Here is a 71,442-nt window from a genome sequence, read left to right on the forward strand (position 1 = left end):
GACGCAGGACTCGGTCCTCGGAACTCAGGGCTCAGGACTCCGGACTCAGGACTCGAAAGAGAGTCCTGGCACCTTCGCAAACTAATCGCCTGTTGAAAATACCCCGCACTGTGCGAGCCAGAATTTATTGAGTTCTCATATTGAGCAATGCTATAAAAATAATGAAGCCAAGTCCTGGGCAAAGGATGGTGTCTGGTCCTGCTGGCTGCGCTACACTCAGCTTGAAATTCAATAACTCCAGGAGTGCAAGAACACAGACTTAGATCTTAAAATATATGTTATTAAAAGAATTAATATGGTTTTAGAGACAGACAGTCGAAATTATACACAGAACTGTTAATGAAATACGAGAATTCTTTGAAATTTAATGACACCAGTTATTTTAAAGTCTTAACTTTAAAGTTCAAAAATATTATGCAAAATATTCTAAAACATCTATCTATATTTATATTATGTATCTTATGGGGGTTCAATAGAAATCACAACGGTTTAATTAACTAGCAAATATTAATAAAATTACTTCAAGAGTCACCTAGAAATTAAACATAATGTTGCACCCCCAAATATGTTTAAATACTATTTTAGACTTCTACTGCTTGCTTTGAACAAAAACTCCCGATCTGCAGTTGCAGGGGCCCAGCTTTGTCGTCGACAGTTGGCTTAGCCGAAAGCCAAAAGCCCACGCAGCTTAGTGTGTCCTGCAAAGGACACCCATTGAGGGGTGGGAGGGGGTCCTACTACTGCTGTGAATACTCGGGCAAAAGTGGCAGGAGCAGCGGCAAAAAGTGAAATGAAGCCGAAAGGCAAATAGAGCATAAATTACGCAAATCCAACACGACACTTTACAGCGTCGACTGCAGCAGAGGCAGCATCATGCGTGTGTGTGGGTGTGGGTGTTGTGTGTGTATTATATATATGAGTGTGTGCTGGTGTCGACAACTGCAACAACTACACAAGGCAACTATAATAATAGTAACAGCAACAGGAAGAGCAACAAATAAGTTAAGTCAAAGTCGAAAAAGCAAACAAACAAACAAACAAACATAGCACACGACGGAGATGGCAGCACACACAAAAACACCAATTGCAGCCCTCTCACTTCCGCACACAGAAAAGTACACTGAAAGATATATGGCTATTAAATAAAGTACTTGCTATTGTGAATAAATAATTTTATTATACTCTCTTAAAAAGCTTAAATTAAATTTTTTAATACTCAACATATTCTGCTTTTTGTTTCACTATCAAGAAGCTAATGTTGTTATTGCAAAGTTGATTTTAGCAATACGTATGCATAAAATGTACCGTCAAAAAGAATACAGAAATCAAATGTCCAACTGGTTTGAGTTATCGGTTCAGACTTTTCTTAAAATGAATTATTTTGTGCCATTGAATATTAAGAATATTTATTAAAAATGTGAGTGCAATTGCTTTACAATATATTGCACTACTTGGATTCCTAGCAATTAAACGGGAAGAAGATTTATAAAATAGTTAAAAATATATTTATTCATAGTTTAGTTTGTCAAGAGAAAAGCATTTTGTATTTTTTAAAAATAAATGTGAGTCTCATGAGGACAAATTCTTAAAGATGTTAAGTGTGAGGTCCTTTTGCGCTTCTTTCAGTGCAGACTGCAGACTGCAACTCGCACTGGGCAAGTGTGGCATGCAATCAGGCGCCAAATGCTCAAGTGTCTCATTGTCAGCATGTTGCATGTGCAGCGCGGGGGAATGGACGAGGGAAAATAAAGTAAAATGAACAGCAGCAGCAAAAATGTTAAAGCAAGTAAATAAACATTGTGCGCCATTATCAGGCACTGTCAGCAGCAACAGCAGCAACAGCAGCAACAGCAGCAAAAGTGGCAACAATCAACAGCACCAGGCAACATAATTTGCAGTTGCAACTGAGAACTTTTCAATGGTTGGAAGCTGAAAAAGCTGACAGGACCTCCTGCCCCCAGAAAATAAAAGGGTGAAGTCCAAAGGGTTGATCAGGCACGAAGGCAACAGTGCATGGCAGGCACGGTGGTCAAAAATATTACCTACGCTTGGGAGGCCTGAAAATGTCATCTAACCCAATAATCTATTAATCAACATGCACAACTTCTGGCAAATTGTCATGAAAGCTTACACAATAAATATTTTCGTTTTTGGAGAGCTATAAAAAAGAATGTTGCAGAAAGTTTCATTTTTATTTTGCTAATATACTGTTAAAAAATATATTTAAACATATCAAGCCACACTTTTAATATGTATATCACTTGTATACTTTATAATTTATAACGTTTCACAGTCAAATTAATTTGTTGGTAAAATATATTGCATTTAAAAACGACTGATGTTTTTGGAACATTTTGAAATTTTTAGAGAGGACCATATTTGAGTGATACACTATGTTAAGAAACTCGTTTATAGGATTAGTTTCGGTGTTGACTTGTGGTAATTGCTTTTGTGCGCTATACATACAAATTGGGAAATTAATGTATTTTGTTAATTGCTCGAAATTGTTCCACTGTTCGCAGGGCGTGTAGCTGCCGGGAAAGCCCAATGCCTGGCATAAAGCCCGGATATGCCGGCGAACCTGATACTGTACTGCCTGTGTGCATGTGTATGAGTATGTGTAAGTAAGCTTACTAGGGTGGTCCAAAAAACCAATACGAAAACCAATACATTTTTTTTTAAGTTTTACTTGTTGGAAAGGGGATTCAAAGTGTTTTTTTTTTTTTAATTACGTATACGACACGTCGGCCAATTAAACTTATTAACAACTAACTCTTTGTAACCTCTTCCACTTACTGATATTATTCAAATTAATGAAATTATAAAGAACAAAAGATTGATTAAAATAAAAACCAAGTCTATTTGTTTGAAAAGTAAAATATGTAATTAGAGACAACAGTACGTATGAGTGATAATCTTTGCAGCCAGTACGCCAGCCATGTTATTTCATAAACAAATTTCTTTCCGTAAGTGGGGATTGGGATCTTTACATTTTCCTGCAAATGCACACTACCCTAATGCTCACATATATGGAAAATGTGCAAGTGTGTGTGTGTGCAGCTGCACGGTTGAACAGTCAATGGCGGTGTAGCCCAAAAGGCCGGAAGTGCAGTCGAGCAACAACAATTGTATGTGTGTCGTGTCCCGTGTGTGAGTAGATCCAAAGGTGTGAGTGTGTGTGTGTGTGTGTGTGTGTGTGTGTGTGTGTTAGCCGGCTAAACAAAAGTGGCACAACGAGCTGAACTTGTGGGCGGTGGCAAAAAACGAAAAACGAAAAGAAAAGCCAGCACAAGTTGACATAGAAATTGTACAAACTGAAAATGATTTGTGTGCCCTCCTCGCTCGCATACACAAAAGCAGGCATATATTTGCACAACGGTGGGTCGATTTATTTGGCAAAACCGAAAAAGTGAAGAGACATAGTGGAGAAAAAGACGAAAATAAATCTTTTGAACAATTATGTCCTTTAAACTGACTTTATTTATACAATCCTTTTCACTGGCAAAATGGCAATGAAAAATTCTTTATAACTACCACTTAAAATAGTGGGCTAAACAATATGTACAGCTATATTGAAATAAATAAATATATTTTAAGTATGTTTATTATAAACAATACTTATCTACATTTTGGATCAATCAATTTATACCATTATAACTTGGTTAGTGTTGTTGACATACATTTACTTATCAATTTATTGTAAATATTAAATAATTTAGTGCGACAACAAATGATAATGTCTTAACAAATTTTGTCACTGATTAAATTTATATTATAATAAACAAGAAAGAAAGCAAACTTCGGCAAGCCGAAGTTTATATACCCTTGCAGCTGTTGCAAAAATTAAGTACCTTTGAAAACATTAAAATTATGATTGAAGCATTGAATGATTTGCAGCTTAACTATTAGATAGTTATTTTATATATTTTTAATATTTCTATGGGAGCTATATGATATAGTCGACCGATTTTGATGAAATTTAAACCGTAATTCTAAAATACTTAACCATTACTATATGTCGAAGAACTAAAAAAAAATTAAGAAACAGCAAAGTTATAATTTTTTTTTATTTATTTTTTAGTCGTCCGGTCCGGCTCGTTCCGACTTATGTATATACTACCTGCAATAGAAAGACAACTTCTGGGAAAGTTTCATGCAGATAATTTCAAAGCTGAAAGACTAGTTTGCGTAGAAACGGACGGACAGACGGACGCACAGACGGACAGACGGACATGGCTAGATCGACTCGCCTAGTGATGATGATCAAGAATATATACACTTTATAGGGTCGGAACTGTCTCCTTAACTGCGTTGCAAACTTCTGACTGAAATTATAATACCCTCTGCAGAGTATAAATATACACGTGTGTGTATGGAAAGTTTACATAATAATATCACACATTTTTAATAAATGAACTGTTGCTTATGTAACTTTGAATACACAAGTAAGGTAAAACGTTAGCTATAAACTTAAGTCCTAATAATTAAATGAAATCCTCTGCAATTAAGTCCATTAATTTGCCTTATTTTTATAATTTTCATGTTCGGTTTTAGTTCACTAATTTCCCCAGAAAAATAAATCACAAACATTGGGAGCCGAAATGCGTTCGGTTTGGAACCCAGCCACTGTGGATGTGGATGTGGTTCTGTTCGAGGTCCAGGGTGGTCCAGGTACTGATCCTGCCAACCAGTGAGCCACAAGCGAGACAGACAGCCTGCGGCAGGGGGCGTGGCCGGGACGGGGGCGGAGGCGGAGGCGTCGGGCAGACAGTTGAAATTGCAAATTATGCTTTCGGTAGAAGGGCGACGAAATGGCGGCGGGGAGTGCACTGTCTGCGCTCTAATTATGCAAACTACCTGCTGTTACTCAATTAATCTTGATTACGTTTGTGTTATCCAAATACAATTATTTTGGTATTAATTACAGTGGCCAGGACGCGAAACAGGCAGACCAGACGGAGGACCACTTTTACGAGCGGAAATTGTCTGGATCGCCGAGTGAAACAAGGCAGAGCACCACCCACGAACACCCCCCAAAATCCACTAACCACCCAACAGATTGCCTTGGTCAGGGCACACAACGCATTAGAGGCAAGTGTTTTGGCCATTTTTTTTTTTTTGGTTTTTGGGAAATTCGCATTCACACTTCCCATTCGTATGCCATTCGCATTTGACGCGACCTTTCCAAGCAGCCCACTTTAGTATACATAGGGGAGAGTGGGTGGTGGCCGATTTCCTAATTAGCCTAGGAAACAAAGTATCGAAATGCGTGCGTTTGAGTGGCCTCGTGGAAAATTGGGAGTGAGTCCGAGAGGGGCATTGACCTTAATTATCAGCCTGCGGAAATGAGAGTTAAGTGCCTTGAATTGGACTTGGGGGATAAGCCAGTGCATAATCCTAATGGTGACCCACTGAATATTGAGACTGAGAGTAGCTGCTAAAATGCCTGCTTTAAGGTAATAAACAAACCAACCCAAATTCTAGACTTAATTGTGCTGAGGGTATCTTTTGATTGTATTTAGTACATCAATACTAAGTAAACAAAATCGCCTTTTAACGAGGGTAAAAATGTTTTGACGATCGCACCTTCAACATATAAAATATCTGACATCAAATTTTGTAACGTAAAATTAATAAGCATTCGAAGAAATAAATACACTTTTTAAATCTCAAGCAGTCATATATTGTTGACTCCTTCTAGGCTCCAATGAAACCGTCAACGAATAAGTTGAACAATGCAATGTCATGCCCGTATAATCAACGCCGAATGGAATAAATTTATAATTTAGACTTTTTTTATTGAAATTTCGTTTATTATTTCTGGGGCTGAACAATGGTCGATACCATCGATAATATCAAACGTGGATACCATCAACAGCCAAAACTATCGATAGTGCACACTATCCAAGTTTTACCATCCCTACCCTCACCAAAAAGTTGAAATTAAATCCAAATGAAGCCATGATATTTGAATTTATTTAAAGTACTCCATGTCGTGATAAATGATGGCAACACATTCCTTGCAGGCGCGATGGGCTACACGCCCCTTGATCACCCTCCTCACGTCCTTCAGATCCAATTTGGGTGTCTGCCTGGAGCGGATCAGGGTGGAGATGGCATTGGGTTTCTTCCACTTCAGATGGGATGGCATCAGGGACCTCAGCGGCATGGCGGATCGCCTCTTGTCATCCTCCACATAATTGGTCACCTTGAGGAGCAGGCGGTTGAGCCGCAAGTTGATGGTCGACAAGCTGATTGGAACCAGCCTTAAAATTATCTCCTGGGGAATGGAATGGACAGGGGCTCTAAAAAATGAGTCTTTGTCGGTGACTCGACAATCGGAGAAACCTTGGAGACGACCGGGAATACCTTTTTGTTTGGCTTGTTCGGCGACTTCTCTACCAACATCTCCGTGAGTTTTGACTCCGTACTCATATTGAACAGCAATTTTACGAAGGTACGCTGCTTCGGTTCAGTGCTTGCAACAGTTTTCTTGGAACTCATAGCAAAATATTACAAATTTCGTCTGCAAAATAACGTTAGAAAATTTCGTTGAAAAAGTGCTGTTGTTCTTAGGTCCGGACACACAAAAATATTGGAATTTGCCTGCGATGAACAATTGACAGCAACTTGACAGTTGAATTGTGAGGACAGAGCACTCTGCGATGAAAAAACCATATCTGAATAGAGTTTTAGCAAAACAAAGGTGGCAATAATATTTACCAAATAATAATGGGACCAAAAACATGACAGTTCCAATCATATGTTTGATGAAATGTTGGGAAATGCTGTTTTTTTATGAAACAAATATATGCTTTGATTTTTAGATTATATATATATAACTTATAACTCATAAATTTGAAGTTATAATATATATTTTTGTATTAATAGAATAAATTCAATTCATATTTTCTCTAACGTTTGTTTTCGTTTAAGTGGCGTTCCTAGATTTTTATGTCAACTATATAAATTAATGCAAATCACTTGGTGGCCCCTGAAAGCTGAAAGCTTACACTGTGCTGTCAGGTTCGATTTTCTCTTTTCCTCCATTCCGGGAAAACTGTCTGCCCGAGTCCTGCAAAAGTCCACTAGGGTGAACCTTCGAGAAAAAAATCACGTTTGCAATAGAAATCTAGGGTTTGCGCTTTGTTTAACAACTATTGATTGATATTTTACTTAAGAGGCAAGGTTTTTAGGAAGTTTTTCGATTAAATACTGAAGTAGCGTGAAAATTTAATAATAATTTAATGTATTTAAATTAAAAATAAACATAATTTGTTATTGAAAAAAAAGTCGTGACAATCGAACATTCAAATTCTGAAATATCAAATTATGTGAATAAAAACAATTTTTTTTTAGGACAAGCAATTACAAGAGCTTACATCCTTTTTAATTCGGTCATTTGTTTTCAAAGGAACGCCGATTGAATGCTCAATAACTTTAGAATCAGAAATCTTATGACCTATATGATCTTCAGTTAGAACTATTATTTGCTTTGGAGAAACACACTCTCTGCGTGATTCGTTACTACGTTGATTACTAACACATAACAAATATATAATGGCCAAAATGCTCAATAACGATTGAACAGCATTTTATTTAACTCAAAAACTAAAATCATGTTGAGCAAGTAATTATAAAGTTTAGAGAATATATTGAGAAATACCAAAGTATATTGCTATAACGAGGGCTTGTAAGTCTACGTTGGGAATAACGCATGAAGGTCCACCCCACTGGCGTGTCCATTGTCCTTTTGGCCGGCTTTGTGTGGCCCGTCTGCCACGAGCTGCTCAATAATAAATACATGAATAGATAAACTAGAACGTGGATCGGGCAAGGACGAGGAGTCGCAACAAGACAGCATCTGGCAGACTTGGCACGTCCGCCTTATACCCAATATATTAAATATACGATAAGCATGATAAAAAAAAAATATATATTGGGAGAGAGATGAAAAAAGTAGAGATTGTTGCTGGCGGAGGGGGAAAAATAGCCTAGGTCACCGGATTGTCGCTCTCGGGGATGACCAGGTCCTCCTCCCTGATCTTCTTGGGCAGCTGCTCCTCCACCTGAAGTCGGCCGGAGTGCTGGAACTGGTAGTTGAAGTACTCGTACACGTACAGCTGCTCGTTGTTCACATAGTGAAAGGCCACCGGGTACTCCGACAGGCAGTCCATGCACTGCGAAAATGGTTAATCAAATGCTTATTGATTTCAATCAGGGATCGAATAAATGAGGTCTCGAAAACCATTATATTTGGGTCATCAACTGCAGAAAACAATTAGTCTTTTGGTTGTGCGTCTTACTTTAACCAAGTTTAAATAAAAATAAACTCCTATGATATGTATTATTTTTGTCTGAACTCTAAAAACCCAAAAACAACACATTAAATTCGGTTTCTAATTTAAAATTGCTGATAAACAATGTTTTTCTCAAAATAGAAAGTCATACCACGCTATAGTCATTATAAAATTTCCAATCTATTGGCATTCACAGCTAAAATTTTGGGTGTTGTCCACTTTTTGCAAAACCTAATTGTTGTAAAAGAAAAAATTGGCCTAGAAATTAGTTTTTTTTAAACTCGAACGGGAATCGATCTGTTCTATTTATTTATATCTATTTAGATTATAAATTAAATTATAAATTCCCTTTTTTGTTTAATTAAAAACAATATTTTGGTATGTTACTTAACGTTACATCATTTTAAAATATTCTTGAAAATGTGCAAGAAAATTGAATTAAATTCTAGAAAGATTTTTAGGTTTAGTGTCCACCGGATTAAATAATTAGCTTTAAGAAAATACGAGGTTTTTGAGAGTTTGCTATAAGCATATTGAACAATAAAATGTAATTTTCATTGAAGTCTAGGAAACTTCTCAAAAAATATTTAATAAAAATAATATTTCCCTTGGAAAGTGTAGAATTAAATTCAGATTTTTGAATTTGAAGGCTAAATTAAGTTAAGAGAAAATTTGGGGATCTCCCTGAAATAACCTCGAAAGCTTTTCCAACAATTTTCTCGACCTCTTTTTATTTCTACATGCTTAATATTCCTTGTTTCAAAATGGCTTAGTTGTGTCCGAAAACTCACCGCTCGCGCGTTGTAGTAGGCGTATTTGTACAGCCAGAAGTCCATGCCCACGTTTCCGGAGAGCAGGGCTCCATAGGGAACCACCGGGTAGAAGCGATTGCGCAGCTGCTCGTCGCGGGAATCGCCCGCCTTCACGCCGAGATTGAACAGGCACTTGCCCATCTCCACGTCCTCGGCGTGGTCGTCCTCCTGCCGGCATTTGGCGGTGTCATTGAGGCCCTCGGCGAAGATCCTTAAGGCCTCGCGGCTGAGGACGTAGCCACTGCCTCCGGACATGTACGACTGGCCAATGGTGAAAATATGTAGTTCGAATATGGTATGAAATCGGAAGTAGCCACTTTTAGCTTACCTCGTTCTTCTGGTGCGTGCCGACCATCTTGTAGTTGAATCCGAAGTAAATCGACATGTTCGGGGAGTAGGGATAGAGCATATAGCGCAGGTTTTCCAGAAAGACGTATCTATCGAAAGGAGAAATTACAAAATTTAATAAATATATTTATTAAACACTCTATGGAAATAAAAAATTAATTTTGCTTAGCTTTAAAAAAATGCAATTTATAAAAAAATGTTGATTAAATTTGTTCTATTTTGAAAACCTTTCTGTTAACTCCGTCAGATGTCGCCAGTAATACTATTCGCGCAGCAAGCCATAAAGTCAAAAGCGTCATCTGTTGTGAAAAGCATACATGAAGGCATATCTGACAGCTTGCAATGACGTCACCGATTATGTTTAACTCTAATTTCTTAATAACTTCAGAGATAATGGATCGATTTTCCATATTTTGGTGTTACGATAGATATGGTCTCCACCATTTCTCCAGAGCGTTTTCTCTGTACATCTCTCGTTAAATTAAAAATCACTAAATAGTTAGCCTACGTGTCGTCGTCCGCCTTGATGAACCAGTCGGCCTCGTCGCTCATCTGCTCGTGGATGTGGGTGAAGGCCTCCTTGGTCTTGCCCCAGAGCACCTCGTATCGGTCCGGCTTGGTCAGCACCACGGTGGGCAGCTCGTCGTCCGGCTCGGAGGTCATGAAGTAGATCTTGTTGCAGCGCTTTCCCCAAGTGCGAAGGACGTGGATGGCGCGGGTTTTGTGATATTTCGGAGTGGTGAGGACCCAGCACAGGATCCTCACCTCCCGATGGAGCTTCTCGGCTACGGTTTCATTGCCCAGCTCAGCCGAGCCAATGGAATTAGTATTTCTGGCCATGGGCACAGCGCCGGCGGTGAGCATCATCACATCCCAGTAGGCAAAGAGGACGACCAGCAGGCTGCCCATCAGCAGGATCAGCAGCACCAGCCGATGGCTGGGCATTCGCCGGGCCGGACGACCCCTTTCGAAGCCCAGTGTGATGTGTTCCCCGTCCATTTAGCCACTGAGTCGCGGAATCGGAGGAACTGCCAACCAACCAACCAACCAACCAACCAACCAGAAGCCTTATCGCCGGGGAGCCGCGGCCAAGATATGACAAAGAACTGATACCCTGATACTGAAACATCAAAGAGCAAGTTAGATCCATTAGACTAATAAACAGAGCGAGCGAGATGGGGAATAGTAAAAATAAGAATCTGTCCATTTAATTCAAAATTTTATGTCTAATATTGTATTTAAATTTAATATTAAATCATAATATTAAATACAATGCATATTAAACAGCATGATTTTATAGTAGTTGATGTGGAAAATACCAGATAAAAACAAGTTCAGATTTGATTTAAATACATGTTTTTTAAGTAAAATATGGTTTAAATTGAAATTAAATTTTCAGGTGTTAAAATTAATTCCGAAAAAAGTCGAATGAAAAATTTTAATATATTAATAGTTAGCCGGCTCGAGGTCAGGATGTTGAAAAAATAATACAATTTTTTAATTTTGGTTATTTGTCAATATATTTCGGATGCTCTTCGGCAACCGTCTGCAGGACAACTATAAAATAATAACAACGATTTTAATATTCTTAACAAACAGAAAACAATTTACATTTTCCATACATTTAATCTACACGTGGAGTTGTTAACTAATTTTTCTTTCACCAGTAAATGTCTATATAAATGAGCGCAATTGTCAGTGTCCGTTTTGTAGTTCATCAGTATGTCTGTAGGTGTCTTTTTGATATGTAGCATTTCTATGGTGAATCGTTTGGCATAGTGTTATTCTTGTGATAAGATACTCGCCTCTTCGAAGTTCGGAGAGTGATTATTCTTGGCACAGTGGGACATGAGTGCTGTTTTTTGCGCTTTAGTATGGTGTATAGCCTCGAAGTCCGATTTATGCTGTGCTAGTCTAGTTTATAGTTTCGATTTTGATGTTCTTATATATATCATGTTGCATATTTCGTTGTTGTTGCCGTTGCACGGTATTTTATATATCACGTCTTTTTTGTCAATTTCATTTATCTTTGATTTTGTTCTGTTGTATATAGATTTTAATGTGTGGTCCGGTTTATGTGCGATACTAATGTTTTCTTTGTCGTAGCATTCCGATAGTGCCGGGACGTATGTAATTGACATATATTTTTAGTTTTAGTTGTTTTTAAGGCTATTTGGTTATGTTGATTTGTGTTCCGATAATAATGTTTTTATTATGTGTTTTGGGAAATCATTGTCTGTCAACATTGATTTTATCTCCTGAGTCGTCTCTTCGTGGTAATCCGTGTCTAATATTTAAAATAGCTATAAACCGCAAAAGGTGAAAATCAAAGCGAAAATATTTAAGTTGAGTACAAAATACTTGGATTTACTACGTTTACCAGTGTATGAACGGCAGCCCACGTAGTGACGAATCGCAGTAAGAGTCTGCGGTGGGCGACTTCTAGTTCATATAATTTTCATCTTGTTTTCCACGCTAACCCTTAAAGTTAAGTTTAGTATGTTTTTAGTTTTATTTTTCAGCATGTGTAGTACAATTAAGAATATTATAATGCATACTAAAATCAAAGCTCTAAATTGATTTAGTACAACATCTAAAGAAAAAGCATCTTCTTTCGCATTCGATTTTTGACAGACGCAATTTGTTTTTTGTTGCATTTTCTGCCGATTCTATATTAAATCTAAATTAATAAAGGAAAGGCAAGCGTTTTTGTTGTTTGTTTCTTAACAACCAATATGTCGAAAAATCTAGAAAAATTATCTTCTCAAAGGTTTCATTAACAAGATTTCAGATAAGAAGACTTTTTGGGAAAAAAAGAAAACACATCATAGAAGAAACTGATAAATGTTTTAGTTTAATTAGACCGATGGAAAGTTAGTGCGGTGAAAGTTCAAACAGTTATTTCTTCCACGCTGAAAATTCCATCTTCATGACTTTCTTTTCTCTAAGAACAATGTAATGATAAGCTCAGCTTACCAATATGATTATTTTGGCTTGCTTTAATAATAAAATCAAGAAAGGAAGGAATCTTCGGCAAGCCGAAGTTTCTAGTGATGCTGATCAAGAGTATATATACTTTATAGGGTCGGAAACGTCTCCTCCACTGCGTTACAAACTTCTGACTGAAATTATAATACCCTCTGCAAGGGTATAAAAAACCTAAATATGAATTTCTTAAACGAATAAATAAACATATTTGTTGGGACAGGAAATAAGTCTTCAAAACAGAGCTCCTCAACTTCTTAAATTAATTGACTTAAAATGTAATAACTAGACTAAAATTCAAATGGTGTCATTAAATATATGCAACAACTTTAATTCAAAAATTAACCTCGTAGGTTTTGGTAATGGCCCTTTTAAAGGTATACCCCAAAACCAAAAACGTTATTGTAAATGTTATTTTCTGTTGTTTTTTATGACATAACAAGAAAAAATAATAATTTTTTTCCAAGAAATACTGCACTACCTAATCTGGAAAAGCTTTAAAGAACGAATGGAGCTAGTCCCTCGAACTAATTGTTTACCATGTCAGCTTAAAATTTATTTAAATTCTGCCCAGCATAGTTCATTAATCAAAACACTTTGGACAAACACACAGAGCAACTAGCTCCTCGAAAGCGTGCAGGGGCAAAAATAAAAAATGTATTTGGAAATAATAGAAGGGAGGGAGGGCAAACGTAAAACCCGAAAACAGTTGAAGTTGAGAGAATCTTTCAATTAATCATGAGCGACATGTGGTCGTTGCTGGACGCTTTGGGGAGGGGCGCGGTCTTGGGGGCGTGGCGCGGAGCGGTGCGGTACCGAAGACCGCCAAGAGCGCGAGAAAAATTATATAGCGCATACGCCCTGTGGGACCCCCTGAATCCCGGCACTCGGATGCTCGCGTGCAAACAAATGGCTGCCATAATAGCGACGAGGCGGCATCCTGGTCGCATCCTGAAGGCTTCCCTGGACGCCCCCAAATCCTCCCACTGGCAAACAAATTCCCATTAATAAAATAAAATGCAGCCAGCGGTGGAGATGGAGCAGCGGCTAAGAATGAAAACTATTTGGCATTGTGGGCGTGACCCGCTGCGATTTCCCAGTTCCCGTTCCCGTTCCCAGTGCCCAGTGCCCAGTGACCAGTGCCCAAACATATACAAATTTTTCCAATAAAAGCGGCGGCTCACAATTTTTTATTTTGGTTTATATTCTTATTTTTTTGTGCTTTTTTTCCTGTCAAAATTAGTTTTGGCCAGGGCAAACAGTTCAGCGAAATGCAAATAGAAGTGTGTTGGGAGAGGGGTGGCAGGCCTTTCTGGCCTTTCTGATAAATGCCTTTGACCTTTCGATAAAGTGACCCACATGGAGCCACTGACCACGGGCGGCGGTAAATGTCCTTAAAGGGTTTCTGTGTCCTTGTAATTTTAAATCAAAATTTAAGATCCACTATAAGCGGTGAACGGGAGAAAAGAGTGGGATAAAAATGTAAGCCTTATAAAACAAAGAGAGAGTGGGATAAATCAACGTTGCATATATTTTTAAGAATAAAAAAACCTAGAAATAGGATCAAATAATTTGTAACTGTTTATTATAAGTTTTCAAACAAAACGTGAAAAATATGAAATATAAAATTTTTCTTAGCTCCTAATTTCAAATTTTAAAATTAAAAAATAACTCTGACTCTAAAATTTTGAAATAAAAAATTGCTCTTTGTATTACATTTTGTACGTCACAAATAAACTATAGTTTACTTTCAAGCGCAGTAACTATATTCCTTTTTTTATAAGCGAAAAAAAAGTTTATTGGTTTAAATTATAAATTAAGGGGAAGGTTTATTGGTATGAGTGATAAATTAACAGAAAGGTTTCGACGCGCAGCTAATACATGTGAATATCGCGCTTAAAACATTTTTGAACTACATTTAAATGTGCAACCTTTTTTTATTTGTTAATTGAAGTAGTTTGTCGACTTGTAACTTAAAACAGGCAATGTTATTTGTAACCCAATAATAAAATTATATTTAAATTACTATGACAAGAATTATAATCGTCCAGGGTCCCTGATTTTAAGTAACACATTTTTGATAGCCTAGCTGCACTTCAATCAATGAAACAATGGATGCTCGATCCCGTCCATTGCCATTTCCCCTCCTTTCGGTCTTCCATTTAGCTGCGGCACTGGCCGACAATCAACAGTTCCTTTCCATCTGGTTCTCGCAGCCTCAATGCAATACGAATTCGGCCAACCAGCAACGGGAGCTGCGATGGTCGGGCGGTCAACTGCAAACTGTGGAAGTTATACAGATAAAAATAAACCAAAGTCAAATGTATAACTGCAGATTTTTTGTAATAATGTTAGCTTTTGGATTTTACAAGCGCGCCAAGGCAAACGCCATTTGTCTCGCTGTCCGACTCCATCTCTCTCCCCCTCTCACTCTTCCGCCCCTTGGCCATCTCTTTTTCTCCTTTTGTTGGCCAACTGTGTATGTAAATACGAGTGTGTTCTCGGGTAGCATTGTTTGCAATAGTGGTGGCCGCGTGAGAAAGCCCAACTGGAATGGACTAATAAAACCCAAAATATAATTGGAGCCGATGAGGACACTTCAGGCTAAACAAAAATCATAAATCATTTGCTAAAATAATAATATAAGGCAACAACTTGATGGAGTTAAACGTCGATTCCTAAACTTTAAGCAAAAGTTTCAAATTTGGCAAAAAGTTTGTAATTTGTCTTAATTTTTTCAACAAAAAATTTTACAAAATTAAATAAAAAAAACAATAACACTCTCAAATTTAAATATTAAGAGGCATAAGACATGTGTTATTTATTTCTTAGCTAAAGCCTAATTTTAGAATATGAGGGTCAAGAAAAAATGTATTTATTTTGTTAAAAGAATGTTAATTTTTTTGTGTAAGTTGTTACACTTCTTGCATGCGAAATGTTTTCAAACAATAGAGTAAACTTTTGGAATTATCATTTTCGTTTTTAAGTTATACTTGTAATTTTAACAAACTATGAAGAGCAAAGAATTAAAACTTTATAAAAAAGTTTAAGGAACGGTCGCTGTGTAACCATCCCAAAAGACGGAGCGCATCGGTCTTTGAAATATATTAGAGAAAGGAGAAGAAAGTGTCTTTTGATCAAAAAATAATAGGCACTATAAATAAGTCGGCCAAAACACAGCATAATAACAAAACCAGGTCATCAAGAATATTAAATATGTTAAGACTAATACAAATGGAAACAAAAAAACTAAAAATATCGTTTGCTAACAACTTAGATATATTGTTCAATTATTTTTAACAGTTTTAATTCAAGCCGCAGTATTTTAAAACTGAAAAAAGAGAAAAAGCCTTTTTTATTGTTTTAATTTTTATTTTTAGAAAAAGTTTTGATAAAATAGGAAACACGATCGCCAATGCAGCTTTCTCCTTTACTCTTTCCTATTTCTCTCTCTCTCTCTCTCTCCCTCTCTCTCTCTCACCCCACCATCTCCATCGATTCCACACACACAAACACACACATAGTGAGACATCAAGCGTGCAAACATTTGCCATATTTTTGTAATCAAAGTAAACAATCCACTTAACCCAACACGGACATGCAAAGCGACTGCCAGCTGGCCATCTCCCTGTCCCTCTCTGACCCTCTACCCATCTCGCTCCCAACCAATGGAACGTCTTTCGCAATTTCATTTCGATTTTTTGGGTGGGAATGGAGGCCAACGACACTGCTGCTGCAATCCACATCCAACCAACTTAACCCACTCAACTTGCTAACAAAAACTAAGGCACAATATATGTTTCTTTAATTTAAAATAAGGTTGATTAAAACATATGAAGTTCTAAAAATGGTTAGAAAAGTATATATTTAATGCTATGTTATTTATTTTTATTTTAGTTTTATTAAGCTTTTATTTTTGTCCTATTATAATATTACCATAGCCTTAAACTACTATTACTTATTTGAAATTTGTTTAACAATGAGAGTTTCAGCTATATAACTTTTCTTTTAAAACGTAAACTTAATATCTATTGTGAAAACATTTTCTTTAGGAAGAGATCACGTGTGGTTTTAATAATTATATTTTGAGTTGCTGAGGTATTGGATATAACCAGACGTTATCCATTATTCAATCTTTAAATTATGATAATTTTTCTTTGTGCACCAACTGTTCGTCGTTCATACATCTCTGCAGCCAACGGTTTGTTGCTATTGTCACTACTTTGCTGGGGACGGGGTCTCCTCCTGAATTCCAGCAGTTTTTTGGACCCACCTTCCATGGGAATGGACTAGGACGAGGACGAAGACGAGGAGGAGGAGGAGCCAGGAGGCGAGTCCTCAGCACGTGATGCCTGTCGATGTCTTGGCTCGTTTTTTATGCAAACAGCATTTGAATTTGAAATGAAAACGCTGACGGACGCCGCCAATGCCAATGCACATGGAACTTGGGACCTGCGAGCTGCGAATTGTCCGGATCTGGGATCCAGAATCCAGGATCCGGAGGCGGAACTCGGGAACTGGAGATGGAGATGGCCGTCGTCCTGCAGGAAGCTGAGGTCCTTCGCTGCAGGGGGCAGCCCATGCCATAGCATACTTTTTAGCGTCGTGCGGTTACTTTTAGCACACTGATATGACAAGGGTCCTCCCCTGAAAAACATACACTTTCGAGCAGGGTGGCTCGGCCTTCACTAGTGGAATTACTTTATTCACCTTAACCTGGCTCAAAACTCAAGTTGTGCATGCAATAAAAATGTGAAAAGTCTAAATAAAAGAGGATTTCATTGCTTACATCTCGATTGTTAAATGAAAACCAAAAAAATCACCTATATATATAATTATCAAGCCAAGTACAAAGTTAGTTATATGGTAACAAATATAAAAAGAAAGAAATTAAAAAGTTTTACTCTTAATTTTTTCAATTCTCAAAATTGCACACTCTTTATTAAGTTTATAAAATAGATTTTGTATGTTAAAAAACAGCATTGTCTTAGATACGTTTTTTATTTTATTTTAGGCTAGTAAAGATTTTTGTTGAGCTTTGATCGCCCACACATATTATAAAGATATATAGCTTTGGGGAACTGAAATCGAATTCCGACAATTGACCCACCCTCTCACGAGGAACATTGTGTCCATTGGCATTTTGCTGGTAAACACAAAAGTAAGGGGTGAAAAGGGGACAGGAAAAAGGGGTGAAATGGCGAGGAAAGAGCGGTGAAGAGCGGAGGGAGGGCAAATAGTTTTTACTGCACACAAACACAAAACGCAATGACAAAAAAGGCCATAAAAAGCAGCGCCGCCAACTTTGTTATTACATTTTTATACCCGGCGCACACACATATGCAAACCGTTTTTATTGGCATAAAGAAGCAAGTGGAACACCTGTTCCTGTTCCTGTTCCTTTTCCTGTTCCACCACCGACATCCCGCTGTCGCGGATTCATTTGCATTTGCATTATTTCCCTGTTTGCCCGGCAACCCTTTTCCCCCATTTTCCCCCTTTTTTCCCCACCTTCCCCAGCTTTTTCAACCAGACTTTTATTATTTTTGGTTAGTTTTTGCTGCATTACAAAATGTGTTGACATGTTATGATTTCGATTTTAATTTCAGCAGCTGCAGGCGGGACAAAAAGGTTGCTGTGGACATGGGATGTTGATCCCGCAAACATTTGCCAAGTCTAAAAATCAGAACAAAAGCTGCAGCTCAGCTGGAAATTTTAAATAAAAATTTGTATGGGGTCAGTAAAACAAGTAACGTTACAAAATTTGATGGAGAACTCAAAAACAACACAATTTCTGGCCTGGGTCGAATTTCTAAATAGCTTTAAAAAATCGAAGAAAATAATAAATTACTTATAACTATAAAATATTGTGTTAATATGTTGATTTTAATTTAACCTTTAAAAAATTACATTTATAGCTAGAGTTGAAAAATGCACTTATATTTCACACATAGCCTCAACTTAAAAACACCATTATGATTTAAATTTCTTTAAAATAGAAAACAACCAACCTATATAAAATGGACATCATTTAAACTCATTATAATCCTTAAATTTGTATACCAACAGCATTCTTATGCTCTGATTATGATCCGAGTTTAATTCAGTTACTTATAACTAGTAATTATAATAAATATTACTGATGTATAAACTATAACATATAATAAGAAACATGGCCCTTTAATAGCATATTGAGTGCCTTGTATATGTTATTATCTTTATGTATTTCCACACTAGCACCAGCCATCAATTTAACCGATACTTGCCAAACCCATCGTAAAAACAGTCATTCCGGAGCTTAGGAAATTATAAGTGCGCATCAAAGGACTTAGAGCTCGACATTATCGATAACAAGTACTCAAACATATCGATTACCCGGTACCCGCGTTCAGTGTTTGCTCAACAGCTAAAAGGACTCAGTCAACAACTTAAAGCAAGGATATGCCAGCTGCAATGGCGTATCGATTACCTATTGTGATTATTATATCGCAAAATGTTCGCTCACATTAAGTTTTTGTGAAACAAAACATGGAAAAGTACTTTTCGGGTATTGATTCCATTATATTTGTGCTACTCTCAACAACGTTGGACATTAATTGGAGGTGAGATTACAGCTGCGAGTGCTTATCGTGTGCATTATGCTTTTGTCAGGTTTCCATTACTTTTTCTCCTTAAATTTGAAGTAAATAGGAATAAACTATTGGAAATTACTACATCCAGATTATGCATTTACTTATTATGTAGTTATAGCAGCGGTCAGGCAAATATTAGTTTTTAAACTTATGAAATAGCAATCAATACCCTTGCAGGGGACATTATAATTTCAGTCAGAAGTTTGCAACGTATATATTCTTGACCAGCATCACTAGCCATCAAAGAAAAATGTTACTTCTCTATTTTTCTAATTTTTTTTTATTCTTTTAAACATTGTAATGATTTAAAATTTGAAAATCACTGTTTTATTTTTATTCAAATTGGAAAACGATTTCATATAGCTGCCATTGGAACAATAGAATAGTTGAGCTAAAAATCGTCATTGCTTTTAATACACGCATGTAAATCGAAATTTACATGTTTTAAGGAATATTTAATATTGCGCATATAAACTTCGACTTGCCGAAGTTTTCTTCATTTCTTGTTTCTTTTTTTTTTTTTCTTTTTATTTAGCTAATTCTACAAACTAAATGAAACACATATAAAAATCCACATTTGTCATAAACTCTGAAAAATAGTTGTATACATTTATTATTTAAGAAAAAGTATACCACAAATAAAGCCAAATCCTTTTATTGAAGCATATTATTATGTGTGTTTTGCAGATCCTGCTCAGTGAGTCATCTTCCAGCTGATCCCTCTGTCATTTGTCAGCTGGTCGCCTTGGCTTTTAATTAAATATGTTGCCAGGACTTCAACCACATCCTCGGGAGGTGGCTCAGAGATGTCTGAAGACTGTGACAGGACATAGACGCACATAGTTGCCCCCCTCCAGTTCGGTTCTGCCCTAGAAACGGGAGGAACAAAAGTTGTCACTCGGGTGTCAGCCGGGCAAGATAAATAAATAAGCTGTGGGCCGGGGCGTTAAGCAAGTGGTACTGTTATCCTTGCTGCTCCTGCTCATCCAGCTCCTGCGGTTCATATTTATGCCGCTGCTATTGCCTTTGCCATTGCCATTGCCATTGTCCTGTTGTTGTCACGCGAACCGGGCGCGCATTCCCAATAATAATCTCTTGTCCTCGGCATAAATGTCGCATTAAAATGTCACGCACTTGTGGCTTAATCACGCCAAAGGATAACGGCGTGCCCACTGGTCCCGGATGATCACACTGGGGAAAAAAACAGCAGGTGAATAATTTGGTGGGTTAGAAAATATTAAACAACATTTTGGTCGCATAGGTTCTATTTTCCTCTCAAATTTAATATTTATTTAAATTTCTATTCTTTCTAAAGCTAAAAGTACATGTTAGGTGCATTTGTAAGGCGTTATATAACTTTCGAAATGTTTAATTTTTTTTAACTAGTGGCTTATGTGTATTTTTTAAGTGTAATTTATGGAGGTGTTCTTTGAAATTCACCATTTTTTTCAAATTTTGTCAAGCTCTGATATGAATAGTCCAGATATCGGAATATAAAATTAAATAGGTAGGGAAACAGTTAATAAATTATAAAATAATAATTTTTAATTTTCTTAATTAAGGAGTTTAATCGCTTAAAAATCAATCTCCTTTGAAACCTAATGTCTAATTTATTGTTTATGCTTGTGTAGTTCAATCTGTCTTAAAGTCGTGTGATAAGTTTTATTTAAGTACTTCACTCTTAAGAATATACGAAGACAAAGAATATAAATAATTGTACAATATTTATTTAATTACAAATCTGATCATGTTTAACATATAGTTTTTCTAATGAGATCTAATATTTTGCCTCTCTCTTTATATTTTTCGATGTGCAGAATTCTGGGGCATGAGGGCCGGACATGGAGGACATGCAGGACATGCAGGACAGGGGCACTCTGACATCGCCACTTGAATGGTCATCCCCTTGCCAACCTCTTGGTCCTTTGGCCTGATGTTGTTATCTCAGCGACTTGAACCAAGGACTCCGGGATGAAGTCGTCGGCTTGAGGACTGCGGTTCATAGGCATTACTTGTTTGCGGTTTTTATTATATCATGCTCATGTCAAACGGGCTCAGCATTGTCACATCCTTAGCCGCTGCTGGCGATGGCGATGATGATGATGATGATGATGATGATGATGATGATGATGATGCTCTGCCAGCTCAGCGTCCTGTCATTCCAGCTCTTAGCCACCATCTGCCTGCTCTGACTGCTCTGAATGCTCTGCCTGCTCCTCAATCCCCATCTAAGTCTTGTCCTTCATCTCGAGCTGCCAGTTAGTACACATAGCCAGCGTCTTAATGTCGGGATTCTAGGACAAGGGGTTTCTGGGCTGAAGGACCTCCCTCCGCCCCTCACCCACCGCGGGTGTGACGCCCTAATTCGCCAACAGGTGGCGGGCCGCATTCAAGTGGCTCTATAGGAGCCATTCGGTAGGTTGGTGGGGTGCCGGTGCCGAAAAGGCCAACCACTTTGGTCTCAACCAGATGCGATGTCATTTCGGGACTGGCGCCGAAAATGAATACCCTGAAAGTGGCCAAAACTTGTAACCCTTTAAGCCTGTTTTCTGCATCGGTTATAGTTATCATAAGTCAATATTAATTGTTCCATTTAGTGATAATTTTATATATTTTGCCATACAGCTCGTCCCGTTGAATAAGAGCTTTTAACAAATAAATAATTATTAGAAAGATTTTTTAGCATTTACATGGGTTCCATAAACAATTTCTTTTCATTGAATAATTTTTATGCCGAAAAACATACTTTTATACAACATCGGCTTTGGATATTTTACTTTTTAGTTTAATAGAGTAATACTATTGGAAACAATTTTCGGCTTTTTACACACATTCAAGATGACAATATAAAAATCAAAAACAACACAATTTTAGACTAAAATTTAAGGCCAAAACTTCCAACTTTTATTCATTGAATGTTTATTCTTTCCCTTAATAAATTTAATTTAATTGTGGCCAATAATAAATATTATAGAAAATATTATTGTTTTCTAACCGCGAAACCCAGGTAGCCCCTAAACAATACAACCAATTTAATTAAATTTGTAATTATCTTTATTTTTAATACATTTTTCGGTCATTTATTGGATTATTTAAAACGATTTTCGCAAAGACAAACGTATCAAACAGAGATAAATTCCGATGAGATCTTTTGGGGATATTAAAATTGTATCATTCCGAAGTGTGACCTGAATTCATTGAGTAATCCACACTTTCCAATAAGGTATTTGGTTGAGCTATAAGATTGCAGACTCCTTGTGAATTTCTCGAGAGCATTGCAGCTTCGTTTTTGACCAGGCCAAGAGATGTGAGTCATTTAGACTGGCTGCAGTTGGCAGCAGTTGGCAGCGCCCAGGCAACATTTTATAAGTTAAGGCACGTTCCAGTGGTTAGGTCCACTCAACGGCCTGTCCAGGACACCGAAGGACACCGCAGGACACCGCAGGACCCTCCTCCGATCCTCCATGCTTTGGAACGGCCGTGTGGTCAGGAGAAAACTGCAGTCGACTGCCGCAATCAGAACGCAAAGTTTATTTGCTGAGCCGGGCCAAAAAAGCCTAGTCCAATGGATAACCATAAGCCCGAAACCATAAGCCCAAAACCAGACAGCCGAAACCCGAAAGCCGAAAGCCGAAACCCGAAAATCGAAAACCCTTTTGGTAAGTTAGAAATTGAATTATGGACGAGGGGGCAGTAGAGGAAGCCGCTTTCTCGAGCTAATTCGATTAGACAGTTACAAATGCTGATTCAATTTGCATTGTCAATTAAATCGCTATCCTGGTAGCACCCATAATTGCATTACAGCATATTTGCCTGTCATCAACATGTTTTGCCCACAAATTTTCCACTGACTTCAGCACTTTGCGCAACGCCCCCTTTTCCGGCTGGTCAAAATAATTCCTAATTTGGGCCCCGTTTTGCTTATTGCCTGTAGTTCGTAGCCCGTAACCAGTAGCCCGTAACCAGTAACCCGTAACCAGTAACCAGTAACAAGTAAGTTGGCGGCTTTCTTGGTGATTGGCCAGCAAAAAGTTGTGGGCCAGCCGCAGTGTCGCCCAAGGAGTTCGTGTGTCCTGTGTCCTGTGTTCTGAGTCCTGAGTCCTATGTGTCCTTTGCACTCGACTGCGTTAAGTTGAGTTGATGAAAGGCCAAGTCAAATGCCTCACTGATTGCATTGACATCACACAGCCCTCTGGCCCTTTTTGGCCCGGCCCAAATGTATTTGGCCAAACTTTACGTATGATTTGCTGGGAAAATTGAAATTTGCCCTGCATCCTGTTGGCTCGACTGGGATTCATTATTACTTCCACACATCCGACCCATCAAGTTGGCTCTGCAGTCTGCAGTCCGTAGTCCACAGTCCACAGTCTGCCATTTGCATTTCAATTATGTTCAAATTGCATCTTCTATATCTGCCATTGCGAATATTATTCAAGGAGTGGTGTGGGGAACATTTTATATTTGGCTCACCAGCACTTATAGATTTCATATTTGCTTGGCATGCCAAGTTGAATTTTCTGTAATTTCTTGGGAATGAGTATTGCGGCTGTTCGGGTTTTGATTAACTTGGTACTATTTTTATTAAAAAAAATACCCTGCAAACAAATGATATTCAAAACGAATCGATCTTTGTTGCTTTACAATTATGTGCCATCAATATTGCAGTACACTCATTTTCTTTCAGTTTCAACAAACCAATGTGATTATAAAGCATAAGTTTGTAATCCTAGACAATTAGGAAAATAATTGCAAATTGCGATTGAAACTGTACATTTAGACAACACGCAACCGCATATTATTTTACTTATAAATTATCAAGGGCGCTTGATCTGATGTTTAAATTAATCAATAAAACTTGTTCATTTTTTAACTATTGTGTTTGCCCTTTAGCCCCATTTTAAGTCCATGCTTAAACCCATTTAAATATAATTAAATATAATTTATAAAACATTAAGAGCGCTTTATCTGATTTGTAATTTAAATAATAATTTTTTAACTATTGTGTTTGCCCTTTAGCCCCATGCTTAAACCAATTTAAATATAATTAAATATAATTTATAAAACATCAAGAGCGCTTTATCTGATTTGTAATTTAAATAAAAAGATATCAAACCATTGTTTTTGGCTTTTACATAATTAAACTAGCTAACAAAATTAAATCGATAGCTTACTTTAGAAACAAAAGTTTGATTTAGTTCTTAGTCTTTTATTAATGGGATCATTTGTTAAAAAGTGTAATTTACGATTTCAAACTGTTTTAAAGACTCTTTTATCTTGTATACTCTCTAGTTCAAAGGCAAAAGAAAATAAAACTTTCGTGCCTGAAGCAAATGATCAATTTTATTTTGTAAACTAGTGTTGGTTATTTTGTTGGAATTACGGCGCGATCGTTCCGCTCGCTTTGCCCATGAACAAACACTGAAGCATCAGATACGGATAGTCGCATCTGCCCAAGTTGTTGACGCCATCGAATTGCTGTTTACATTGGGCCAGAATAGTCTGCTCTTGCTCGGTTCCACGGTTTCCCACTCTCTGCAGATCGATTTTGCCATCATCGCCGAAGTACTCCTCGATCACACATCCGCTGTAGCACTTGACATCCAGGGGAACTGCGGCAAAATGAGTGGTCAGAGCCACTGCCTCCACTTTGGAACTGGTCAAGTTGTGAAGCTTCAGGCAATCCTTTGCACCAAGGCAACTGGAAAACTGCCACTAAAAATAGAGGACTATATTAGATCGATCCAGGGAATTTTCAGCAATTCAAAACTCACCATTGCTATGAAGCACATGCATAAAAAAACCATTCGTTTGTCGACCTTCATGGCGAAAAACTATTAGCCAACTAACACTAACTATTTGATCATTCGCTTTATATATGCTTAAATTTTTCGAATTTAAATTCAGCCAAAAAGTAGACAGGCTTTTTTGTTGTCCACCTTGAACCAAAAATTAATTTAAATACACAAATTTACATGCCTCTGCGTTCAAAAAATTTGTACTAATTGGAAATCAAATAATTTTGTGGGAACACACATGTCGTATACGCAATCTGAATAGTAAATAACTGGTTTATTAATTTTCTTCATATTTATTGAGATAGAAAATATACAATTTGTTGGCTTTCATACTCCAAGCATCTTTAACCAAAAAAAAAAAAAACATATGAGTAGCCTATCTACTGTACTGGACTTTATTCGTATATTTCAGTATTTCATATGGTTTATTAATATATATAATATAAAGATATAAATACACATTATATTCACGCTTTGCAGTTTGCAGCGAATATCACATCTCATATATGATGTCAGGTCAAAAAAAAAATAATATTCCAGCATGTTATGGGGTTTGCCGCAGGCAGTGCTCACTGTGCCGCCACAAAGTTCGTCGTTTTATTTTAGGGTTTTCCTTGCGGTTTGCTTTTTCCCCTTTTTTAGTAATAAATTAGTCTACTGTCTTTTTGGTAAGTATTTTCTTGATGGGCTTGACTCAGCAATTGCCCATTTCCAATGAATAAATAAAGTAATAAAAATATTAAAATTAGCGAGGAAAAACATAGAAAGTTGACAAAAAACACAAAAAAAAAGAGAAATTAGGTTAAACATAAAGTGAGAAAATGGTGATGTTTGAGGCACTTAAATCGATGCTGCTTTTTCAAGTTTTGTGATGTGTGGAGAAGGGGGCGTGGCAGCGATGGGGCAGCACGGCAGCCTAGCAAACTAGACGCTCATTGTCCGGATGGAAGATGCGGTCATAGTTCTCGATCAGCACCTTGGCCAGCATATTCATGCGTCCGATGTCCAGCTGGATTTGGTTGGCGCTGAGCAAACAGGGACCCCAAACGATGGCCAGATTGGTGGAGGGCATGCGATTCGAGGCGCTGGCAGCGGCAACTCTGAAAAATATATATAATAATTATGTTAAATATATAATAGTGAAATTGTTATAAATTATGCGTGTACACTCAAACAAAATGGATGGTGAAATTCCATTATTTTGCATGAGATTCATGAGATGGTACGCAATATTAATGTTTAATTGTATGACAAATCTTAGAGAGGAACATGACTCTCTAAATATATTACATTATTGCGAGGAAGCTACAAATTATTCATTTGCCATTGCATGACAAATCTTAGGGAGGAACATCATTAGTTTAATATATCCAATTATGGCGAATCTAAAGTAATGTTTGACTCTTTTTGTTTATTAAAATACCATTATGGGCAATGTAATCTATGACCAATTTAGACCAATACTCCTAATTTAACTATATTGACAAAATCTCTTTTGTAAAACAAAAAATAATGCTTTAAAGAAAATAATAATTATATTCTTCCAAAACAAAGTCGTGTTATATTAGTTGCAAAATTTCTAATAGAAGAGAGAATTTTTCACTAAAAACCAAAAGTAGAAATGATTGTTTTTTTTTTTTTTTTTTTAAGATTTTTTGGAATTGTTTAAAGACTATTTTAGTTTTTGGTCCATACAAATCAAATGTTTCTTTGGCAGAATTGTGGATTGGATTGTGTATAGATTGCAAATCCCTTCTCCATTTAAATCAGCCCAATAAAAGGGCGACTTTCGCATATGAACATTTTCTTGTCCCCAAATGACCTAGTTCTTAGATTATGCCCGAGTTGTGGGCCACCCACCTGGTCAAGTGCCTGATGAGGAAGCGCAGCGTGGAGCGGTTCGGCTCGGGCATGTCGTCGAAGGCCAGGCTCATCCGCTCGATGGCGGCCTCGTCGTTCAGGCTGCGCCCGAGGCGCTCGTAGGCCTCCTGGGTGATGAGCGGGGCGGCCAGCTCGCGGAAGAACTGCTTGTGCAGGCTGGTCAGCGTGTGGATGTCGTCCGTATGCAGCCAGCGGGGATCGTACAGGTGGGTCAGCTTCTTGCGCAGCTCGTCCACGAGCACCTTGTTGCCGGAGGCCCGGTACAGGCCGTCCTGTTCGATGCACTCCGGCTGCTCGATGTAGGCGCACACGTCGACCACGAACCGGGGCACATGCGGATGGTCGGTCATGTTCAGCTCCAGGGCGTTTAGAGGAGCCGCGAAGAGCGGGTACTTCTGCTCGTCCAGGTACAGACTGTTCACCTGGCCACGACGCAGACGCGACTTCTTCTCGCTCTTGGGCGAGCGGTTGCTGCAGATTTAGATAATTAAATAGATTATTATGGGTTAAACAACGTCATTTAATGTGTATCTGGCCATCTCCACACTCAAAGTAGAAAACGTTTTAAATATACCGACAGCATGTCTTTAAATTAATAAATAATAAATTAATAATGTTTTAAATATACTTAAAAACTTTGTGTCATTAAAAATGCGTTATATCTCTTATTTAAGAACTTTAAGAGCTTAAAGTATCAGTTTAAGAAAGGAATTGTTAAAACGTTTTTTGTAAGTAAAGAACAGAAATGTCTAGAGTACAAGTGCAAACGAAATACTTAATAGTTTTTGAATTCAACAACAAAATGTACCCATGTTTTATTATATCCGAATGTTATATTTGTTTAACTATGACAACATATGTATTATTCGTAAATTTCTAACTTGACATTAAATAATTAAATAAATCAAAAAAATTACCAACAATAGAACCGAACGTTTAATATTTAACACAAATAGTCGAAGGGGTTTTATTTATAAACTAATAATACAACATTTAAAAAGTATAAAAATGCAGTCAAAACTAAGACCAATACTCTAAATATAAAAAAATAGCTTTACAAAAATAAAGCATTATTATGCAAAGTAAGAAATTCGGTCTTAGCTTGTCGCGGTAATTCTCTTCCGAGTGTAGATTAAACATTATTTATGTTGAATACGATTCCCTGCTTAACTACAACAAAAAATGTGTATAATAAATTAGCGATACTTACAGGCGAAACACATTGCTGTTGACGGCGACTGCATTGATTTCATCATCGTGCATCCAAACATGGAAGGAGAAATAAATACAAATTATTGCTCAATTTGCAACTAAAATATATTCGGCTACATTGCGACAAGCGCCTGTCGAAGAGGATGGAATTTTTCGACATTTCTCCCTGGATGCGATCAGGAATTGTGCCACTCCCGACTGCCAGCCACCGCGAATTGCGTATGATTTTGTTTGCCTACGCAAAAAATCTCAGCTGGGAATGTCAGTCAATCAGTCATTCAGTCAATCAGTCAGTCAGTCATTCAGTCAGTCAGCCAGACAAACATTCCTCGCCTTACAGAGATTGTGATTCACTGGCGACTCATTTGCATTATCCGAAAAAAGCCACAGCAGCAGCCAAAGTTGAAGCTACAGAAAATCCCCGCGTCCGGCAAAAGTGAAACCGGCTTTCATTAACAAAAATCCCAGGGAGAAAGAGGCTCTAGTATTCGTCTACGTTTTCGCACTCCCATTCATGTGTCCGTAGATAGAAGTCCCCAGTCACCCGAACAGAGGCGGTCGCTGTGTGGGCCGCAACGACCTTAAATGGCCAGCGCGCGACGAGCTCGAGCCTCAAATGCTAGAAGTGCACTCAAAATAAATAAAAATATTTAAGGTCTAAAAATATTTCAATATATTTTACACTAGCCTAGGGACCATTATCTATTTATTCATGTTTTATTGAAAATTAAAAAAAAAAAATGTTTGTACCTTCTCAAGGAAGACCATATAATTCATAAAATTTGATTTTATATTCAATTTGTCTAGGTAAGGACAAATACTTAATTAAACTAAAGATTCAAAAAAAAATTAATTTCTTCGATTCTGAGTTTCGACTTTATGTATATGATATATATATAAGGAATTCAGGCACAGTCTTTTTAGGTTAAGAAATTATTTTAAATTAAAGACATCATTTTTTTTGAGTGCACAGCAAATGGTCTTTCCAATCGCGTTGGTGGCTTCGACTTGGAACCGGAGTTCCAAGAGCAGCAGTTTTCTGTGCAGACAGTCGGGCGCCCTCTTTTAACCGGTTCGTTGCAAGTTCACTCGAAGGAAAGTCATCGTTGGTACCAGAAGTTGGAGACACTTTCAGCCAACGACTAAATGCTGCGAAGCGGACTTAAATATTTGCATCAGAAGATGCACAACCACTTTAGCCAAGACAGTAACTAATTATATTTAATGTTATTGGCAAATCAAGTTCATTGCAGTGGTAATCCCAAATAAGTTGTCAGAATAAACATTTATCATCATTAAAAATATGCCAGCTTTGATTACTGTTAATAAAAAACAATGTTAGGGATGATTTACTGAATTCAGTAAAAATGTGTTGTTTATAGGAAGACCTGGTGCCTCAACTAGGTGTCCGTAAATACCAAGAACGTATTTACATTAGCTGCAAATAATAAATGCATTAGGTTTGCAATTTTGTTCCTGTTCGTGGATGACATTTAGGTAAAGTGCTTTTCGTGATACGATTGTAATTTCAGACTTCCAAGCCCATTAGTCGATGTTTATCATTTTCATTTTGTCGACACAAAAATTTGAACTGGAACATTGCCTTTAGCTAAGAGTTTTCAGGCAGAATATAACTGTTACATTATATTGAGAAAGAATATGTTTCCGAAATAACAATGTCAAATTAAACACGAAAAACGGGCCAAGAGAAAAGAAATGAGTTACATTTAAATTTAATGTGGAAACCTTGCTGCCACTTGCATATAATAATCAGCACTCTTATAAATCAAGAAGGCAAGAAAATTATTGTTGCAATAAATGTGTCTTCTTTCCAGACCCATATGAAAACGTCAGAAGTACTTACACTTCATTCGCATGCGATTCTTGATGGACTTCTTGTCCTCCTCGCCGGGCAGGTCGCGCAGGTTGCCAATGGAGACGCTCTTGAAGCGCTGCAGAATCGTGGTCTGCTGCGTCTGCTGCACCTCATTGTCCTCCTGGATCTGCTGCGCCCGCAGAATGTCAGTCACTGGCACAATCTGGAAGACAAGGCAAGACAACAAGCTCACATATATATTCAAGTTCGGCCAAATCTAGCCCAGAAACTCTGGGAGCGTACAATTGAGATACACAATCCGACAATATGGGTAACGTCTGCAAATTAATTGCAGCTTTTCGTGCCGTTGTCGATGTCTGTTTTCTTGGTCTCTTCTTTTCGTTTAATACCCTTTTATTAGAGCAGCTCAGGGGTGTGATGTTTATGTGAATTTTGTTGGTTTTTAGATCCATATATTAGAGATTTGTTATAAACAAGTTTAAAAATCTAAAATTTTAAATATAATAGCTAATGTGCCTGCCTTTATATTGGAAATAAAATTTTAAAAACTGTTTTAAAAAAAAAATAAATGGAAATAAAATAAATATATTTTTTCTATTGTATTTTAGAGTTAATATGGAAGAAATGGAAGTTGTGTTTATAAATCCACAAATTAAAACAAAAACGTTAAGGAAACTTATAACAGAAAGGACAAAATCAATAGATATCCTTTATTCAAAAAAGTTCGTGGCTCGGATTGAGCGCTAAGAAAAAGTATGTTTCAATATTATATCATTTCAGACTTTATCGAATATTTAAGAGCTTTATTGTGCTGGATATTTGATAGTCCAAATAGTTAGTAGTCTATAATCGATGTTTTGCTTTGAATTACTTCAGGGTAAGTGTAGGTTCTTTTCTTTAGTGGGTTTGCTTTTCGGTTCCACCCATCGCTCACCGTTGTTTGCCTTCGCTTGGGATTGAATCTGCCCGCCATGTCTTATCGCACTCACTCTCTCTCTCTCTCTCTCTCTCTCTCTTTCACTCCCACTCGCGATGCGGGGCACGCTATCTCTTTTTTCTTCGGGCAAACAGATGGACGGACGGAAAGCGGAACGGAACACAGAGCCGCACCAAAACAGAAACAATTCTGATAAGAAATTGATTTCGATTTGTAAGAAATCGCGCAACGGTACGGAAAATAAATGCAAGCGTTCGAGATAACGGTTAATCGAACAGTGCCGGTCCAAGGTGTCGCAGCCAATGCATTTAACGTTTCCGCCGCCCACTTGCCACCCACGTCCACGCCCCCCCACCACCAGCTGCCACCCCCCTACTCCCTACACCCAACCAACCAACTTTGTTTACAACAGCATAAACAAAATCCTCAGATTATCGGCGACATATATAAAACTATCCGCGGTGCAAGGAAGATATTCTATACGCCATATGCCATATATGCATGTATTTTTGTACGTGTAAATTCTGCTAACGCCATCTATTTTAGTGTTAAAAAATAAAAATTACTTAAAAAAAGTAACATAAACTTATTTTCTTACTGTCATCAAAAGTGTATGTTTTTAAATTTATAAAAAAACGATAGCTAATCGAAGTTTGTACAATGCAACATTTTTTGGAATTTCACTCTCCACAGGGCGAAGATAAATATAAATATAAATTAAGTGTCATAAAACCTTATCAAAATCACTAAAACGTCTTGTGTATGGTAAATGCTTGCTTTTAAAAGGGAAGTTTCACTGTAACTTATGGCCAAGTAGGGGGATCTCCACAAAATGTTCTCAAACTTGCACCTGGAGTTCCCCTGAATTGCGTCTGTTCCCACATTTGTTTGCCTTCCTAACGAGCTCCGTAAATATAAGAAAAAATAATGTTCCTAGAATTCCGGAAATCAGCACTACGAAAAAAACATTAATTTTACAATTACTTATTAAATCAAACTTTGTTTTGAAACTAGGGCTAATAATCATTTTAAAATTAAAAATAATGATAGTTGTGTTGCGTGAACAAATTTATTGTTATGAAGCTATAGGAAATAACCACTTTAAAAATATGAATATTAGTTTTTAAAGTTATAAAGACTTATTTTAGTCACACCTTAAATTCATATTTGGTCAAATAAAACCTATATAATATAGAAAATGTGACAATGTGAAAAATAATGTAATTATATTTATGTTATGTGTTATAAACATCGATTGTGTCTAATTAAAAGTGTACTTTGTTCGAGTTTTAAAGAGAAAAAGGGGGAAAACTGCTTATAATATCAACAATTGCCAAGATAAAAAACAAACAAATGCTAAAAACATATAGAAAACCGCCTCCATATGTTTTTCAAGCGAAATCGTCCGGCAGGCGATGAGTTTTGGGATTTTCGTTCACCCCCAATTAGCACTTGATCATTCCGGCAGTTTGGAACCCCAGGCACACCGCTTGAACTGATTAGACTCAATTTGTTTTGGCTAATTTGCTCTCTGTTTTCGGCTTTTGTGCGAGTGGCAGTATTTTGAGTGTTTGCGAGCGTAAACAAAAGCGCAATAAATGCGTAGTTTCGATTTTGTGTTTTAAACGAAACATTTGGCCAAAAAATGTCTGCATATGGCGGCCAGAATGGAAATTAATGTGCGCCCAAATAGTAACAGCAACAGTAACCGTAACAATAAAGCCGAAAAAGAAGGCAAGCGATTTAATTGATACGACCTCGACTAGTGGGTGCATGTGTTTGCCTTGCTTTTTTGCTATTTTACTATTTTGCTTTTGATTCGAGCGCCCGCAGATACAATATCTATATCTACATATGTATCGCCCCGCTCGTTCGCCACCACATGATTCACTCCAAAAAACAAAAAAAAAAGCCACACCGAAATACCGAAACGAACCGCGCCAAATAAACAAATAATCCAAAAGCCAAACAAAGGCGGCTCAGCTCAGTTGACCTTTTGTTTTGCTTGTGGTTTTCCGAAGAGGAGCCGGAGCCTTGAAGCCCCACAGCCCCTCCTCTTTTGCAAAGTCCCAAACTCGGCTCAATGGTTTCAGTATTTTGGTTTTTTTTTTTTTCGTTGTATGCGTGGGCACTCCAGTCCACTCATTGAAATCTTTGCGTTCGGTTCCTGTCAAGATCTTCCAAAGTGAGCCTATTCAAAGTGTTGACAAACTAAATAAATGTATTTCGCCACTTGAGTGGGACACAACTTATGGGGCCACTTGAAAAGTGTTTTTCGAAGTCGAGAGGCGATAGAGTTCTGTTTGGAATGAATTAAAACTAGACAAAAAAATTGTATTCATAAAATCATAGTTTAATCTTTTTATTGTACAAAAAAACCAGTTTATACTAAAAGTCTGACTTGAATCAAATGATTAGAATATGGTTATGCATATGGTTATTTATAATTTTTTTTTTGTTTTATTATATACATACGAAAAAATATTTAAGTATGTAAGGAAACAAAAATCGCGAAACTCGACGAAATAATCAAGCACTTAATACCATAAAAATGCTATAAAAGCGATTATAAACTTAATCTTATGAATATGCACAGGAAAACATATCCGAAGACATTTTGCCAAGCCGGGACTTTATTTATGGAACACTCAAGTTCCGTTATGATTTTTACAATCCAAGCGATAAAATGTTGGTGGCTTAGTCAAAGGTTCTGAGAAGGAGCAAAGTCAAGAAAACGGAAAATACAAAAACATGAGGGAGAAACCACAATTTGGGGCGGTAACAGAACGACGAAGAGTTACAAAAATATTTGACTAATGATTAACCAATTAAATGCTGATAAATGCGATGAGCGAAGCTCCAAGGCAGGAAATTACACATAAGAAGAAGGCAACGAAACATTCAATGTACACCGACTTGAAAATGCCCAGAGAAACGGTGAAATTTTAGGTTTCGTGCTAATAAACAAATTTAGAAAAACATAATATAGCTATTTGTTTTACTTTGTTAACTATATATATATATATATATGTAAATATATGTTTCCATATTATTATTATTTATTATAAATAAAACTAAGATACAAGTTTAATTTTTGATAGTGTCAAAACTTTCAAATGTTTCTAAAAAAAAGTTAAATTTCAATAACAAAATTTTACTTATTAGGTTTTTGTTATTTTTTTTAATTGCTTCCGTTTGGCTGCAATAAATTATTATTCCAAAAACTAAAACAAACTTAAATTGCAGGGAATTTCCAAAACCTCAACGGACTAAACATAAACATTTTATACCCTCTAAAAGGGTATTAAACACGCCAAGCAGAACCAACAACAAAATGCTCCCCTCAAGCGAAAAACCGGTTTGTCAAAGTTTATAAAACAAATCAAAAAAAATTAACTTTAGACGTAAACACACACATATATGCATATCACGGCAGAATGTATGCAAACCAAAAAAAAAAAAAGAGGTAAATAAATAAAACAAAATAAATAAATTATTGTCGTTCGCGAAATATGAATCAACATTTTGGAGCTCACGGGAACAGGGGCGGCGTATCAAAAAAAAAAAAAAATAGAAAGGAGTGAAAGGTGGGAGGATGAACTCTCCCTTCGAATTTCTAGGGAATTTCACATGCAGCGGCAAATGCAGCAAACAGAAAACAACAAACGTGAGAGGCAAATAAATAAAAATACATTATGCAGAAAGCAGCACACGTAAGTATGTAGTACATACATATGTTTGTAAAATTGCACATACCTATACAGCTGCGATCAAAATAATAGTAGTGGCAAATGTAAAATGCTCAAAAACATATCTTTAAGGCATAGGACAACTCTTCTTTTTATTTATTATAATGCTAACTAAACACTAATTAAAGTCTGAATAAATACTCTTTGATATTTTTTTAGTTTTTCAAGAATATTTCAAACTGTTAACAATTCTTAAAAATTAACTTTTCGAAATACTGTAGTATATGATTTTTTAGCGACTTAAAGAAATAACCAAAAATCGTCGTTCATCTGCACATTGAATTGTAATGAAAATGTTTTTAAAAACTGTACAGAACTTTCAACTGAAGTTTTAAAAAAAAAATTGTTTCAAACTTTTAAAAAAATTGTAAAAATATTTATGATAATTGTAGGTTTTTATATTTGCCCCATTTAGTTTAAAGTATAAGCTTCATGAAAATACAAACAAATTTTTAAAAGTTAAAAGCAACTATTTTTGATTGATATTTCTATTGTTTTGAACGCAACTGTATATGTATCTACAGGCGTATCTCGTACTTTATGCATTATAAACAAAGTGCAATCAAAAGCCAAATTAGGCATACTAACAGATACATTTTTGATCGACTCAAAACTCCTCTGGGAAATCAAAAATATGAAATAGATTCCAACCACAATATATATGTAATATTTCCTGTTTGAGACTGTAATTGCCATAAACATAATATTGATTATTATTCTTTAAATTTGTACAAATCAAATTTAAAGTGTTGCAATGTAAGCATTGTCAGTAAATAGAACTAAAGCTACTATATTGGAATATATTTATATTCCCTCAAAACTTTCAACAGTCGATACCTCCCAGAGAAGCAAGGGTATTCTCCCCAAACGAAGGTTGGGTAACTTTTTAGGCCCTCGGAGAAGGGGTTCGCATAGATCGGCTAAAACAATCGCATAAGCCTTTGTGCCAGGGGAGAAAGGGATACGGAGATACTAAGATACAAAGATACAAAGATACAGATACATTTGTGCGTTTAATTGATGTGACAAGTGACAAGTGGGGAAACAATGGCCAAACAAAGAAACCGAGAGAACGTACATGGCAAATTGGGAGCGACAAGAGTGCACTAAGAAAAATATACAATTTACGGAAAGCAGGAAGTTTAAAATAATATAAATACAGTTTTAAATATTATCTTTTTGTAAAGACTTATGGCAAAGAATTTAATCTTTTGATTAAAAAAGCTCAATAAAAACTATAAGTCACGATTTCAAGCTTAAAACGATGCAGAAAAGAATTGAATTCCAAACTATTGTTTTGAGTCATTGTAATATTGATTTATCGCAAATCGATCAAATTGAGTGAAAAATAAATATATAAATGAGTTTAAAAGGAAGGTTAAAACAAAACTAAAAAATGTATTGAAATGGCTATTAAATGTTTAATCATGGGCGAAAATTATCGTATTTTGAGATTTTTGGTTTACAAGACATTTTGTGTTGGTTATTTCTTTATGTTCCAAATACATGTTATACAAATTTTAAAAATAAAAGCTTTAAATGGCTACACTCAAAGAACGCCCAAGCATCAAATTACGAACATTTTGAAAAACATAACCCACTCAGTGTCAAAATAAACAGAGCTTGAAGATAATTAAATTACATTTCAGGTCAGTTTGGTCTTTTTGTTGGCTCTGGGAATATTATTATCGGTTCGGTTGGTATTCAATTGATATACTTGTTCCCATCTCGGGACTGCACCTCCCACTCACCATGTCCTCTTCGTCCTCGCAGCAGTGGACATCTTGCAGCGTTTCCCGCCACGCCAACACGGAATCGGTGAGCAGCAGCCGGGCATTGGAGCGGACCCTCAGCTTGCGTCCCGCCCGAGCGGCCACGCCCCGCTTGCCGGCCACCGCCCCCGCGGCGAGAACCGCCCGCTCCCACTCCTCCTTCAGCGGCTGGGGAATGACCACGGTGGCAGGATGATGGTCCTGTTCCTGATCCTCGCAGCTGCATCCGCTGTCGTCGTTGCGCGGAACGGTTTGGGTCACCTGGACAGGCGGAGGTGGAGCCGGACGACGGATGCGGGTCATGAATCGCTGGTGGACCAGCGAACGCTGGTAGTCGTAGAATATGGCGCTGTACTTCAATGGATCTCGGAGGCTGTAGAAAATGCAGATGTTCCTGAGGATCGGATGCACCAGCGGCACAGTCTGGGCCACAACCGAAGGTGGCCTCGGCAGATCCTTTGGCGGCGCTGGCAGCCCGGAGCCGGAGCTGCCCGTGCTACTGATGGAGCCCAAGGTCGCCGTGCTATTCGTCACCGTGCTGCCCAAACTGAGCGTCTCCTCGGCCTCCTCCTCCTTGTTGTCCCGCGAGAACATGAACTCCATGTCCGTCTCCCACGCCCCCTGGTCCATGGAGGCGGTGGGCGAGGGCAGGGGCGTGGGCAGCATGAGCTTGGACCGCTTGGTCAGCGTCGATGTGGACAACTTGTGGCGAACTCCGGCTGCGAAGACAGCCGCCGCCTGGAGGGCCATCACATCCGCATCAGCATCGGAGGGCAAAGACTCGTCGTAGTCCTCCAGGTCCTCCTCCCCGTCCCCGTCCCCATCCTCGTCCTCGTCCTCCTCCTCATCATCCTCATCCTCGCCTTCTGCCGGCAGAGCTTCGATAATTTCCTGATCAGCGGGTTCCATGGTCTTAAACTGCCAAATGGGTTGGTAAATGGACTCCTCCTCCTCCTCTTGATCGGGATGCTCCTCGGCAGAGTTGTTATCCATTTCCAGGGCGTTTGGCTGTGCCAGCACTTCTTCGGCCTGGCGGGGATTACTTAAAGACGTGTTGGGATTTCGAACGGGAACTTTTGGTGCCGGACGTCGAACTTTGATTACGCAATTCTAAAAATTCATGTAGAAACAAACGTTGTTGTCAAGTTGTCATTTTTGGAATGATATCCAGGGTTTTTTGTGGCGCTGCACTGCTTTTAATAATTGACTTATAGAACGATGGGTAGTTTTTTTAAACCATATAGAGTTTGTACTGTTTTTAAGCAAAACCATTTAAAGGGATTTCAAATTACTTTTAATAAAAGTTGTAATTTAATGTTAGGCAGTACAAATCACAAAACTAAACAAAAAATAAAAAACAAAAAAATTGAAACACTTTAAACAAGTTGATTAGTTAATTAAGTAGCATGGCAAAATTATGGAGAGGGATTCCCGTACTTGCTTTTAATAGAAATTATTATTATTTATATGCCTTCCATAAAAAGCAATAAACTACTCCATAAAAAACTCCATTCTAGAAATCACAATAATATTTAATTTTTTCATAACGGTATGATGGCAACTTCGCATTTTTTTCGCATATGGCAACACTTTTTTAATCACCCAAATAAAAAAAAAAAAAAACAAAAAAATGAACGTTAATTAAACGCTGATTATTTTATAGTTATCTTTTGTTTTCATAGCAAACTTGTTGTTTTTGTCCACATTTTTTTGATTGTTTAATGGTTGTTTTTAATTAGATAAGTTTGTTTGTTTTCATGTGCCGCAATATCCAATCGAACGTTGGCATCCCTTTCGCACGCGAACCGTTAGTCAACTTTAAATTGCAGTGAAGCGCAACAACAACGAGTGCACAGAGAAAGAAAATAGTGGCAACATCACGTGATTTTTTCTCGCAAGAAATTATTAAGTAAAAAAACAAGTAAAGTTAGCGTTATCTTTTATGTGATCTACAATGCTAAAATTTCAGGGAATTATTATTTATAACCTTTTTGTGAAGCGATATTTTTTTTCATATTTTTAAACTTTTTATTTTTCTGAATCGATTTCTGTGTGATTTATGTTTTCTGTGCAATTATAAAAATAACTGGGTGAAGTTAATAATATTTCACAAATAATTGTTTTAGTTATGGAAGCTTGACTGTTTTAATCTATTTGGTAGATCACATTTTGTACATTTTTATCACTTTTATTGATCGGTTTTTAAATGTTTTTTTCTTGTCTTTTTTTTTGTTGCTTGGCTTTATTATTTTTGTGTGATTTTTTCAAGACTTCTGTTGATTATGCCACTATTTTAAAATAGTTTAAAATTATGGGTTTTATTTTCTCTGTGCTTTGTGCTTTTTTTTAAGTTTGCTTTTGATTCATGTTGTTGATGTTTTTGTTTTTTTTTTTTATAATGAGGGTTGACCTGTGTGATTAGCTGCTGTTGTTGTTGTTCGCTGACATTGCAACTGGTGCTGTTGCTGTTGTTGTTGTTGCTACCGTTTTCATTGTCATCACTGTGATTGTAGTTGTTGCTGTTGCAATTATTGTTGGTGTTGCTGCTGCAATTATTGCTGCTGTTGTTATTGTTGTTGTTGGTGATGCTGCTGTTGTTGCTGTTGGAATTGTTGTTGCCAATGGGGCGCTCTTCCTCGCCATTTGGCTTTGGCGCCGCCATCAAAGCTCTGTTTATGCCGCTGTTGTTATTGTTGCTTCTGCTGATGGAGCTTGCGCCCCCGCTCACACTCACTCCGTCTCCCTCACCCACACCGACGACACCCTCACCCTCGCTCACAGTCACGCTCTTAGCACTTCGCTTGGGCAGAACTCGAACCGCGCGATGCGACAACACGTCGTCACTCTCTGGAAGCGCGGGAGAAAATGAAACCGCTCGGCGACGACCGCCGAGGAAGAGAAGCAGGCGCCATTCTCCAGCAGAATCTGAGTCACGCGCTCTCCGGCGGCGATAACTAATGATCGGCTGTTGCTGTTGTTGTTGTTGTTGCTGCTGCTGCTGCTGGAAATATAGCCACTGGCTGAGTGATTTGTCATAGACGGTGAGAAAGCCACGCACACACACGTGCAAACTGGTGGCGAGAGCGAGGCTCTGCATTAAGCCGAAGAGAGAGATTTGGGGCAAAGAGTAATTCGAACGCTCTTCGATCAGCGCCACTTGTTGCGTTGATTTCTCTTCGCCCAGCGCGCTTAGATAGTCATTCACAATTGCCGCTGTTATGGCACAGCGCCGTTGCTCCTGCTCCTGATGCTCCCGATGCTCCTGTTGCTCAGCCCGCTCTTCTGGCGGCTCCCTCTTCAGTTGCAACTTTCTCTTGAAGTCCTTGACCAGATTCTGTTCGTCTTTCTCTGCCGACACCCCCGCCCTTATCCTCTCTTCCTTGCTCCTTCGCAGCGTGACCGTTGTGGTGACCTCTTCCTCCTTGCGGCTCGCCAAACGCTCTCTTGCCGGCACGCTCTTGGGCTGCTGCCACGCCCCCTCGTCGTAGTGGTGCACCTGACGCCTCAATGACGTCATCCACTGGCAAATGCTTTCGTTGAGATACAGGGACGGCTCCACGCTGCCCCCATCCGCGCTCTTTTGCTTGTCCTGCAGAAGGCGCATGCGAGAGACGCGCGGTTTCTTCAGGCGGCCGTGCTCTCTTTTGCCTTTGCTCTCCGGCTGCGGCTGCGGCTGCGGCTCCGGCTCTCTTACACGTCCGTATATATGCTGATCACTTTGGCTGCTCTTAAGCTGAGCCTGCTGACTCTGACTCTTGAGCTCGCAGATGCGCTGCAGGTCAAAGGTCTCCTGGGTGCGGAACACCTCGTCTACGTTGTGTATGATCTCCAGTGAGCCAGAACCGCCGGGAGGCGGTGTCCTAGCGAATATTCTGCGCTGCAGCGAGGAAGAGCGATTCAGCTGCTTAAGAGAGCCAAAGAGACGGGTCAAGGTCGCGGCACTGGACTTGGAGTAGCCCAAGAGAGTGCGCGACGCCTTGACCTTGGCGGTGGGTGTGGGTGTGGTGGGAGTGGTAGTGGTAGTGGTAGTGGCAGTGGGCGTACCGGTGGGCGTAACGGTGGGTGTGGCTGCTGCTGAAGTGGTGACCCTTTCACACTGACATCGCTCATTATCGCTATAAATACCGCGGCACAAATCGCAGATATTCTCATAGATATTGCTGCTCTCAAGGGGAGTGGGCGTGAGGGGCCGGGGAGTGGGGGGTGGCGGACTCAGCACCACCCCCCCGCTGACGATGCACTGGCAGAAATGGCAGAAGCGTCCTTGGGCGCCAAACACCCCGTAGCCGCAGCCGCGACACAAATTCTCGTAGATCGCCTCGCGTGGAAAGTATTTCCGCAGCTCCGGAATGGGCTGACCTTTGGGGGTGGTGGGGGTGTGGTTGTTGTTATTGGGCGGCAGGTTCTCGTAAATGGGAGACTCCATGCCGAGGTTATCGTTGATATCCCTCGCCTGCTGCTGAGGCATTTCTCTTTATCTTTCTCACTACTTTCTCTTATCGCTGCTGCTGTCACAAGTCAATATCAAGTGAGAAAATAATGGAGAGATAGTAAGATACACAGCACTGCACAACATGGGAAATATGTTCATTTTTTGATAAAAAAAATCATAGCTACACATTTTAAAATAGTTTATATTCATAGCTATACATTTAGAAATAGTTTACTTCGAAATCGAATCTTAAAATCATAGTTTCTCTCAAATCAAGTCTTAAAGCAGGAAAATATCTATTTATTTTTTAAAAGGCTGCACTTTAAAACGAACGTCATGAAAGAAAGTTAACAATCTCATCAGAAAACGATCATACTTCAGTGTAATAACTGAGAAACGACATAATTTCCCTATCTATTTGAATTAAAATCATGTCTGAGAACAAAATAATATCGCCTGAAAGTCTGATTTAAGAAAGTGAATAATTTCATCCCAAAACGAATTAATTTCTCGAAGAGTGTGACAACTGCAGAAAGTCGATGCCTTTGAAATGTTTAAAGTTTGGACTTAAGTGAAGGCACTACCCCCCAACTATATACATATGTATGTATACATATCTTTCTCTTTCTCAATAGCCCCTCTTTCTGTCCCGCTTCCGACTGCCGGCACCGATATTCATTATCTCAGCCAAAGTCGCTGCACTCTGCACTCAATTGGCCCCGAGACGTCGACTTCGCCTTCGAATCACTCTCCTCCAGCTTAACCCCCGAGTGGCCAATGGGCTCTGATTGTGTTCCATTCGAAAACCAAAATATTTAGATCTATTGCTAAATATTACAGACATTATTGGTTTTACAACTCGGTAAGAGATTGTATTTAGACCAGCTTAGATATGTCATACTATATTTATTGGTTAATTCTAAAGGGTTTTTTAAACCATTAAGTTTTGAAATAAAAAATCAATTAAACGTAGAAGGTGACCCAATTTATTATTAACAGCTTAAACTATTAAAATAAGACTTCAAAGCCTCTGACAGTTTTCTATATACATTTCTATTAAAATTAATATTTGTTTATTATTTTCTCAGAAACAAGGACAGTTTTAAATGTTGCACTCAAACTGTTTTAAAAATGTATGTAATTATAACCAGTTCAAAGATTATTTTACGGCCCAAAGACATGCTAATCACTAATCACATAAGAAGTCAAATTGTATATTTTCCCCTAATCAAGTTAATGTTTTGGGTTCTGTATTAATAGTTTTCTGTTAATGCGTGTAATTCCATTTAATTTGCTTTCTTTTAATTAATGACAGTGGGGCCAGCGGCAAAGAAAATCCCGCAGGGTTAAGCACTAGCCGCCTGCATTTCTTCTGGTCAGAACTGAATGTACTTTGTTTTTTTTTTTGTACGTTTTGGGTGTGCTTGGCTTTGTTTTTCTTGATATACGGGGATGAGTCACTAGCCGATCCACCGAACCATGTCGGTCGGAGGGGCGTGTCCCCTCCAGCCGCCTATCTTTTCCCCTCGCCGTCCCTCATATTCAAATCAAAGGCCCTGACACGGCGAAGAGAGGTGAGAAGCGAGAGACCCCTGAGAAACAGGTTGGCCAGCCGAGAATTGTGTAACGCTCGTCGACTTCCTCACCTACGCCTCACAGGTGCCGCCAGGTAAATGGAATGTTGAATGCTGAACGTGGAATACGGAATGTGCATAGCTTACACTTGAAAAATGTTTTATTCCAGGCTCTACAGAAAAATACTGAATACTGAAAGTACTCACATGAAGAATCAAAGAACCTCAAAAGAGTAACACATCTATAACCTTGATTAACAACTCTTTGAGTGGCTTGTGGACTTCCTCATTATTTTAAACATGTTACATTTGTTAAACCTTTTTAACTACATACAAAAAAATGTTCCCAAAATTGTTTAAATATTTAATTTTTAAGTTTTTAAGTTTTTGGAACATTTTCAAAGTCAGTTAAAAATTTTTTTCATATATCTTTTTTCCTGAAATTTAAATAATTTAAACATTTTTAATGTCATTTTTTTATTGTTTTATTTTTTTATTTCCTCCAGAATTTAAGTCATTTGTACAATTTTTTAGTCATTTTTTTCTCTTTTTATACCCTTGCAGAGGGTATTATAATTTCAGTCAGAAGTTTGCAACGCAGTGAAGGAGACGTTTCCGACCCTATAAAGTATATATATTCTTGATCAGCATCACCAGTAGAGTCGATCTTGCCATGTCCGTCTGTCCGTCCGTCCGTCTGTCCGTCTGTCCGTCCGTTTATATGCAAACTAGTCTCTCAGTTTTAAAGCTATCTGCATGAAACTTTCCCAAGAGTTGTGTTTTTATTGCAGGTAGTATATAAGTCGGAACGAGCCGGATCGGACGACTATAGCATATAGCTCCCATAGGAACAATCGGAAAAATAAATGAAAAAATATTATAACTTTGCTGTTTTTTAATTTTTTGATTAGTTCTTCGACATATAGTAATGGTTTAATATTTCAGAATTACGTTTTAAATTTCATCAAAATCGGACGACTATAGCATATAGCTCCCATAGGAACAATCGGAAAAATAAATGAAAAAAAAATTATAACTTTTTTGTTTTTTAATTTTTTGTTTAGTTCTTCGACATATAGCAATGTTTAATTATTTCAGAATTATGGTATAAATTTTATCAAAATCGGACGACTATAGCATATAGCTCCCATAGAAATCATAAAAATATATAAAATAACTATCTAATAATTGAGCTGCAAATCATCATAGTTTCAATGTTTTTTTTTAGCACATACTCAAGTAAATCATAATTTAAATGTTTTCAAAAGTATTTAATTAATGTAATAGCTGCAAGGGTATATGAACTTCGGCTTGCCGAAGTTTGCTTTCCTTCTTGTTATTATTAAGGTACTTTTATACTCAATTACAAGACAATTTGTCTAACTTTCAAAACTTAAATTTAAGCTCTGAAAAAAATGTTTTTTTTCTGCATTGATTTTGTAAATATTATATTTTTTAGTTCCTTTCTCTTAAATTTAAATAAAGTATTTTTTGGCTTTTTTTAAACAGCTTGTAATTTTCTCTATTTATCTTTACTCCTGAAGTTTAAGTAAGTTTAAGTTTTTATTTTTTCTCTTTTATTTTTTAGGTACTATGCTTTCTTAAGTATTTTTTTAGGGATAGCTATTAAACCTTTTTACAAGAACATATCTTAAAAGTTTAATTTGCTCAAGTAACACTTTACTATTTTTTGCTGTGTTTTTTTTTTTCAGTGCACAGGCATCCAAAACGGAAGGCGAGAGTGGACCTAATGGAGTTAAGGTGCCAAGAAACGAGGGCCCGTACATTAATCTCTTGATCAGCGTAAGTGGGGAAATCATGGCTATCTCAACGGTGGATCTTAAAATCTTATTCGGGAGACTTCGTGTTATTGGTCATTCTCTGATCTAGGATTATGGCCATTAATCATAATCGGCTTTTGACGCAAAAGGTAAACCGGTTGGGTTTTGAGCTGCCTAAAACATGTTTTACATTCTTCATACCCAATTGTTACAGAAAATAAATTTCGACCTAAAGTCAGTTAAACGAAATTCTGTCTGCAAATGATGCAACAAAAATGGGTCTTATAAAACTCTAAAAATTGCTCTGAATCAAATAACGGAAAAAATAATATATATATTATTATAAATCTTTCTATGGCAAAGGATAACGGCTATTAATCTTGATCGGTTTGGAGAGAATCCAGTTCAATCTCCAGTTCAGATCTCCAATAACGTGTTTTGAGCTCCTACAAAAATAAGTAATATTAATTTTAATAATTTTAATTTTTTATTGACGTATTGCAGAACCTATTGTTTCTCATTTCTCTTTCTGAATCATCGCCGTTTTAGCATCATGAAAGCTTACAAATATTTATAAAATTAAAAAAGATAAGAAAACAGGATAACAAAATTTCTTACTGAATTTAAAAAAGTTCTTCTTTCATTTGCATGCCAATTTTTTCATCTAAGTCCCATGGGCATTGAATTGAATAACTGAATTTTTGCTTTGCAATTTTTTTGATCATGTTAACCAAAGTTTTCTGTAAATATTGTTCATATACTCACGAAATAAATAATATTGAGTGCATTGATTTTTAAAACTTTACGGTGATCTAATTCAATGTATTAAATAGTTTTTAACTTATATTTCTATCTGTTATGAGATTTATTAGATTTTATAGTTTTAAAATTGATTATTGGCTTGGGAATATCGTTAGTATAATCTATAGATAGTGGGCAATATTAAAAAGTAATTTTTTACGTTAAAACGCAGGCTAATGATATTTTAAGCATAGGTACTTGAAAATTCCAATAACAATAAAAATTGAAAATTGAATTCATTATTGAAAATATGCTTGAACTTGCAAATACTAATACTACCTAAATACTAATTTAATCCTCAACAAGAAGGAAAGCAAACTTCGGCAAGCCGAAGTTCATATACCCTTGCAGCTATTGCATTAATTAAATACTTTTGAAAACATTTAAATTATGATTTACTTGAGTATGTGCTAAAAAAAAAACATTGAAACTATGATGATTTGCAGCTCAATTATTAGATAGTTATTTTATATATTTTTATTATTTCTATGGGAGCTATATGCTATAGACGTCCGATTTTGATAAAATTTATACCATAATTCTGAAATAATTAAACATTGCTATATGTCGAAGAACTCAGACCTAAAGGGTTTCATGATATATATTCATTAATCGTATTGAAACATTGTGATTAAAATATTCTGTCAGCCTGCGAACCTCGAAGGTGAAGTTACTCATCATCCTGGTACTTGAAGGCCATTTGCATGAAGTTGGCATAGGAGATGGAGCCAGTTCCGTTTCAAGATTAGCAGAGAATTTTGACATTTTTTGCTTTCTTTAAACTCAAAATAACTCTTGTGTAATTCCGTGCTATTCGTGCGGCGTTCCCACTTTGAATAACCTACTAAGATGTGGAATTTTTATTACAAAAAGCCACTAAACATAAGAAATGCCGATGCTAAAAAAGATCTTCTCAAACTTAAGATTTACCTATTTATATGAATTCCTTAACTTTAGATCTGCAGCTTTATTAAAAAACATAGTTCTTATCAAATGATCACCAAACCCTAACTTTTGCAAACCATATCTGGACACAGGCTGAGAATGGAATGTTTTACCATTACGATCACTGTTTATTGAGTACTAAAAACTGCCATACAAAAATAAACACATTAGGAAAATTAATTTTCATTGTGGATATGAACATATTAAAAAACATAATTCCCTTTTATTCATTAGATATGCATCATTGATATAAGCAACTGCACTGAAAAACTTAAACTAGGCTCATTCGTCAATTGAAGCACAAGCCCAAAAAAGCAATTTCGAGAGGTCAATTTGTGGGCTAACAAATGCGGGCTTGGGCCACCCTTCTTAATGGTAAATGTGTCGGGGTCACCAAAAATTAACTTGAAAACATTATCTGGCATCATGTCATCGATTTAGATTTAGTAGACTCAAAAGAGAAGTTTGCGTTTAACATCTAAAATAAAATCCTCACTTATTTGGGCACCTTTATGCCTGACTTGCATACTTTTGGGCATCTGCTCAAGACCTTCTTGACCCCGTCAATGAAAACCCGTCGAATTCATGCAGCACCCAAGGAAGCAACAATAAGATCCACTTCCACTCCATGTGGCATGTAAATGGGCAATTGTAAATTATCTACGGATTTGCCTATGCCGATGATTCATCGCCGTCCATTTGCGTATAGCGACAAATGAATGAATGGTGATGAATGTTTACAATGTGTTGCAATTCAGGAAAATTAAAAAAAACAACACACACCCATGCATGGGCAAAATGAACAAAAACCAAATAAAAACATAAAATTGAAACAGGGCTTGGCCCCTGGATTTTCCCGTTTTTAAGCTATCTCACAGCGCTTATTTCACTTTCTCTCCATTTCCCTCACAGCAGATTCACTCTTCGAATGCTCGAATCTCTATTATATAGTCGATCGATCCACGCACGTTTTCATTCCCGAAACACGAGCACCAAAACAAACAAAATAATATTATAATTTGGCCAGTCCGCCGATAAGCCGAGCTTTTTGATCGGAGTATTACGAAATCGGGGTATTCGGCATGGGCCTTGCCATCAGATCGGAGCTGCAGTGAAGGCGCGACGCGTTCGCGAATTTGACAGAATATCAACTGAAAATGAACTCAAGATGCCGCCGAGAATTTTCTTGGGTGGCGGTCCGCCTCGTAAGCGACTGACGTCGCAGCCGCCGCCGCAGTCGCAGTCACAGTTGACGTCGACGTCGATGGCAAGAGTCGGTGGCTATGGCGATGCCGACCTCCGGTCACCCAGGGAACGCGAGCACTCCACACTGGTCAGCAAAAAAGTGGGTTAGTTAGGCCAACCCTCAGTATCCTTCAATCTAAGGCAATTCAATAAGTTGAAAATTCAGCGCTAGAACTTTTAGTAATTTAAAACTTTTTATAAAGGTGTATTATTGTAGCATTCTTTTTTAATCACCCTATAATGTATTTATATATTCTTGATCATGATAAACGTTTTGAAGATCTAATGGAGCTAGGGATTTGGGCTTAGGCGTGTAGATACTAGAGATGCAAACTCTTATTTATTCAATCATTATCTAACAACTCACAAAAAATTATGCAAATCAAAAAAGGATTTGAGAAGTTATTAGGAAGTTCTGTTTAAGTTGGCTCACCGCCAGGTGGCGCCTCATCTCTTTTGTTTGTCCATCAATTGTAAATGACGCCATCTGTTGGCATAGTTATTTAAAAATTGCTTTCAATTTAGTAACTGGTATCTGATAGTCGTAACCCCTAACTTAATTTAACCTTCCGTTTTGTATAATAATCGACTCATATTTAATGGATCATATATGGTAAATCAAACTCACGGTATGAGCTGTAATTTAGTGAATCAATAAGTTCATGAGCCAGGACTAGGTATACTCACTAGGGTATGAGTCACGAAAAATCAAACAAACGTATATTAATCCTTTAAAATAAATTCTATGCTGACTAGTGTTGGCCAGAGATCAGCGATGGGGAGGCAAAAGCCCAGAACAGAACCGAACCGAACTGAACTGAACCACATGTGTGTAATGGAACATGGGCAACATGTGTGGCTCTGTCTTTGTGTTTGTCTCATATCAGTGTAATATGTACAAGTGTGTGTGTGTGTGTGTGTGTGTAAGGGTTGGGGTTGGTGGTGGGGCGTGGGGCGTGGCAGCGACAAAAGACGCTTTTTATACTCGACGCCCGTTGCCTAATTAAGCATATCGAGAACGCTAGTCCCTGGGGAAGGGGGTGATGTGGGGACCCGAGCTGGAAGTTTGTTTTGGGGGTGGGGGTGCAAAAAATGGGGAGGAAATCGCCAACGGAAGGGGGGGGGGGGGGGGGGGGGGGGGGGGGGTTAACCATGATGAATGTTAAACGCCGCTCAAGTATACACAACCATTGCGTTAACCGATTACAATATAGTTTTGCTCAACACTTTATTGCAACCGATTCAGATATGGAAATGAGAACTGTACTTTGAACACGAACCAAGCCTTCTCGTATAACTATGATTGTGTTTTCAATAAGACCAGTATATAGATTTCCTTTAAACTGGCAAAGAAATAATAATTGTTATCAAGATAACACAAAATTCTTAGTTGAAATTTATTCGCCAATTTGTATGGCCTTTAATTCAAAACTAGCATTCCACTTGACAAAGTTTAGGACTTTAAACAGACTTGCAAGAACCTTGATTTAAAAATGTTATATACAATATATTCAAACCAAATCTCTAATTCTTCTAAAGCTTCTGTGCTATTAAAGTGATCGTAACTGTAGTCACAAAAACGCCATATAAATCTAAGTCGATATAGTATGTGGCTGATATTTGAAAATTGCCCTGGACTGGGAAAAATATCGGAGTATATATCAAACTGAACTGGGAAAAACAGAGAAATGAAAAGAAGGAGAACGAGAATGAGAATGAACATGAGGAGAAGCCGCAGAAGAATCGCATTGCAAGCGATGTTCAGCATTATGGTCGCTTGATCTTTGAACTAAATTAATTAAGCACAATGAACACAATTGTTGTTGTTGGCTGTGCTGCCGTCGGCATCAAACGTATCCACCAGATACACAACAACAAGCGGCACACAGCGAGAGAATGAAATGCATTCAGATTCAGGCTGTGACCAACATTGCAGGCAGCTCTTCTTTTTTTGGCCACCCTATATCCGGGGGATATATCATACATATGTGCAAATGAGTGTTGATATATTATATTAGAGAGCAGACCAAAAATTTATATTATTTTAAAGTTTCAAAGAACATTTGCCATAAATATTTAAAAGAGGGCCAATAAAGAATAAAGAAATTTATATTATATAAAAGTTTCAAAAAACATTTGTCATAAATATTTAAAGAGGGCCAATAAAGAATAAAGATATTAACAACAGGCTTAAAAAAAATGTTTATTCCAGAAATCGAAACAAATGTATGTTTTCATTTCATAATTTAAAACTTATATTTATTTAATTTGGTGAATAAAATAAAACTATCCATATATTTTCGCAGGGTATCTTGCAGTCGCAATGATTGGCAAATCAATTTCTTAAGAACATATTTTTCATGTTTTCGCTTTCAGTTTCCGTATATTTTTTTTTTGTGCCCCGGCTCATATTTGGTTTGGCTTTTCTGCGGGTCTTCCTCGGCTGCCTTCTTCTCCCCAAAAAAAACAAGAATTAAAAGGGGTGGCCCACGGCTTATGGCCCGTGGATGATGGCTGATGGCTGATGGTTGGCCCAGTCCAAGTCCCCGTCCACACCGAAGTCTCAACCATATCCCCAGCCACATCCACATCCACATCCACATCCATGTCCCTGTCCAGAACCAGACTCGCGTCTTTGGCAGCATTATGTTTTTGTCGGTAATGAGTTGACTGCGACTGCAAGACAGTGTTGTCTGCAGTTGATAATTCAAAGGCGCTAAATTCACAAAAACAAAACTGAATTTTATATATTTTATTGCAATTAAATTTTGTATTACTGAAGGAAATCATTATCTAAGGGGTTAAATGGATTCCACGGGTCGAAAACAAGCACATTGTTTTTTTTATTACATCAAATAATTTTTTTTTGGTTAAACGATTTTTTTATTTTAGACGCGTTTGCTTAATATTTTAAATCATTTTTGTAGAAACATTTATAAAATTCTTAGCCCTGATTATTTTGGCAAACTCCCAAAGCCAAACATTATTCATCAGATTTACATGAAATTAATTAATAATTAATTAATAAAACCTTTGCACAAGGAAAAGATAAAAAAGGATTAATTTTATTTTGGAATCTAAGCTATATATTTTGGAAATTGAAACTTAAGTAAAGCCTTGGAATTAAAAAAATGATTTTTTTTAAAAAAAAGCTTTAAGTTTTAATTCTTTTAAGAAAGTTTCCTGACTATATATAAATTTACTCAAGTATTGCAATAACAAATCCCTTAAAAATACATTTATTTTTTATGAATATCTGTTTAATTACATCTAGCAATTAAATAGTTGAAGAGCCAACTCTATTGATGCGTTGAATGCTGCATGTGTTGGTATTGGTATTTACCCCTCGATGCCACCCCCTTCTCCATTCCCATACCCCTCCCCCACCAATCATTTTATGATTATTATTGTTGGGCCGCGGTCTTCTCCTTTTTTAATGAATTTTATTAAGCGCGACAGCAGCAAAAGATAGATCGAGTGAAAAAGAGTGGAGGGGTTGGGGGTTGGGGATTGGGTGACCGAAGCCAGCAGCTTTTGTCAACGCCTCAAATTAAAATAAAGAACTGCTGGTAAAATAAAAAAAAAAAAAACAAAACAACTCCAATTAGTCTTCTTTTTTATTGACCAGCGTGTGTGACTCATTCGATGTTTTATACTTTTCAAGCATGAAAACTTATCCGAGGAATTAGTCAATAATTGATGAATAAAACAATTTGTGGAAAATGGTGTGGAATAGGCGATAAAAATGTACTTAATTTTAAAGTGTTTTTATGCCATTTAATAGCATTTATATAGCTAATGAGAACAGCATTTAGTAAAATCGTGCTTGTTAAACAAAATGTCAGTTTAAATATATTTTTTAATATTTAGGAACTGAAGGCGTAAATTTTTCATTTCAATCATATCGAATTATTGAAATTGCTAAAGTTACATTTAAATTATTGTACTAAAGATAACAATTTTTTGCGAACGTGTATATATGCATTTTTATGCACTTCCTTATACTGCGAAATTCCTTTTTATTCTAAAATAGTCAACAATATTCTATACCATAAAAATATAAAACTGAAAAACCGAAAGATGTCGCTTATATCTCATCTCCAAATTTTCCTATCAGTAATACGCTGTCGAAAAGCCCCTGAATCTTGACTCATAGAAGCATTGTAGATACAAAACCAGAGATAAAAAATGAGGAGGCGAAATTGTGAATAAACAAATGACACATTCAGGGGTTAAGGGTTTAAAACGGAAGCTGAAATTGCATTCGGAAAACGACTACGAATTCGAATTGAAATGAGAATGTCAGCTCAAGTGTCAATCAGACGACGACAATTCTACTTGGCGCTGCATTAACAAAGCAAAAATGAAATTAAAAGAGAAATTTCGAACCAGAAGTGCGGGCAAATCAGAGCGGGAAAATGAAATGCATAAATAAAGCCAAATGGAAATAATGCACGCTGTGTATCTATGTGACCGTCTGGGTACGTGTATTTGTGCCCGTTGACTGATGACAAAATTGTTTCACTCGTCAGTCAGCGAACCAAGTGATAAACCTCTACACTGCAACAAAAAATGGGATTACTTTAAACCTGGTGTCACTATCTGTGATATAGTAAGTCTTGCAGCAGACTTAAGATTTTAAGGTCTTAAAACCTTTTTTTCCTTTGATAGTTATAAAATTCCTAAATAAATAAATAAATTCCTAACTATAAAAACAATTTAAATAAAATGACATGATATTAAATCTGTGAAATGATTTCTGTTTTGTAATAGATTTTAGGATTTATAAAAAAAAACTAGGAATATAATAGTTAAATATTATTTTCATTTGATAATCATCTAATGATCGCAAAAAATTGTTGAAAAAACATTAATTACTGTCATTTGAATTATAATATTACTAGGCACTTAAAACTTTTCATACCTTGAAATGTTTTTCGTTTGGTTGCAGATTTGAGAATTTTATGTTTTTTTTTTCATTTGATAATCAAAAAACTTTTAAGAAATTTTCCATCTATGAATAAAAACAAGTATTACATTTTTTAAATATTTTTCGATGCGTATAAGATTTCAGTACTCATAAAAAGATAAATAAATAATCCTTAAACATTTATTTAATTTGCATAACAAAATTTCTTTAACGTTTCCCGACTAAATTTCAAATACTTAGATTTTTGGTAAAAAAAAAATGGTTGAAAAAACAATTTTTAGTGACTGTGTATGTTTTTTATACGTTTTAAGTCGCATCAGAGAAATTCGCTTGGCAATTACCAGCTAATGTAACTCGGATTGTTATGGCTTTATTCTTTTTTCCTGGCTTGTTTTGCAATGCAATTGCACTAAGACGAAAGACGCTTGCAAATCGCACTGAAAACGCGCCTGAAACGCGCGTTTAAGCCGCACTGAAACGCATGCGCAGCTGCAGTTTCAATTAGTCGCCAAGTAGAAGTCTAAAACAACAATGAAAACGAAAACGAATACGGAGTAAAAGATAATAAAGTAGACAAAAGCAAATGGCAAAACACGCAACGAAAAACGAAACAGACAAAATCACGAAATAAGTCCATGCGCAATGCATTTGGCCATTGCATCAGTGCACCGCACGGGTTAAGAGGGTCGGGTATCAATGCACCACATGGGTTAAAGGGGGGCGGGTATTTCGGATGGCACAATGTAAACCTCTATGCGGTCGCAATCCAATTTCCAAATAATATTAGCTCAAGCCAATATTGTTTAAGGTGATTAATGTCAGTATTTAAAGAACTACAAAATTCATTCTGTGTAATTTTGAATGACATTTATTTTCATCAAAATACTTCTTCTACTCCACTGGAAAATAGATTAAAACGTCAAGGCTAAGGTTACAAAATAGTCTTAGATTATATAAAGTACTATACAGTTCATGGTGCTCGATTAAAACTATTTCGTGGCAGTAACCTTGATGTTATTTTTTTTATTTTACACATCCATAAACGGAAATGTAAAGCTGTATAAATATACATGAAGTTTCTTGAGAGAGATTAATTTGTTGGCATACCCGTGACATGGTGTGATTTACTCACATTATTTGTAAAGTACTCAAGAAGTAACAAATAAATATTAATTTTATACAGGCTGCAAAGTCATAAAGACAGTAGATGCAAGTGAGTAGGAATTGGTTCACGTTTGTCATCTTATTTTGAAACGTAAATATGACTTATATTATCTCTATTTATTTTCATTTTAGCGAAACGTGATATTTTCTATTGACTATTCTATTCTTTGACTCTGAGACAATTTTGACCACTCAATTTGTATTTTTAGCTTTTCAAAGGATGATCAGTACACAAAATTTGAACGATCATAAGGACTACATATATGTACTGGCCCTACCTGGAAAATAGCTTTTCACTTTCGGACCCAACGAATCTATTTCGGAACCCGTTACGGTGATCTCACTTTCACTTGAAATGCAAATTTTGGCAGCAGCTCTTCAAACTGAACCCTACCAATAAAAGACGGCTAACGGACCATAAACGAGTTTACATCGTCGGCCAGGGAAATCCTATGAATCGGCGATAAATAAAGCTGATACGAGCTATCAGTTGAAGATCGCTTAAGTATGTGCTACAGCTGGGGGTTTTATTTTCAAAGAAATCTTCACGGGGCCTCGAATGCATACACCTGTCTCAATTAGCGCCTCTTCATCTACATTTCTAATGGCCTGACGAAGGGGTTATGCCTTTGATAAGTGTTTTTATATTGCCGGTTTTTCTGCTGTTGTAAGTCTACTTGTATATTTGATGAAGATGTCTTTGAAATGTCAAAATGTTACAAAATTAAACAGTAATTATACCCTTGCTGAGGGTATTATAAACTCCGACCCTATAAGGCATATATATTCTCGATCAGCTTCACTGGAAGAGTCAATCTAACCATGTCCGTCTGTCCGTCCGTTTCTACGCAACCTAGTCCATAAAAAATTATAACTTTGCTGGCACATAGTAATGGTTAAATATTTCAGAGTTACTGTTTAAATTTCATCAAAATCGGACGACTTTATCATATAGCTCCCATTGAAACAATAAACATATAAAAACAAAAAATCATCATAGCTTCAATGTTTTTAAACATATACGCAAGTATCTCATAATTTTAATGGTTCCAAGAATATTTAATTTTTGCAATAGCTGCAAAGGCATATGTTCTTCGGATTGCCGAAGTTAGCTTCCTTCCTTGCTTTTATATAAACAATGCAAAAATTAATAAATAAATATTTATATTTATTTTGTTGGCACATTTTAACTGTGAATAGCCTAAATATATTTTAATGCATATTAAATCGAGCTATGATTATACATATACGTCAATGAATTACATATAGGTTAAATAAATACACATATATTATTCCTTGAAATAAATTTAACTTGGCTGGCTCATATTAAAAGAGGCAGAGTCATTGCTAACTATATTCTATGAAGAATCGCACAAACGCTTTAGATTTTGTAAAGACCTAACTAATTTTGAATCAAATTCACATGCTGATAAATTTTGTATTAATTTTTGATGGTTGTCTATGATTGATTACAATTCGGAAGGTGCTCGTTGTATCTCAATTTGATAGATCATTTATGCCCACAGGGTCAATCAATTTCCCAGTGCCCAGGTAATTAATGTGCACAAAACTCACCTTCTGATGGGGATGATTGGAGGTCAGGTCTAGCATGGAACTGGCCCGTAGCTTCTGGTTTTGATCCGTGTTGGCTAGTGGCTGTGGGGTTTTGCTCATACCATCCTGATGGCTTGTCTGCGGACGGCGGGCTTGAAGTTTCGTGGGATTTATTCTCGGGTCTTGATTTGGATCTGGATTTCCACACTCGCTGCAGGATATATTCTCCGCCGATCTGACTGCTCGACCTGCCAATGGAGATGAGGATGCAGTGGATGCCGTGGAGGCAGTGGATGCCGCCGATGCGGTGGTGCACGTGGAGATTGTGGGCGATGTTGATGTCCATGTGGCCGTGGGTGGTGTTATACTTGTGAGCGTGACTGTCAGCCTTCCAACTCCCTCGCTGTAGTCGTTATTGTTGTTGTGGCTCCACCCGCTGTTATTGTTGTAGTTAGTGGTGTTGTTGTTGTGGGAGTTGTTCGTGTTACTGGAGTTTTTGGCATTGGCGTAGAACACCTGGGAAATGCTGCGAAAAATGGTGCGATAGCCCCTTTTGTTCTCCGCGTCGCCGGCCATGATTACACTTAAGCACTTTGAAAAAACAAAAATTAAACACACTCGAAATCGAAATCTGCACGATTCCCTCTTTCTAAATTCTTCACTCTTCACTTTGCACTCATGAGTTTCTTCGGCTTTTGTCTATATATTTTGTTGTTGTGTGTGAGAGCTGCACTGAAAAGAAATTTGTTTGTTTTTTGAGTTTAAAATATCGTAACAAATATTATTTAGCACAAATATCACAAGGTTTTTTTTTTTTTGTAAAATCATGACTTTTGTGATTTTGTTAGTTCTTTTTTTAATTTATACACATGGGCTCCTTTATAGTTATTTTCGTATTAATTTTTTATAATGGTTATAAGCTTAAGGGCCTTTATTTAATGTCAGTTTAAATATGGAACAAATTTTGGTCATGACATCTGAGATTTGTATTAGTTTCATTAATTGTTTTTACACATTTTATGCAATGCATCATAAGGTTATAGGTCTGTCAAATAAGATTTCTTTGTTTCTCTTCTTGATGGATTATAATTGCGATGAGTTAAATGACCTTTTTCTAAAGTCAATTCCCAAATGGCATCATTTTCTTCGGTGTACCTAAACGGAACTTGAAAAAGTCGAAAGACATAGAAAGACATGAGCAACACACCTTCCACTTCTTATCTCATTTTTTTGCGGGGGACGTGTGTCGCTTGATTTCTTTTTGAGTTTGGCGGGGGCCACACAGAAATCAATAATAAAATCGTAACACCACGGGAAATATCATAATTACACGGGGCGAACGGAATCGGGGACTTTGACTATGGCAAATCGAAAAGTGACAAGTGAAGCACGGGAGACGCGTTCGGGCAGCGACGGCCGACTAAATCGCATGGCGGACCGCTCTGCTTACCGCTCTGCTTAGCGCTCTGCTTACCGCTCTGCCTACCGCTCTGCTTACCGCCTTGGGGCGCCGTCGACAACGACTTTGACGCCGACGTCGACGTCGGCAGCAACGCTCGTTGGCGTAATCGTTTTTCTTGCCGCTTTAGCTGTTGCTTCTTTTTGCAGACTTTGTTGCTTGTTTTTTTTTTTACTGAGGTTTTTGTTTTGTTTATGGCGCTCTTCTAAGCGCACAGTGGTCGTGGAGCAATTTCAAGTCGTCAAAATCCTTAACAGACCAACACTAGTGGACTAAAGCTTCTATCCAGAATACCACATTTTATTAATGTATTTGACGTTTGAAGTTTATTACTTTCGTTAAATACGAACAACAAAATTCATGTAAATAAACAATCATTATTAGTCACTTCTCTGATATTTGAAAAATCTTGGACAAATATGCAAAAGTACTTATACTTTATATACACTATCAGATAAAACCTTTAAAAAAAATTCTGCTTAGGAAAGAGTTACATAAACACCCAAAATGTATCACTTTACTTATATTTTTCAAAGCTTAGAATTATGCACAAGGTAACAGATATTTAGTAGCCACATAAACATATTTTTCACGAAGTACATATATAACAAAAATAAAAAACATTTATCTAGGAAGTCAAACTTTGTCCCCTACTCTTAAAACTATTGAATGTCCTACCTTTTCTTTTTTGATCTCGAGTCGGAAAAACCTCAAAAAGCAAAGCTTCAATAAAAAGAATTTAAGAAAATAAAACTTCTTTTGAGTTATATAAAAAGCCTTTTATTATTCATTTTTATTGTAATTAACTCTTCGCGAAACAAAACAAAATGTTGCAAAGGAATTACTGACATAAACAATATTTTGTAACATTCCTGTTGTTTTTCAAACACAAGGTTACTTAGTACCCAGTTTCAGCTTACCAATTTTATAAAAAACGTATTAGCATTGCAAAAATTTATTAAGAACTTGTGTTCACTGAACTTAAGAACTTATATTGCACTGAATTAAAAAAAAAATAATTTAATAGTTAAAAATATTAAAATGTACTATATCCAATAAAATAAATTCTAAACTGGTTTGTACAAACAGCTGCGGCATTAAGCTCATTGTCCATATATATGGAAATTAATATTGTATCCCTCGATCTTAGGTCTACTACTTGGCACAGAACCAGTTTAAAAAAAGCTATAAAAGTGTCTGTTTTAATGATTACAGCATTTTTGATTTATTGACTTATTAAACATGTTTTCAAAACCAATTGATTTAACAGTGGGATATTGATTTTTCCTGCGACCACTGTATCCCCATTATGCATATTTCCCTGTTGAGAGGGGACTTTTGTATTTATTTACCCCTCTTTTGCCATCGAGAGCTTTCTTCGCCTAGTCCGCATGCAAATCGAGAAACAACAATGTGCGGTGTATGTATGTGAATATATTGAAAACCCGAAACCAGATGCCAGATGGAGAACAATAGTGACACAAATTGGAGAAGAAAAAAAGCGAAAAATAAATGGGCGACAGAGGGCTTATCAATCACGACTTTCACCGAAAATAGCCAGTCGAAATAAAATAAGTAAGCTCCGCGCAGATGATGCAATTCCACTGTGCGCTTAAATGTTTTACTTTACACACTTGTCGCGCGGTGTTTATCAATGCCCACCGTTGTGTTGTTGTTTTTATTGCCATGCTTGTTTTCATAGCCCTCTTATCACACATTTAAGTGTGTGAGTGTGTGTGTGAGGTGTGTGTGCCATACACACGCACAGCTGCAGTCAAAATATTAGTTGTGGTAATAATGCAATTGCCTATGTAGTTTTTCGGTTGCGAAGCACTGATTTCAAAGCAATTAAGAAATTGTCGATACAATTTCCTAAATAAATTGAGTCGCAACATTTAGCTAAGGTATAAATTCAACATGCATATGTTTATCTAAAAGCTTTTTTATTTTCACAAGTACACGATAAGTTTTTTCTAATCTTCAAATGTCACAACAATAAAATAAAAGCAGATAAAAATTGGTTGCAGTTTTTGAAATATCGTATCCACAAAGCAACTACTAAAAACGTTTGCCTTATTTAAGTGTTTTGTTATACAAATTGTATTAACTTATGGATTTATCAATAATTTGCTTCTGCTTTGGCCATATTACGTTTGAACAACATAATAGTTCCATTATCACCAAAAAAAGTCTTGCAATTTCACAATTGTCTGTTAATATTTGCACCAAAAATAATTTTTGTATAAATCAAAAAACAAAATGGGCAGACACCTAATATTTTGTCCGCAACTGTGGGTTAGTGGATCGATGTTTGCCTGATTTTGTATCTCTGCAGACCCAATTTCGAGTGCATTACTCACTGGCCAACTGCAACTGCAATTGCAATTGCCGCCTGATAACCAGCAACACTATTGATATTGCCGCGGAAGATGCAACAGCAACAGGTCCAGAAATTTCAACAGCAACAGCAGCAGCAGCAGCAACAGCAACAGCAATTGAAATTGCAGCTGCAATTGTCGTCACGTACGCGCTTTAATTAAGTGCACATCACAGCAAAATCAACAACAAATTAACGTAACCGAGGAGCTGACCAAAGTGGAGCGTAAGGGACGGCGGTTGACGGGCGACTAAAATACTACAAATGCTAAAATACAAAGCGAAGCGACTAACTGGCCAAGTGGCACACAAACAAAAAAAAGCACGGCAACTGGAAATAAACAAAAAATCAGAAACCAAAAACCGAAAACCGAAAACCAAAAACCGAAAAACCAAAGCAAAACAATACCGAATGGGAATAGGAATACGGGTGCGATAGATATGGAAATAGATGTAACTGAAGAAACACCGGCCGCACCTCTGCCGCTGCCGCTGCCTCAGCCGCTACCTCAGTCGACGTCGACGTCAGCAGCGACGTCGACTGCGGCCCACGCAAACGTCAAACGGAAAGGGAGAGACCCCAAAATCCGTAGTGTCAGGCGGTGGAATAGGGCGCAGGTATATCGGCAGAGTGATACCCCTTATAGTTAACAATTTATTATAATCATTCTACTTTCCAAGTAAACAAAACTATTTTTCTCCAAAAACACACTCAAAAAACAAAATAACCTCTAAATCACCTAAAATTTAGGAATATAATCTATATTTACAGAAAAATTACCTAAAAAATTAGCATAGATTATATAGGGTATTTTTACCACTTTACTAAATCTAAAAAAAACCTTAAAATCCGGAGAGTCTTGGGCTGAAGAAGGGAGCATTAATGTGGACAGAGTGGTACCCCTCATAGGAACAACCCAACAAACGTCATTATTTTTCCCCAGTAAACAACAACAAAAGTGTTCTCATAACCCCAGTCTTCAAAACCACACTTAAAAAAAAACAAAATAACATATTAAATTGTATAATTCACCTAAGGTAAAGGAATAATAATTTAAAAGGCTCATCCTATTCAATATATTTACAGAAAATTATTTAGTCTTTTCACCTGTAGAAATTACTTTAAAATTTAATTTAAATAAAGACAATAGTCATTCTGGTTCCCCAGTAAGCAAAATAATATTTCTCAAAGCCACAGGCTTCATTATCACATTAAAAAAACTAAATAATCTATAAAATTTTATAGACCACCTAAGATTAAGTATTAGTAATTTAAAAGAATCATCCTATCCCATGTATTAAGAAAAAAACTAGCTCAAAAATTAGCGCAGTTTATATATAGTATTTATACCATTAGAAAGAACTTTAAAACAAAAAATATAATTACCTTTACGTTTTATTTCCAATAATAGAATTTAGCAATTGGTCTTCCCCGTTTTTAACAGTGTTGAGTCGAAAACAAATTGGATATATTTCTGATTCACTTTCGGGAAGAAGCTTAGAAATGTTTTTTTTTTATATTTTCATATTTTATTTATTTTTAAATAGTTTCTGATAATTGGGGTGTTCTATTTTCGATAGAATTTAAATATTCATGCTTTTTTTGTTGAAAAAAATTAAGTGCATACACACACTGTTTTAATCAGTTTGATTGATAGAAAATCTTATAAAAATGATTTGAAAATGGGGCCCTCTGCAGATTGATTTAAAAACGTCATATTTAGTAATGCAACGGCTTTCGCTCGGCATGAGTTCATAAATTTCATAAATAATAATCGTTCTGGGGAACTTTTTATCAGCGCCCGTTTGGGTGAGTCACTGGGAGTGGGGTCTCCAACTGATATGCCCCACGTGAGTGCTGGGCATGTTAAACGCCACACGAATGGCTTTTGAATATTATTTACATTCATTCACCCAAGTGAGTCTTAGTGTGAGTGCGAGTGTGAGTGTAGTTAGTGAGTGAGTTACGTGGCGAAGGCGGCCAAAACGCGAGCGAGTTGCGTTGTTAATGTGCGCAAAACAATGCTGAAAACCCGACGATCGAGGGAATCTGGGGGATCTGGGGGCATGCGGATCGTCCCAGCAAAATATAAATGACGAAATTATGGCAGCAACTAGTTATAAACAATGCACATTAAATGCCAGCGGCAAAGACAACAAAAGTAGAAGCAGAAGCAGAAGCAGCAACTCAACTCATTTCGTATGTCGTCTTTGGAAACAACTAGAGAGCGACAGAAAATCATAAACAAAAGCCTTGTAATCGGATAAACAAGGCTTAGTACATTAAAAATGGTATGATTAAGGCCAGTTTTAACATCTGCACGGTCTACTAAAACTAGGTGTTCACTTTAAAATTCAATATTCTCAGTTGAAATCCTACTATTTTGTTGTTAGTTTATATTTCTTATAATGCTCAAAGCCTGTTTTCTCGTCCTCCGGGTAAACTAATAATAAGAGGCTTTCAACTAAAAAAAAGTATCACATTTTGCCGTTTAAAACCTTACCATGAGGTCAAGAAATCTATTTATTTAAATAGACAAGAACCTATCTCAATATAAACAACAAACAGATTATTGAACTAAACCATACATTTTAATATATATATAAGATATACAAGTATAAATTTATAGGACTTAGAAGGACCGTTTTTGGGTCACATTTCTTTGATTAAATTGATTAAAAACTGTTTTTTAAATTATAAATGTTTAAACAAAAAAAAAAAACTATACCATTTTAGAGGTATGCCACTTTGGCATTGGGAGTCGTAGGTAAATTGAAGAACTTCAGAAGTGCAGTTATGGGGCATATTTAAAAATACTGATTTTTGGCAAATATCTTAAGTTTAAAGTAGTATTATCGAAGAATAACCAAAAATTCCACAAACTCTGTCTCTTTTAATTTTCTTTCGATTGTTTAAAACTGATGAAAAACCTATAAACCACGATGGTAAAAATGGATCATTGACCATTGGGCTTAATTGAGCTGCATAAGCATACAATAATTTCAAAGGAGATGGAGGGAAATATATTTAATATCCATATGTACGTAAGCAAAAACACACGATACAACGAACGACGGCAACGTCAATTGGGAGTGGTTCATCCACTTGGGCAGCCGGAGGACGAGACGATCTCTGCTCTGCTGATCCTGATCCTGATCCAAATCCCAATCCCGATCCCGACCCCGATCCAGTCCTAGACGGGGCTCTCCTCGAGGCTGATCGAGGTGGAGGAGGTGCGCAGCTCGCAGAGATCCTGCATGAGGTCCCGGAAGAGCATGGGGTTGACATTGACGCTGACCTTCATGAGGAGGAACCAGTCGCCAATGGTGAGGTCGCGCAGGGCGCGCTGCACATGCCGCTTGGTCATGAATCGCAGCTGGCTGCGGATCATCTGCTCCCGCAGTTTCCTGCTGCAGATCATGGCCAGCCGGCAGAGGAGATTCAGGCCGGACATCAGGGCCATCAGCAGGAACCAGGCCCACAAGAACACGAAGATCTTCTCGTTGAGGATGTTCAGCGGCAGGATGCACAGGTTGTCCATGATGTTCGCCGTCCCACTGACCCCGAACTTCAGCACCTCGCACTTGGCGATCTTGGGGAAGACGCTCGAGGACACCCGGTTCCATTGGTCCCAGTCGTAGAACGGAATGGTGGCCAATGCGTGCAGGTACTTTGACCAGAACCCGTTCAGGAACACCTCCAGGACGATTATGTTCACCACCTGTGGGTTGGCGATCGATCAAATTATCTGATAAAATGGGGTTGGAAAGTCATAGATAACTAATAATAATATTAACTGGTTTTAAATTGAATGCATTTCTTTATAGTTGCTTCATTGATTTTATAAATCTTTGCCTTTCCATCATGAATGCGTAGTAGTAGCTGCTAGAAATCAAACGAAGGCCTTTTTACAAGTAAAAAGAGTTTGTTCAGAAAATATTATTTTAACACACTGGTACAAACAACATAGTAAATTTTTATATTCATATTTTTCATTTGACTTTTTTGGAAATCCTTTTTAATTAAAATTGAACCATATTTAACTGCAGTAAAATCTATTTAAGTCAAATAAAAACTATTTTAAATCTATTTTATTCACAATAATTAGCATGTTTTAATATTAAATCAATAAAACTAAAATGCAATGTATTTAAAATTATGATTAATTATTTGATTTAAATATTAAATACAAAATGTTGAGTTCAATAGTCAAATATTTATTTCTACTATTTTATTATTTTATCAGTATCTCGAGATATAAACTGCATACCTTTTTTAACTCGATTTTTCGGAAACCACGTTTCAGCTTCTGAAAATGCTTTTACTACACTACCTATGGTACCCAGAAAGAAGCACGGAAATCACGAAATGATGGACTTAACAATGGCACAACTGACCAAAATGTAGTCTTTTTAAGTCCATGGATAATTTAATTATTAATTAAAGAAAATGTTGTCCATAATTCCTTGGTTACCAATTTTTTTCTAAATGTGGCTTTTATAAAAGTAATAGAAAGGCCCTTACGTGGCAATTTATTTTTATATTTGTTTCAAACGGTGGCCCAAAAAATTTAAAAGTCATTTTTATATTTAAAGGCTGAAGGAGATAGGGCGCACTATATCTTTTATTGCGGCCAACTTGAATTTTTTTTTGTGTGTGCTAAATATTTTTGCCAAAGTTCGGTAATAGAGAGTGAAAACAATTTTTCAGAAAATGTATCTCACATCGTTATCATTTTTATAAAAAAATTAAATATTTGAGATATTGAAAAAAGAGCCATTTTATAAGTGATAGCATGCCATTAGCAATAATTTTGACGAGTGAAATTTAAGAATCTCTTAATCATTGATCAGGGGTTTCCCTGATAGTGATAGTGGAAGTGTATTTTTTTCCTGCGAATTGAGGGGTCAGTGAATCCTACTCACACTGATGAGGAAATTGAGGACCTCGCAGAAGACGTACTTGGCCATGTAGCAGAAGTGCATGTCCTCGTAGTCGGTGGTGAAGTACTTGACCAGCAGTCTGAGTCGCGTGTTGTAGGTCTCCTCCGAGAGCAGGGCCTCGCCCACCTCCGAGCAGAGCTGCTTCAGGCGCCGGCCCTCCCACACCTTCCACAGGCACGAGGGGAAGTAGAAGACGAAGGACTGGAACAGGAGGAGGATGATGACCCACTGGTAGTAGCGCAGGTACTCCCGCTCCGACTGGCCGCGGATCTCGGGACCCACGCCCTCGGCTATCGACATGGCCCTGGCATAGGCCTCGTTGTAGTCCCCCAGTCGGCGGAGGCTCGATCGGGATCGGTAACTGGAACGGGATTTAACAGATGTCTGGCTGATGGTTGAGCTGGAGGAGCTGGCGGAGCTGGAGGAGGAGGAGGAGGAGCTAGCCTCCTCATCCGGATGAACGGGCATTGGCTGATCCCCATGGTTGTGCAGCTTGAGAATGTAGGTGCCCATGGTCCAGCAGTAGGACTGTATGTACTCGATGTTCTTCTCCTCGCTGATGCACTGAATCGGATCCCCGAAGTATTGGCGGGCGGAGAGGAGCAGCGAGCAGGTGAGCAGGATCACCACCGTACACTTGGAGTGGACGGTGAACACGGCGTCGTAGATGCGAATCGACTTGAATTGCAGATACTTGGACAGTGGCTTCACCGCCGAATACATTTCTTCTGCCTCCGGGAAGAGTTCCCCGAATACAGCTTCCAACTCTCACGCCTTGCGTCCTTCGTCTTTCGTCCTGCGTCCTGCGTCCTGCGTCCTTGGCGTTGTCTTCCTCGATTTCGCCCTGGTTTCAGCCGGATAACTCCAGTGGATAACTGCACTGATTACTGCTTCTCGATTGCCGGCCTAGGATTGTAACCAGTTCATAGATCAAATCGTCTCTCGGCTTTACATATTTTTTTGTGCGTGCCGTCATTATTACCTACTTTGCTTTTTTCCCCTTTTCTCCCCGAGACTCAGTAGCTCCTTCCCAGCCAAATTCGGATCCTGTCACCTGTCTGTCACCCGTTCGCACAGTGTTGTCACCCTAATGAGGGTTTTGGATTGTAACTACACTGATAATAAAAGAGCTGACTATTAAATTCCAAATATATACAAAATATTTAAATAAATTATCAATATATATATTGATATTGATATATATATATTGATTGCAATGCATATTTAGTTGCACTATTTTCAAATATTTCAATTAATATTGATTTAAATGCATTTTTTTTAGCCAAATGAAAAATTTAAAATTGTAATATTTACATATTTAAAATTAATAAAAACCGCAATGGATAACTTTATATTTAAAAAGTACTTATCAAACGAAGTAAAATCCCACTTGGGCTTTTCTAGCTAAGCTTGCATTTGGAATAATATTCCACTAAATTTTAAAGGGCAATTTAAATTGTAAGTACGTATGTTAAGCAGTACGCTATGAGGAAATACAATACATACAAATACTATTTAAAGTAATTCAATTTTCAGGTCCATACGATAAGGTATTATTACTTTTTTATACAACATATTAATTTTTTTTTGTAACTGTGTTTTTATGTTTTGTCCATATCTAAAATAATGCTGAACATATTTTACAGTACAAAATGTAAAAAATGGGTGGCAAATTTATTCCCATCTATTAAAGATGTTTTTGATTTTAATATTTTAATTTATATGAGATTTAATTACATTTTATTCCAAATCTTGTAGTCTTTGTAAAAGCCAAACGCTAGCTTAATACATTTAAACCAATTTGGATGAATACATTCAGAATCCAAAACCAAAAACAATTTATTCCCAAGTTGAAATAAAGTGTATTGCCGACTTTCAGGCAGTTTTCAAATAATAAAAACTAATTCATTTTGCTCGTTTATTTGTGCTTGTCTTGCTCCACTTCTTAACCGTAAAACTATGACAACGATTTCTAGCTATAATTCTCATGATTCAGCGCTTCAGCCTTGGCTCTCTAGATCAGATCATCAAATTTTGTGATGGGTGCAGGGTGGCCAAAGCATCATTCGCCGGCAGTCAGTCCAAGTTCAGGAATCCAATTATCGAGGGTATCTGCAATTAGGCAAAGTACACACGGCTAATTACCATAAATCAAATAAATTTATATCGCCCACTGACGACCTTCAAGGTCCAAAAAATATGTATCACCTTTTTTAAATTACAAGCAAGCGACAAAAAGAGCAAACACAATGCCCCCAACTAATGAAAATTGCTCATGAAATATTAAGTAGAGACAAAAGAGGATAGGACAATAATTTGTATTTATATGCTGTACCGCACGAAAATCCCACTAATTACAGGTATGTCTAATAGGAATACAAAATTTGCAACAATTTAAACTTTGTTATATATTACTAGCATAGTACCTATATTAAGTATATATTCGACTGTATGCCGAAGCTGTTTAGAATTTGGGCAAATTTGTGTAAGGAGAAAGAGATATATGGGAATTTATGAAAATAACGAAGTTTTGTTTTAAGCACATCATAACTTTTATTCAATAGATGGTAACGTTAAAATTTAAAACTAAACAATACATTACTTTAAAAAAATGTAACCGTTTAAAAGTAGCATTTTGTAGCGTCAGATTGCCTTAATAAAATATAAAAAATTCATAATGACATAATTTTGAATATGTTTTGATTTTAAATGTTTTCTTAATATTGCTTTCAAATATATGAAAAAGTAACAATAGAGCTAAAATAGATTTGGGAAAAAAATGATGATTGATTAAATAATTTTTAAAATATTATTAAATCAGTATTCAACTGAATAAAACAAAAATAAAATTAAAATTACAAAGCCATACTAGTTTAGGCTACGTATTGATTATAAGAATTTTAATTGATAGATATAGATAGATAGATTTCCACTTCTTAACTCATTTACCCAATAATATTGTTACTTTAACATATAAAATGGTTTTTCAAAACTTCTTAAACCATTCTTTGACCAATCTGCGCTTGGCCTTGTTGTCTAAATTTTATTTAAGCACGACAAGTCGGCAAAATCATACAGCCAATGTTTATAAAAAGCTTAACTGTCCAACTGAGACAGGCTTAGTTAATTGACGTGTTAAATTATAATTAATATAATTAAAGTGCAAGACCTCTAGTTCACCGAACTAACCATACCGGTAGCTTTTATTTAATTACGAATTATATACGAATGATTAAAATTCTCAATACGTGCCTACTCATGTTCATTTTTAATTCAACAATTCATTAAATAATTAGAAGTGATTGAGAGATTTAAAATATGTTAAAACAAATGGTATTGTTTTGTGTTTGTTACAAATAATATTACATTTAAGTCGCTAGTCATAAATGATTTGTTTAAAAAATAAAAAAATAATGGTTTGTCCTTAAATAAAACAGTGATTATGTTAAAGAGAAAGCGAACAAAATCTTGGTTATTAATTATTATTATCTTCACTTAAAAGAAAATAGTTTAGTTTGAAACAGAATTCTATTTCATTTCCTGACTACCAATCGAATTCAACCAATTGGCATTAGGGGCTATTGTTAAAGTATCTAAACACTTGGGCAAGCAATACTTTGACACCTCCGCCTGCAATCTTAATCGTGAAACTGCGGCAAAGCAGAAGATGGCAAAAAATATCCATAAACTGGTGTTCCCTGAACTTGACCTCCAATGGCATTCGAAACAACCGACAAAGAGCCACAAGCAAGCAACAACCGCCGACAACAACAAACAACAACCACTTGTTTCGGTTGTTTCGGTTGTTGGCGAACACGTCACGATCGGTGGATCGTTGGATTCAAGCCAAATTGGGCGTTAAGAGCTTCTCGTTTGGCTTCCTCTTGTAACTTCAATACATATTAATTTATTTTGGTCCGATGAGTGTGCAAGTTTATTGTTGTACGAATTAAAAATTCAACAAGAAGTATGCGGAAGTTCTGTTAGATGCTTTTGTTCTCCTACCTGTTTTTTATTGTCAGATCTATCACCTTTATTTATATAGATATTTTAAAGTTCTAAATTTAACAATCATGACTCTGTCTCTTGTTTTAAATCTCTGACTTGCCGTTTTTGCTGATTTACCCCTCCAATTCGCCGTTCTGCAACACTGAGCACAGTAACAATTAAGATACTGGAGCGCAAAAGGCAAGATACTTGTGCTCGAAGTGGAGTTAAAAAGCTGGCTAGAAATCGAACCTCATCATATTCCTTAGCTGCAGATACAGATACAGATACAGGTACAGATACACTTAACTGGGCAACAGTCGCCATAACAACACGCTCTGTATATCTGTACCTCTTGGCCGCAAAAAACAATTGTTTATTATTAACGATAAATGGCAGGAGGCGGTTGCCCCAGGCCCATATTTCAATGTCCCCTTCTGCATATGGCCAGCATTAATTTCGTGGGCCAGCTCAAACCGTTTAGGTAATGCACCGAGAACAAATTTAATATATTTTATATAAACGCATTTATACAAAACTTCTAGGTTTCAGAATAATTATCATTACATAATAGTAAACATAAATATTTTATTGCCCCTTTCGGAAAAATATTTCATATGTTTTAGGTATCGGTAAAATTATTTATTTCAAAGACCGAAAAAGTTCGTTATTTAAGAGTTAACATTTTAACAAAATAATGCAATACTGTTTCATTTCCAATTTTGCTAATTTTAATACAATTAAAGAGTTTAAATTGTTTTTGTCAGACAAATTGACTTTTAAACACTTTGTGGACAAAGGTAAACAAATTTGATTTGTTTACTGTACAAATTCAAATCACAGTATTCCCACATAATAAATATTTTCCCGCCCTAAAATAAACTATTGTTGCAAGCACAAAAATATATACGTATAGCGTTTGTAAATCAAAAAGAACATATAAAATAACCCTATTTGAAAAATTGTTGGTTCCAATCCTAGGTGATTTTTTTTCAGTGTACAGCGTATTGCAACATGTAGCCAGGTGTTTTTGGCCAGAATTGGTGGACCAATTTGGCAGAAGGAAAGTGAAAGATCTTGGATAAACTGTATACTTTATTAGATCGCTGACACAATCTAAAATCAGCAGACCCTAATTAACCCCAAGAAATAAAGCCCCTAAAAAATATGCACATGATGCTGGGCTCTTAAATTGTTTATTATCATTTTGTTTTCTGGTGGGGCTTTTTTCACAGATCAGTTCAACCTTCATTTACTGATCGCTAATTAAGCTAATTGACTAAATAAAAAATTCTAATTTAGATTAACGGATGCTGCCAAGAAAACTTAATTAGAAGCACACTTTTTTTATTAATAAATATATGATAAAATAATCATTTTAATCAAATTATATTAGTGTCAAAAATAAGGCTAAAAAATATTCTTATTGTGTATAGATTGGGAACAAGTGTTTTGGTGTTTTTATATTGGACTGGGTGTTCAACCTTTCCAAAGCTAAATTGTAGTTCAAAAGTTCATCTCAAGGTTCAATTCAGGGAGTGAGAGGTGAACTCACCTTGACTAACCTTTGATTCACAAAATGCAGTTCGCAGTTTACTCACACCAGCTGATACGTACTCACTCGTATTTGGATTTATAACTATTGAGGTCTGATCAATTAGCAAACGACTGGCAATGTTGTAACCGGAGTAAAACAAATAACAAACAAAAAACGAGTCCAAAGCCCTTTGCCAACTGGTTTGTAACACATTCTACTTCCGCGCCAGCATAATTGATTTCTCCATCATCTATTCTCTTTTTTTTCGAATAAAATATTGAGCCTTGACCGTGCCCCACAAGCTCAGTTTTGGAAGCTGCCTCTCGGCAAATTAGCGATCGCACAGATCAATGCTAACTTCATCTTTTCGGATGCTCTGCATGTGGCTATTAGCGAATTTGCGCTAAAATATAATATAACTATAAGCACGAGATGAGTGGAGATTGACTTCATTTTTATACCCTTGCAGAGGGTATTATAATTTCAGTCAGAAGTTTGCAACGCAGTGAAGGAGACATCTCCGACCCTATAAAGTATATATATTCTTGATCAGCATCACTAGGAGAGTCGATCTAGCCATGTCCGTCTGTCCGTCCGTCTGTCCGTCTGTCCGTCCGTTTCTACGCAAACTAGTCTCTCAGTTTTAAAGCTATCTGCATGAAACTTTCCCAAAAGTTGTCTTTCTATTGCAGGTAGTATATAAGTCGGAACGAGCCGGATCGAGCCGGATCGGACGACTACAGCATATAGCTCCCATAGGAACAATCGGAAAAATAAATGAAAAAAAATTATAACTTTGCTGTTTTTTAATTTTTTTTTTTCGTTCTTCGAAATTTAGTAATGGTTTAATATTTCAGAATTATGGTTTAAATTTTATCACAATCGGACGACTATAGCATATAGCTCCCATAGGAACAATCGGAAAAATAAATGAAAAAAAATTATAACCTTTCTGTTTTTTAATTTTTTTTTAGTTCTTCGAGATATAGTAATGGTTAAATATTTCAGAATTACGGTTTAAATTTCATCAAAATCAGACGACTATAGCATATAGCTCCCATAGGAACAATCGGAAAAATAAATGAAAAAAAATTATAACCTTTCTGTTTTTTAATTTTTTTTTAGTTCTTCGAGATATAGTAATGGTTAAATATTTCAGAATTACGGTTTAAATTTCATCAAAATCAGACGACTATAGCATATAGCTCCCATAGGAACAATCATAAAAATAAATGAAAAAAAATTATAGCTTTTCTGTTTTTTAATTTTTTTTTTAGTTCTTCGAGATATAGTAATGGATAAATATTTCAGAATTACGGTTTAAATTTCATCAAAATCGGACGACTATAGCATATAGCTCCCATAGGAACAATCATAAAAGTAAATAAAAAAAATTATAACTTTGGTGTTTTTAAATTTTTCTATAAGTTCTTCGACATATAGTAATGGATAAATATTTCAGAATTACGGTTAAAATTTCATCAAAATAGGACGACTATATCATATAGCTCCAATAGAAATAATAAATTATATAAAATAACTACCTAATAAAGAGCTGCAAATCATCATTGCTTTAATGTTTTTAGACATATACGCAAGTAAATCATAATTTTAATGTTTTCAAAAATATTTAATTCTTGCAATAGCTGCAAGGGTATATAAACTTCGGCTTGCCGAAGTTTGCTTCCTTTCTTGTTTTAACTTAATTTATTTTTGCATATAGAAAAGCTTTAGCTATTATTATTTAGATAACTAGATAGATGATCGTTTAAGGTTGTGCTAAAAATTTACAAAAAGTCGCTTAAGTTTAAGCGGTTTGTTTATATTAGTTACAAGTACCAAACTCTCTATTTGAAATTTATTTTTATTATTTTTCACAGTTTAGAATTACACCCTAGGAAGCATAATTTTCAAAGCATTATTTAAGCAAAGCTTTTGTAAACAGTCTCGTTTATCACCTGAATTCTAAGAACCATAGTGGGTTCTTCCCACTGACACGCTAAAAACGGAGTTTAACTAAGCACTCAGATACATTAAGAAAGTTAAATATGTTTTTTATGAGATTTGTACTTAATACCGATAAGGAGATATATCTTAAAATAGTAGAGGGATTTATTTGGGAATTCATTTCTGGTATTAGTTTATTAAATAAGTCGTATTTGACTACAAACTAAGAATGAGAAGTATAGGGTGTTAAAAACTCCCCACTTGCTTAAAAAGTTTATCTTGCAATTGCAATTATTATTAAATTAAGTCCCACTAATAATCAATGCTAGGTGACTTGATCAAAAGTTTTACTTATTGATTGTTTTAGTAAACTGATGCCTTATATTATTTAATTCTTATTGTTAACTAAAGTTCCCACTTATACATTTTCGGAACCATGAGTCTGGTAAAGAGTGCAATAGTGTGTTCTAAAAACCCCTTCCACAACCGAATCCTGGATCCTCCAC

General features: G+C 36.7%; 5 protein-coding genes and 1 long non-coding RNA gene across 11 annotated transcripts in view; all 6 read right to left on the bottom strand.

Annotated features, from left to right (window-relative positions):
* Nucleotides 1-5,954: 5,954 nt before the first annotated feature.
* Nucleotides 5,955-6,742, bottom strand: LOC128265533 (uncharacterized). The gene is made up of 2 exons (XM_053001604.1): nt 6,370-6,742; nt 5,955-6,280 (listed from the first exon to the last, which is right to left on the bottom strand). Exons 1-2 carry the CDS (start codon nt 6,502-6,504, stop codon nt 5,975-5,977), a joined length of 441 nt encoding a protein of 146 aa, XP_052857564.1. The 5' UTR covers nt 6,505-6,742; the 3' UTR covers nt 5,955-5,974.
* Nucleotides 6,743-7,571: 829 nt separating this feature from the next.
* On the bottom strand, nt 7,572-10,478 carry LOC128265527 (glycoprotein-N-acetylgalactosamine 3-beta-galactosyltransferase 1). Its single transcript, XM_053001599.1, has 4 exons — nt 9,969-10,478; nt 9,441-9,549; nt 9,092-9,373; nt 7,572-8,180 (listed from the first exon to the last, which is right to left on the bottom strand). Exons 1-4 carry the CDS (start codon nt 10,457-10,459, stop codon nt 7,995-7,997), a joined length of 1,068 nt encoding a protein of 355 aa, XP_052857559.1. The 5' UTR covers nt 10,460-10,478; the 3' UTR covers nt 7,572-7,994.
* A 13,912-nt stretch (nt 10,479-24,390) lies between these two features.
* Nucleotides 24,391-25,000, bottom strand: LOC128265531 (uncharacterized). Its single transcript, XM_053001602.1, has 2 exons — nt 24,849-25,000; nt 24,391-24,789 (listed from the first exon to the last, which is right to left on the bottom strand). Exons 1-2 carry the CDS (start codon nt 24,897-24,899, stop codon nt 24,454-24,456), a joined length of 387 nt encoding a protein of 128 aa, XP_052857562.1. The 5' UTR covers nt 24,900-25,000; the 3' UTR covers nt 24,391-24,453.
* A 244-nt stretch (nt 25,001-25,244) lies between these two features.
* Nucleotides 25,245-46,989, bottom strand: LOC128265525 (uncharacterized). 4 transcript variants are annotated; one of them, XM_053001597.1, is made up of 7 exons: nt 46,858-46,989; nt 38,671-40,765; nt 36,240-37,370; nt 29,830-30,004; nt 27,964-27,991; nt 26,733-27,224; nt 25,245-25,972 (listed from the first exon to the last, which is right to left on the bottom strand). In XM_053001597.1, the coding sequence occupies exons 2-7, from the start codon at nt 40,726-40,728 to the stop codon at nt 25,789-25,791; spliced, it is 4,068 nt and encodes a 1,355-aa protein (XP_052857557.1). In that variant the 5' UTR covers nt 40,729-40,765; nt 46,858-46,989; the 3' UTR covers nt 25,245-25,788. The 4 variants fall into 4 exon arrangements, with proteins under 4 accessions (XP_052857557.1, XP_052857555.1, XP_052857556.1 ...); XM_053001595.1 differs by having other exon boundaries at nt 46,684-46,954; XM_053001596.1 differs by having other exon boundaries at nt 38,671-40,768; nt 46,684-46,954.
* Nucleotides 46,990-61,526: 14,537 nt separating this feature from the next.
* On the bottom strand, nt 61,527-64,547 carry LOC128265540 (innexin inx5). Of its 3 annotated transcripts, none has more exons than XM_053001612.1 (3): nt 64,448-64,547; nt 63,448-64,371; nt 61,527-62,243 (listed from the first exon to the last, which is right to left on the bottom strand). In XM_053001612.1, exons 2-3 carry the CDS (start codon nt 64,186-64,188, stop codon nt 61,716-61,718), a joined length of 1,269 nt encoding a protein of 422 aa, XP_052857572.1. In that variant the 5' UTR covers nt 64,189-64,371; nt 64,448-64,547; the 3' UTR covers nt 61,527-61,715. The 3 variants fall into 3 exon arrangements, with proteins under 3 accessions (XP_052857572.1, XP_052857571.1, XP_052857573.1); XM_053001611.1 differs by having other exon boundaries at nt 64,452-64,540; XM_053001613.1 differs by having other exon boundaries at nt 62,122-62,243; nt 63,485-64,371; nt 64,452-64,540.
* Nucleotides 64,548-65,369: 822 nt separating this feature from the next.
* Nucleotides 65,370-71,442, bottom strand: part of LOC128265539 (uncharacterized) — a 6,513-nt gene continuing 440 nt past the window's right edge. The window contains exon 2 of the long non-coding RNA XR_008268882.1: nt 65,370-65,577. This is a non-coding gene — a long non-coding RNA (uncharacterized LOC128265539). The remainder of the gene's footprint in view (nt 65,578-71,442) is intronic.

The sequence above is a fragment of the Drosophila gunungcola genome, unplaced genomic scaffold (genome assembly GCF_025200985.1).
Source record: "Drosophila gunungcola strain Sukarami unplaced genomic scaffold, Dgunungcola_SK_2 000129F, whole genome shotgun sequence".
NCBI lineage: Eukaryota > Metazoa > Arthropoda > Insecta > Diptera > Drosophilidae > Drosophila > Drosophila gunungcola.

Excerpts from the sequence above, each read along its gene's own strand:
- LOC128265533 (XM_053001604.1), bottom strand. The coding sequence starts at position 6,504 with ATGAGTTCCAAGAAAACTGTTGCAAGCACTGAACCGAAGCAGCGTACC. Across the intron at positions 6,281-6,369 it reads CGAACAAGCCAAACAAAAAG|GAGATAATTTTAAGGCTGGT; the intron begins GTATTCCCGGTC and ends TCCATTCCCCAG.
- LOC128265527 (XM_053001599.1), bottom strand. The coding sequence starts at position 10,459 with ATGGACGGGGAACACATCACACTGGGCTTCGAAAGGGGTCGTCCGGCC. Across the intron at positions 9,374-9,440 it reads GCACGCACCAGAAGAACGAG|TCGTACATGTCCGGAGGCAG; the intron begins GTAAGCTAAAAG and ends ACCATTGGCCAG. Across the intron at positions 8,181-9,091 it reads CCTACTACAACGCGCGAGCG|TGCATGGACTGCCTGTCGGA; the intron begins GTGAGTTTTCGG and ends CCATTTTCGCAG.
- LOC128265531 (XM_053001602.1), bottom strand. The coding sequence starts at position 24,899 with ATGAAGGTCGACAAACGAATGGTTTTTTTATGCATGTGCTTCATAGCA. Across the intron at positions 24,790-24,848 it reads GCATGTGCTTCATAGCAATG|TGGCAGTTTTCCAGTTGCCT; the intron begins GTGAGTTTTGAA and ends CTCTATTTTTAG.
- LOC128265525 (XM_053001597.1), bottom strand. The coding sequence starts at position 40,728 with ATGCCTCAGCAGCAGGCGAGGGATATCAACGATAACCTCGGCATGGAG. Across the intron at positions 37,371-38,670 it reads AACAGCAGCTAATCACACAG|AATTGCGTAATCAAAGTTCG; the intron begins GTCAACCCTCAT and ends ATGAATTTTTAG. Across the intron at positions 30,005-36,239 it reads GCGAGGACGAAGAGGACATG|ATTGTGCCAGTGACTGACAT; the intron begins GTGAGTGGGAGG and ends CTTGTCTTCCAG.
- LOC128265540 (XM_053001612.1), bottom strand. The coding sequence starts at position 64,188 with ATGTATTCGGCGGTGAAGCCACTGTCCAAGTATCTGCAATTCAAGTCG. Across the intron at positions 62,244-63,447 it reads TCCTCAATTTCCTCATCAGT|GTGGTGAACATAATCGTCCT; the intron begins GTGAGTAGGATT and ends GCCAACCCACAG.